The following is a 72,089-nucleotide window of genomic DNA, read 5'->3' on the forward strand; positions in this document are numbered from 1 at the left end:
GACAGTATTTAATAGTACTTAATAGTATTTAGAAGTAGTATATAGTATTTTGTTCTACAAACAAGCACATTCTCCTAAATAACCATAATATAACCATTAAAACCAGAAAGTTAATACTGACATATTTACCCTCTAATACTCAGATCCCATTCCAATTTTGCCAATTTGTCTAATAATGTAATTTGTAAATGACAAAGGAATCTAGTTTGGAATCAGTTGCTGCATTTAGTTGTCAGTCTCCTACAGTCTGCAGTGGTTCTTCAATCTTACTTTGATTTCATGACTTTGACATTTTTGAGGATTAAAGCCTAGTTGTGGAATAGCCCTCAGTATGCAGTGGTCTGATGTTTCCTCATATTTAGATTCAAGCTGTTCCTCACTGACAGGAGTGTTACAGAAATGATGCTGTGTTTCTCTCATTGTACCCTATCTGGTGGCACATAGTTTCAAATTGTCCTGCTACTGAGGATGTTCACTTGAATCATTTGTTTACAGTGATATCTGTCAGATGACTTAATTTTAAAGTTACTTCTTTTGATTTTTGAAATTAAGTGCTATTTAGGAGGTTAGTCTGAATCTATGAAAATATCCCTTCCTTTTCAAACTTTTAATGTATTTATTTTTTTTTTTATAACATACGGATTCACACTTTCCATTTTTGTTCAATGGGTTATTATAATTGACTGCTATTATTTATTTTGAAGCTCAGATTGTTCCTGGATGTGATCAATTTGAGCTCATTTAAGCTAGCTCTTCTTTCCTTTTTACACGTTCCCATTGTTCTTTAAGCACTTTCTTCCTAAAATAAAAATATGTTCCAGGTGTACTCTCTTTGTCCCAAACATGGAAAAAGCCATTTCTCCAAGGAGCTCTGATTCTTTTCATTGATCCCGTTGTATATGTCCAATCTCCCATGACTGCCTTTACAACCTCCCTTGTGTGGATGCTGTTCTTGCCCTGCTCAGGCTCTGATTCTCCATTTCTGGATACTCACCTTCCCAGTTCCATGGGATCACTCCTCACTCTACTTGGACTTTGACGTTGTTTGAACTCTCACTCCCCAAGCCATGCTGCCCTTTTGCAGTGACAGTATCCTCACTCTGCGTAGCCTCTGACATCCTGCTCTGGAGCATTGAGGCAACCCCTCTTTTCCCCCACTATAGACATGTACCCTGCTTTATCCACCAAATAGCTTTAAGATTTAAATGCTCAGAATAGGAAGACAGCGATATTGTACTTTTAACTGGTCAGTGAGAACTTTGTGGGCCTTTTAGGAGAAGAAAATGCTCTGCTGGCATAGTGTAAGGGAAAAAGAAGTGGAAGACAGGATTCTCATTCTCAAGGAGTTTTCAGGGTAATTGGAGAGACAATACAACTCATTTTATCTTTAGAATAATTCTGTAAGTCAGAGATTAGTATCCTTATCTGAGCACAGCTATTAAGAATATGAACTTATTTTCTTTGAGGGGATAATTTCTCAGCAGTTTTGGAATACTATAAATGGAACTGAAGAGAAAAAGCTAATGTAAAAAGTTGAGATGCTAAGCAAATTCTAGAAAGTCACAATGACAAATTATACTTCTTTTCCTCTGACTTTTTTTCCCCATTTAGAATGAATGAATAGCATAGGTGATATCCTTTAGGGAAATAAAATCATATTAATTTACATCATTAAAATACTACTGGGAACCCAACAAACCAAGAAAATAACCTCCTAGCATAATAATTCCATAAAGAGGCCAACTGTTTTCAATTTACAAATAGGATATCAGACCATGTTGGTGCCTTTCTTTTGTGTATTAGAGATTTTTTTCTGATTATCAATGTTAAAAATTGGATATAGAATCTAAGATAAATCTCATGTATTTATAATTCAAATGGGCATGACAGTAGGGTAGGTAGAAAGAAATATGAGTAGAAAGCTAACCTGTCAGATGAGGAAGGTAGAAAGCTGTGATTATGGTAGTCAGGTCTCTTCTGTTGCCTGTGACAAAAACACAACCTGAAACCTCTTTGGTTAACTGAAGGATATACTGGCTTATGTAACTAAGAATTATAGAAGCATAAATGGAAATGACTAGAAGCAGAACCCTCATGTCACTAGGGCTTTTTTTCCTCTTCCTCCCAATTCTGGTCTTTCTGTGTATTACCTTAATCCTCTCCTACCACTGATCACTTTCAACCTATGATTGTGGATGGACCACTGGAGGCTCTAGGTTCAGCTTTTTGCATCTTCATTACTGGAGGAGAAGAGGCTTTTACCCTCAGCAATGCTTGGGAAAAGTTCAGGGGAAGAACTCTAGATGGGTGGAAATATATCACATATTTCTTAGTCCAATTTCTGCAGCACAGGGTTGGAGTAGAGATACTACGTTTGTACATACTGGGCCATGTGCTTATCTCTAGTGTGTGGGTAATACAAAGTATCATTAATTGAAGAAATATTAGAACCAATGATGAATGTATGAGTGAAGTAATTCCCCCTAGAAAGGGAGGCTAGCCTAGACCTGAATGCTGGGGAATTACTGTGAGCCTGGAAGCCAAGTCAATCCATATTTACTGTAATTTCTAAATGGGTTGTAGCGAACTCACTCTGAACAAAGATAATCTAACTTAGTGGGTAAGACGTCATCATTTTGGGACTCTAGGAAGCACAGATAGGTAACTATTCAGGGAGTGGATTCATAGCACTTGGTGACTATCTGTTTAGACTACTTGGCCAGCTGGCAGCTGGGGGCATGGGTCAGCATACTGTATACTCTCTTAATATATATGTATAATGATGAAAAGTGCCAGATACGAAAAATATATGAGGTATAGGAAATCTATCAACTCGATTTCAGTGATAAAGTTAACAGAGATAAGAAAAATAAATACAAGCATATACAGTATCTAATGAAATGATAGTAACATGCCTTTAGCACCCAATGGGAAGGAATATAAAAATAACAAAAATATGGGAAAATTGGAAAGCCCAACTCAACAGTAAAAGAAGTTAGCTACAGCCTGTGTGGGGTACCAGATTCAAATTGGATAGGAGAATTAAGCAGTGGTGTGTCTTGAATCCAGGAGAGACCAATTAATTCTAAGGGCCTCAACATGTCAGTCTTTTCACTGAGAAAAGTCACTTGGTAACCACAACTTTGAGTGTTTTGCCCTTGTCCAAATATTCAGTCAATGTGTAAATTTAGTGGCAGAGATGTTGGAATTATTTAATAAGGATCCCAAAGCAGCCATGATGAAATTGTGTCAACAAGCAATTAAAAAATGCTTAAAACAAATTTAAAAATACTAAGCCTGAGCAAATAAATAGAAGAAATGAAGAATAAGCAAAAGGAGAGTTTAGAACTGAAAAGTATGAAGACCAAAATAAAAAGTTCGGTAGGTCATGTCAACAGCAAATTGATAGGATAGAAGAAAGAATCAGCAAGTTCTGAGACAGAAAAATGGAGGGACTTCCCTGGTGGCACAGTGGTTAAGAATCCACCTGCCAATGCAGGGAACATGGGTTCGAGCCCTGGTCCGGGAAGATCCCACATGTCTCAGATCAACTAAGGTCATGTGCCACAACTACTGAGCCTGTGCTCTAGAGCCCGGGAACCACAACAACTGAGCCCATGTGCCACAACTGCTGAAGCCCGTGTGCCTAGAGCCCGTGCTCCACAACAAGAGAAGCCATTGAAATGAGAAGCCCATGCACCGCAACAAAGAGTAGCCCCCATTTGCCACAACTAGAGAAAGCCCACACGCAGCAACGAAGACCCAGCTCAGCCAAAAATAAATAAATAAAAATTTAAAAAAAGAAAAGTAGAAATTTACTCAATCTGAAAAAGAGAGCAGAAGTAGATGAAAAAATAAATGAAGAGATTCAGAGACCTGATGGGCTATAACAACAGAACTTACGTTCATGTCATGAGAGTCCCCTAAAAGGAGGATAAAGACTGCAGGGCTAAAAATGTGATCAAAGAAATAGTGGTTGAAACCTTTCCAAATGTGTGAAAGAGAAAAAACAAAACAAAACAAAACAAAAAAACTTACATATTTAAGAAGGTGAGCAAAACCCAAACAGAATAGATTTACACAAATCCATGCCAAGACAAATTATAATTAAATTTCTGAAAACTAAAGACAAGGAAAAATCTATAAAGCAGCCAGAAAAATAATGATGCCTTACATATAGTGGGAAAAAATTCAAAAGACATTGAATTTCTCATCTGATACAATGAGGTTAGAATGAAGTGGTACCAAATGTTTCAGGTGCTGAAAGAAAAGAACTGCCAATACAGAGTTTTATAGCTGGAGAACATTTCCTTTAACAGTGAAGGGGAAATCAAAAAAACTATTTCCAATGAAGGAAAACTAATAGAATTTGTTTCTAGTAGACCTACCCTAATAAAAGGCTAATGGAAGTTTATAAACAAATAGGAAACTATAAAAGAAAGAACCTTGGAACATCAGGAAGGAAGGGCATGTTAGGCCAAAATATGGGTAAATGCAATAGATGAGTCTTCTCATGTTGAGTGTTTTGAGTCGTGTTTGACAACTGAAGAAAAGTTATAACACTGACTGATGTGGTTCTAGCTGTATCTAGAGGAAATATTTAAGACAATCGTTCCTCTACTGCAAATAGAGGAGAGTAAATGGGTGTAAAGGGAGATAAGTTTTGTACGTTAGGTCTAACTAGTAAAATGATAACAGTTATAGCCTGTGGTAAGTTATGTATTTGTAGTGTAATAATTACTTAAAATGGTATAAAAAGAAATACACTCAGAAACACCTGAGATAAATCAAAAGGGAATTTTAAAAATAGATTCAAATAAACCATGGTAGGATAGGAAAAAGAAAACAGAGAAACAAAAGCATAGTGAAGAAACAGAAAATAAAGAATAACTTGGCATATTTGAACCAACTATATGCTGTCTCTAAGAAGTTCACTTCCAGTGTAAATTTTTAAAAGTAAAAGGCTAGACCTAAATATATCATAAAAAAACAAAACAGAGAAAATCAACATGGCAGGGTTGGTACTCTGAAAAAAAAAAAAAATGAAACAAGTGATGTACTACAGAACCTACAGATTTCAAAAAGTTAATAAGGGCATACTATGAAAAATTCTACACCATACATTTGACAAGGTAGTTGAAATGGACTGTTTCCTCAAAAACAGAAACTACCACAGTTCACCTGATGTGAAATAGATAGTTTGAATACCTCTATAACTATTTAGGAAATTAACAAATAGAACTCAACAATGTAAAAAAAGAATTTTATACCATGACAAAGTGGGATTTATTCCATGGATGCAAGGATGGTTCAGTATTAAGGAACAATCAATGTAATCTACCTTGTTAACCAGCTAAAGAAGAAAAATTACATAATCATATCATTTTTTTCAGGAAAACATTTGCAAAATTCAGCACTCATTCATGATAAAAACTATCAGTACACTGAATATAGAGGTGGACTTCCTCGTCTTGATAAAGAAATATGACTGCACTTAGAGATGGAGGCATGTCAGCATCTTGCCACCCCCACTGCTCTTAAAATAAAGTTGGAATTGCCTAATGTGACTGACTAGGCCTGGCATGAGCAGGTCTGTCTCACTAGCCTCCTCATGGGCTGCTCTTATCTTCTCCAGACAGGCTGACTGACCACCGTCCTTTATTCCCTCTAATAGAACATTCTCTTTTCCTCAAGGCTTTTGTAATGGCAAAACTATAGAGGTAATTAAATTTAATGAAGTCATTAGGATAGGCCCTAAACCAGTATGACTGATATGCTTGTAAGAAGAGGAAATTGGGACGCAGATGCACACAGAGTGAAGACCATGTGAAGACACAGGGAGAAGATGGCCATGTGCGAGGCAAAGAGACGCCTCAAGAAACCAGCTCTACTGACACTTTGATCTTGTACTGCTAGACTCCAGAGCTGTGAGAAAATGAATTTCTAGGTTAGGCCACACAGTCTGCAGTGTGTTGCTATGACAGCCCTAGCAAACTAATATAATACTCAAAACTTAATAGTAAGCAAGTACTATAATTAAATTGTTTAATTTAATTTAATTATAACATGGGCAACATAGATAAATAGACTTTTCACTAAAGAAAATATACAGATTGCAATTAAGCATATGAAAAGATGTTCAACATCATAAGCCATTAAGGAAATGCTAATTAAAACTCCAATGATATTTTGCTACACATGTATCAGAATGGCTAAAATAAAAAATACTGACAGTGCCAAATGCTGACATGGGTGCAGAACAACTTGATCACTCGTACATTGCTGTTGGGAATGTAAAATAATTTGGCCATTGTGGGAAACTTTTTTCACTTTCTTAGTAAACTAAATGTGTAACTACCATAAAACCCAGTAATTCATTGCTGAGCATTTATTCCAGAGAAATGAAGAATTATGTTCACACAAAAAGCCTGTACACAAAGTTTGTAGGAGCTTTATTCATAATAGCCCAGAATTAGCCACAACCCAATTGCCCTTCAATCTATGCATGTTAGAACAGTGTTACATTCACACAATGAATGAAATTCAACAGTAAAAACAAACTATTGATACATGCAACAACCTGAATGAATTCCCAGGGAGTTTTGAAGAGTGGGGGAAAAAAAGCCTATCTCAAAAGGTTACACACTATGATTCCATTATATAATATTCTTGAGATGACAGAATTATAGAGATGGAAAAGGTATCAGTGGTTCCAGTAGTTGGGGAAGGTGTGAGAGAAGTGAGTGTATTTATAAAGGGGATCCTTGTGGTGATGAAAATGTCCTGTCTTGATGTATCAATGTCAATGTCCTGGTTGAGATATTCTATTATTGTTTGGAAGACGTTAACATTGAGAAAAACTTCCTTTTCTGCCTTATGGGCCTTTTTCTATTTTATTTCAAGACACTTGCAGATTTATGATTGAGGCATTCTCTCTCTTGCAATAGTATTTTTGAAAAGTCTCCCCTTATCTAAGTGCCTGTTTGCTTTTATTTGATAGCCATTTTGACAGTTGAATACTCTCAACTTCAGAAAGACAGAAGAAACAGCTGAGATAATAGCCTGATGTTACATTTAATTGGGAAAATTTGATAGGGAAATTATTTGACCAGTCTCTACCTCTTGTTTGCTTAAAATAATCATCTGGCCCCAAGTATGTAAAATTATCATCTGGTCCCAATTAAAATAATCAAATTATGGAGGGCCAAGGGAGGGGAACCATTTCAAATTTTGTCAGGTTCTGACAAAATATCAAACTGGAGACAGAACCATAAGCCAAGTTTTATATACTGCAATTCAGTGGGCACATCCTCAAACCCACTGCACACTCACTCTTGATCTCAGCTGCTATTCCAAATTAATTTCCAAATATTTTCTTTGCTTTGGTCAGGATTGGCTGAGAGTCAAAATAGGTTTCACCTATAGGGAAAAAGCTTCAATGCCAATATTTGAGCCAGCTGGGAAATTAAGAAACACAACCAAAAGACGCTAAATTTTAGTAAGAAAGCAATTTATGAAAATGTAGACACTGGTCATTTCATATATACACGATATTAAATCAATCAATAACAGCAGATTTATTATAAAAAGCATGCCAATTTGTCATCTCCAGGGGCACTGCAGTTTTGAAATCATGTGAAATGTCTTCAAGGCACTGAAAGTAGGTGAAAATTCAGGCAGACTATGGGGCGTCTCTGTCTTTGTTTCCTGTTTTGTGGTTTCTTCTGGCAGTTTCAAGGGTGCCATTTGAAGGAAACTATGTTTACTGAACAGAGATCAGTTTCCATTTTGGCCAACTTAAATTTCAAGGAACCCAGCAAGGTTTATATTCTGTTCAACAAGGTGATCTGATTCAGGTCAACATTTTTAACATCCAAACCAGAGTACCTTGCTCTCTAAATTCCTCTGCACTTTTACTAAGTCCTTCCTCCAACGTTTTTTCCCCTACACTTCTTACTCTCCTCATCAGGCAAAAATAAAGTGTCTTTATTGCATGCAGGCCTCCAGAGTGCAGATCGCCAAAAAGCTCATATCATAATGTACTGTAATTGCTTGTTTTCCCCAGCAGCTCATCCCCATCAAAGACCCAACAGCTCTGTGGTCCTGGGTATTTTGTAGGTAAATTAACATTTGTTGAATGAATGACTGGGGAGGGAGTGTAGGTAAATAGGAGGTGCATTCTGGAATCTGAAGGCTGAAACTCTTTCTGTATACTTAGTACTCTACCACTTAGCCCTAACTCATGTAGGGTCTGTGGCATCTCACTTCTGGTCTGTTGGTTGAACTAGTTATTTATTTTATTCAATTTGTATTTTTTAATTTTTAGGTATTCTGAAATTAATCCATGAATACTTTCTCCTATAAAAGTTGGTGAATAATAATTGATGTCAATGAATAAATAATAATAATATTAATAATTGATCTCTAAACCTAAAGCATGCTTTTGATACCCCTCTCCCCCATCAAAATCTTTTTATCCTTTCTCTGGAAGTTTGGAAGTAATAGTAACACTATTATTTGTTTCATATGCATACTTCTAGAGGGTTTAAAAAATATATTTATTTTGGGGACATGAGAGAAAAAAAGAGAAGGAAACACAAGAATGTATAGCAGATATAATCTTATACATGGTAATGCTTTGAGTCTTTTTGCTTTTAGTATTTCACTTAGAATGCTAGTATTTCATATATTTTGCTGCACTTTGCTATTTTTATTCAACAGGAATTTTCTGTTTCATGCCTCCATTATCTCCATGATACCTGGTTTTTCCCACAACTTGTCTCTCATTGATGGATTCTTGTAATCTCTCTCTCTTTAGATATAGCTCCTGTCTCAGACTTGACTCAGGGCCACAACCTTAGTCCCCAGTCACCTTGATTTACTTCCTGTCTACGTTACCCATCCAGTAGACTTTCCATGCCTTCCTCAATAATACAAAATGTTTTTCCAGGGTATATGTTGTACCTTCTTCTTTGGTATTATAAATTTATAATAAGAAAGTGAATGCCCTTCTAAAGAAATAAATGTCAAGACCTTTAGAGTAATTCATGCACTAAAACAACTGCTGAGTTATAATGTCTATACCATTTTTCTCCCTTTGATTAAATCCAACTGAAAATTCCCATGAAATCTTAAGTAACTTTATAAAATAGATGAGATTTTCAAAGAAGCTAGTTTTCATATGTATAGCATTCACTTGGGCGCTGAGAAAATGTCATAACAAGAATGGAGAGGTTTTTTTAGCGTAAATTGACGGTTTTGCCTTTCTACAGGCAGATCTTAAGATTGATTTTTTCTTTTTAGTTTGATTATGTTTTTAATTAAAAAGGCTAAAAAATTATGGTATTTTGCTATCCCAAATATTGTGAATAAAACTTATATCAAACATTCTTTGAGATATAAGAACACTGATCAATTATTTAAAAGGGAGTTATTAATTTCAAAGGTCAGAACAGTCCAATAAGCCTGGCATTTCTAGACTATATTAGAAAAATAAAACTTGAAAAATAGGATCCAGTGGAATAAATTTTCAAATAATCAGCCTCCCTAAAGATAGATTAATATAAATTAATTTATTAATATAAAATTAGAAGGACATAGAAAAATTTTCATGCTACAGGAAATTAAACCAAAGTGGCTAACCTTTCACTGTCCAATTGAAGTTCTGAACAATTGCTATTTAAAATTGCTTATTTATTTGTATTAAATATTTTAGCCTTGTCTACTTTTTTTTTTAATAGCTACTTTATTTATTTATTTATTTATTTTTGGCTGTGTTGGGTCTTCGGTTCGTGCGAGGGCTTTCTCCAGTTGCGGCAAGTGGGGGCCACTCTTCATCGCGGTGCGCGGGCCTTTCACCATCGCGGCCCCTCCCGTTGCGGGGCACAGGCTCCAGACGCGCAGGCTCAGTAGTTGTGGCTCACGGGCCCAGCCACTCCGTGGCATGTGGGATCTTCCCAGACCAGGGCTCGAACCCGTGTCCCCTGCATTAGCAGGCAGACTCTCAACCACTGCGCCACCAGCGAAGCCCAGCCTTGTCTACTTTTGAAATCTGTTTTTTAAGAGAGAATGGTAAACACTGAAGTATTATGATATGACAGTGGATTGCACAAAATCTGCCATAGACTAGTACTTGCATGAAAAGACTTCTTAGAGAGTCTTTTTCTACCCACAAAATGTCTTCTACAAATGTTCCATGAAATCTAATGAGCATGATGCCTTAAAGTTAAAGCATAGTCTCAAGAGGACTGCTGTGGGAGCTACATTTCCCTGGACAGAGAAGCAGGGGTTATTGTGCATTTATACCTATGATTATAGATCAGATTAATTTTAGCTCTTCCTTTGGAAAGTAGACTTGGTCTTAAGAGAATGGAGTAAACAATTGGCAAGTTTTATTGGCAGGAAGGTCAGGAGGAGTTTGACATGGTACTAGGCTCCTGGAGGACTGGCTCAGGATGATTCCTCCATGGGACTGGAGGACACAGGGTACCTGGTAGTGGGCTTGAACATGTGCGTGTGTGTGTGTGTATGTGTGTGCGCGCGCGTGTGTGTGTGTGTGTGTGTGTGTGTGTGTGTGTATAAATGTTGGGGTACCAAGAGAGCATGGCAACATGGGGACTTGGAGACATGAAGATCCATTTCATTATGGCACACTTTGTCCTTGGATTCACACTGGAATTCACTAAATATTTCCAAAGGAAAATGAGATATTTACTTCAATCTAGTGCTTAGACACAGCAATGAGAGTAGAGGTGGGAGAATGGCATCAATGGATTCAAAACTATTGTCTAAGATATGGGGTGAAAAAGGATATCACAGGGACCCAAAATGCATTTTTTTAAATTGAGGCATTTAACTAAATGCTTTAATTTAGGCATTTGTGTCTAAAATTTTCCATAGAGACACAAAATAGCTAGAATAGTAATTGATTTTTTGGGAATAAAAATCCCTATAATCGTTGGTTGATTTTGTTATATGTTTTCCTACTTCTGCAAAATCAATGCCAGGTGACAAACATTTGTGGCAACCTATTTGCAAAAAATTAATTGCTAGAATTACACAAATATGCAAAAGCTTAAAATGATTTTTAATAAAACCATTCTATTAACATGTAGAAAATAAAATTAGGTTAATAAAAGAGTATTATGTTTTAATTTAAACTTTCAATTTTCTTTAAATCACTTTAACTTGTGAGCTCAAACTTGTAATTTTTAATTGTTTCAAAAATCTAGAGATTTTAAGCACCATGCAGGTGGTGGCTTTTCTTTTTAAATAATTTTTAGAATTCCTTTATTATTATATAACACATATATGTAAAAGTTTACATACCAAACTCTCTATAACTGGTAGTTTTCACAAACTGCATCTACCTGTGTAACTAGAGCCCAGATAAAGAAATAGAACAGTACTGTCACCCCAGAACCACCTTTTCCTGCACCCTACATGCCGTTTCCAGTCACTTTCTGACTTGCCCAAACGTAATCACCGCCTTGGCTTCTAACAGCATAGATTAGTATTGCCTATTTTTATGTTATGTATAAACAAAATTATACAATGTATTCTGTTGTGCCTGGCCTCTTTATCTCAGTATCATGTGCGTGAAATTCATTCTTTTTGTTGCTCTTAGTTAGAGATCATTCACTCTCATTACTTTACAGTATTCCGTTGTGTAAATATACAGTCTATTTTATCCATTGTACTATTGATTGGTATTTGAGTAGCTTCAAGTTCAGGCCTAGTTTAATCTGTGCTGTTATAAACATTCTAGTATTTGTCTTTAAGAAAACATATGTATGCAATTCTGTTATATACCTGTAAGTAGAATTGTTATTCTTTTTTGTTTGTTTGTTTTTTTAAACAAGCTCTGGACAGTTTTATTAAAGAAAAATTGTGCATGATTTACTTTTCACCAGTCTATTCTGGCATGCTTCTAATGATATCAGAATCACCTGGATCAATGATAGTCAATGAACATTATTCCTATGTTTAGCAGGTGCCTCCAAATATTTCTCTAAAGATACTGTACCAATTAATATATGCTGTCAATATCATATGAGAATTGTGGCTGTTCCAAAGCTTTCTAAGAGAATTTTGGAATTTTTTCTCCTTTTCATTTTAGCCATTTTGGCATGTACTTCGTGGTTGCTAAGGTTTGAATTTGCATTTGTATGATGACTGATAAAGATGAACACCTTTTCATATGTTTACTGGCCATTCGCATATCTCCTTTTGTGAAGTGTCTGTATGAGTATTTGCCATTTCTCATTTTCACCTTGTGTATATTTTTCTTTGTATAATCTGGATAAAAGTTTTTTGTATAGACAAATATTTTCTCCCATTTTGTGGCTTGCCTTTTTACACTTTCAGTGATCTCAGTTTAAAAGAAGCTCTTAATTTTAATAAACTTTATCATTTTTTTCTTTCATTATTAGGAGATCTTGTGTCCTGTTTAAGAAAGTTTTGCCTACTCTTAATTATGAAGATGTTCTCCTAAGATTTCTTATTAAAGATTTACTTTTTTTTTTTTTTATATAGGGTCATGTGAGTATGAGGATATTGTTTTCCAGGTAGCTATATGAGTGACTCAGTACCTTTTACTGAAAACACCATGCTTTTTTCTTTTGTACTTCACTTTCCCCTTGCATTTCTGGGCACTGTTCTGTTCCCTGGAGAGTTTCTCTATTCACACACAAACAGCACAGTCTTTAACTTTACAATGGATCTTGATTTCAGATAGTCCTTTAGCTTTATTCTTTTTCTTAAAGATTTTTCAACCATTCTTGACCTTTGCATACACTCATAAATTTTTAAACTGGCTAGTAAATTTCTGCAAAAAGCAGTAATGGAAATTTTTAAAATTTAAATCCCACTGTGTATACAGACTAATTAGAAGAACTTGATATCTTTAATTTATTGAGTTTCATAAATTATGAACCTGTTTTTTCATTTATTTTTTTAATCTTAACCTTTTTCAGTTACTCATCTTTAGTAGCTTTATTTCTGAGCATTTGCTTTTAAAACTATAATTGTGAAATATTATTTTTTAATTTATAATTTCTTTTTGTTACTGGTATATAAAATTAGTATTTTTAAATATATTGTCTTTATGTCCAACTACCTTGATAAATTCATTTATTTATTTCAATCATTTTGGACTTTTAAAATCACATTTTCTGTAACAATTCTATGACTTCTTTGCCCCTTGCCTCACTGAACAGTACAGTACAGTCTTTAATAGAAGTTGTGATGGTGGGTATCCTTTTCTTGGTTCTGTCGATGAAAAATTAGTCAATCTAAGAAAGAATTGGAAAATTTTATTCAAGCCAAAACGAGGATTATAACCTAGGAAGAGCATCTCAGAAAGCTCTGAGAACTGTTCCGCCTGGTAGAAGTCAAGACATAGTTTATACGAGTTTTTGAGACAGAGGGCTGTACCTTAAATGACGTATTATTGACAGTTTACATAATCCAGATTTAAGCACCATCGTGGTGGGTCATGTGATCCTTTACAAGCTCAAGAAGGAATGTTATCTTTTAAGGAGTTGTCTTATTGATGCTAGGAGAATGTTGTTGTTTATGGTTGAGCAGGTATTTCTGCCTATGGGGGAGATTTGGTCAATGCATAATGCAGATACACAGCATACAGTGGGAGTATAGGGGAGACCAAAGGGTAGAGAAGAATTTATGTTTAAATTTTTCTTGTCTTGCCATAAATATGAATTTTATTTCACAGTTCTAATCTCCAGAGAAATTATTCAACATTTTACTGTTGAGTATGAGGTTTGCTGTTGCCTTTTTTTCCCCCAATAGATATTCTTTATCAGATTGAGAGAGTTTTTTTCTACTCCTAGTTCCCTAAGATGATTTTTTAAAGCCATGAATTTGTTACCAAATGCAAGTTTGTGTGCCTGACGTGTAGTGAGGCACAGAGTTTGGAGGAGAGAAAGGTTTATTGCATGGCCAAGCAAGGAGAATGGGTGGCTCGTGCTCAAAAACCCCAAACTCCCTGATGGTTTTCTGGGAGAAGTTTTTAATAGGCAAAATTTGGGGTGAGGGCTGCAGGGTCTTTGACTTTCTTCTGATTGGTTGGTGGTGAGGTAACAGGGCAGTGCTCCAGGAATCATGTGCTTAGCCTGAAATTACCATCTTCCACCTGGGTGAGGGCCTTAGTTCCTATATAAGAACTCAGAGATATATTGTTATGTATGTTCCTTGAGGAGGAACCAGGACCATGATTTATTGCTACACTATTGTTTCTTGACTGTTCCTCCCTTGTTTCTGTGTTCCCTTACTTCCCTGATTAGCAACTGTTTGAATCTGCTCTTTGGAATTAAGGGAAGGTCTAGGAGGCTGAATGAAGCCTATTTCCTACAAACAAGTAAGGGACACAGAAAGGATTTGTACCCAGGAAGGCCCCACAGGGTCCTGCTTGGTTTCAAATTGGTATTGAATTTTGTCAGTTTTTTGTCTAATAGGATAATCTTTGATTTTTCTCATAATTGTGCTAATGTAGTGAAATACATTATTTATTTGAAAATGTTAAAATAATATTTTATGCCTGTAATAAACCCAAATGTTAAAATGTTAAATGTTAAAATGTTATCCTTTTCATGTGTCACTAGATTCAGTTTGCTAATATATTGTAAACAATTTTTGCATCTATGTTTGTGAGAGTTATTGGTCTATAATTTACTTTTCCTGATATCATTGTCAAGTTCTTAAAAATGTTAGGAATTTCTTTCTACTCTCTGGAAGAGTTTGCGTAATACTTATGATATTTATTTCTTATCTAAGTAAATTGAATTACACAAGGACCATGTCTGAGCATCAGGAACCCTGGTGTAAGTATACTGTTTGAATGGACAGACTTCTACTTAGAGAATATAATACTATGGGAGGAAGTGAGGCAGGAGATAGATGGGCTCCAAGTTAGACATTTACAACCAGACTCCTGTTTACACTTCCAGATGGAAATAAGAACAGGAACAGGGTAAATAGCTGGATTTTGCCTCTGGTGGACGCTTTAACATAACAGTAATGGCAGGGGCAGAGAGGAGCTGAGTCTTTCCCAGATAAAAGATAAAGAGACCACATAATTCTCATTCTTGAGGTCAAGGAGACCGCCCTGATTACACATGCACAGAAAGCCTTCTTGGGGGTCAAAAAGGAGGGGGCGGCACCCTATAATAGGTGATGCCAAGTCTCACATAGGCCTTTGGGCTGGAATCCGTCTTGGAAAAATGTTGCCCACCCATGTTGGGGAGGGTCCTAGGGCAGGTCAGGTGCAGAAAAAGAAAGAGGATAATTGGCCAAAGGTAAACAAATAACCGGAAGAACTGCCCTATATAAATGACTTAACCGCCTCTTTACTGTGTTCCTCCTCACTAGGGAAGATGCCCACACCCTTCCTCTGTGTGTGTGTATCTCTGCCTTGCTTCTGTCTTAACTAAACAAACTGTTTCTCTGTGTGCTCTCCCACATGTTGTGCTGTGTCTCTAATAATGAACTTTGTACCTGTTTTTACAGTTTTGTCTCTTTGAAATATTCTTGCTTTCAAATGGGGGCAAGAGCCAGGGAAACTTTGCTTCTAGCCTCTAGCCTCTGCTGGTCTAGTGGCCAGGATTCCTGGTTTTCATCCAGGCTACCCAGGTTCAATTCCTGGGCAGGGAACTAAGATCTCGCTTCAAGCCATCTCCTCAAGATCAGAAAGACAGAATGGAAAGAGGAAATTGCTAAGAAGTTAGTGCTTCTGTTTGAATTTTAAGGCAATTCCTTTACAGTAAATAGTCATAGTGATGATTGCAAAATAATCTTTACAGGGCTCTACAGGAAGACTTTGGAAACTGTATCTTGGTTTCAGGAAAAAGGAAAAAAATGCTAACTGCAATTTTGGAATTTATATCTACCAATTGCTATGCTTTGAAAATATTACTAAATGGAGATTTAAGCTCTCTGTCCTTTGGTTTTCTCATCTGAAAAATGTGGATAATAGTAGTACCTTTCTCACAGTAATGCTGTGAGATTAGATGAATTAATACATGTAAATGTGTGTGTGCCTGGCATATACACTATATCAATATATGGTATAAATCATTGTTTTTTATTAGCTTTTTTTTTTTAAAGGAATTCCTTTATTTTTATTATTTATTTATTTATTTATTTATTTATTTATTTATTTATAGCTGTGTTGGGTCTTCGTTTCTGTGCAAGGGCTTTCTCTAGTTGCGGCAAGTGGGGGCCATTCTTCATCACGGTGCACGGGCCTCTCACTATCGTGGCCTCTCTTGTTGCGGAGCACAGGCTCCAGACGCGCAGGCTCAGTAGTTGTGGCTCACGGGCCCAGTTGCTCCGCGGCATGTGGGATCCTCCCAGACCAGGGCTCAAACCCACGTTCCCTGCACTGGCAGGCAGACTCTCAACCACTGCGCCACCAGGGAAGCCCTATTAGCTATTTTTATTAAGTCATGAATTCCTCAAGGGCAAAAATTTATGTTTTATATTTTTTTTTCTATTAGTCTATTTAAATATTTTGTACCTAATCATTGCTAAATAATATGAAAATGAATAAATGAAATGTGTGTATGGGGGATTCTGCATTAAAAAAGTCAATTCTTATCAGTATTAACTACCGAAAAGAAATAAGCAAAAGACCAGTAAATTCTTTTCACATTTATAGATTATGCTGACTCACATTAAATAAGAATTCTATCCTATTTTGTGATATAGTCTCCCTAAATCTTCTGATTCTCATTTTACCCTTCAGAAACATGAGACAAGGGTTGTATCAATCAAGAAGGTTTATTATGAAAGATTAGATGTAGTAGATTTGAAATTAATATTTAAGCTATCAAATATTATGCTATTGTGGCTCCTTTAATTTGCTTTTGTGAATCCCATGGTGTAAAATGGAGAAATAAACCTCCGGCCCGAAGATAGTAATTCATTGTAAATTATTTATGTCTTTAACTTTCTATTTGTGGTGTCAACAAATGGGCAAAATAACTTGGAACAATCAGAAATGCTTGTCTCTTAAGGACTTGTCTCTGGCTGGATGGAGGAGATAGCATAAATGTTTAGATTTCTAAAAAAAAAAAAAGGCGGTTTTTAAAGATGTTTTTTTCTTGTTCCTTGTATGACCTTGGCATCCTTTATCCAAATCTTGCACTGGTTAGTTTTAGGCAGAGTTCAGTAATGGAGGAAAGGAGGTTTAAATCTCTATTGCTCACAGTAGCAATTATGTTGCTATTGCTGCCTTTCTGTTCTAGAAAAGAAACATAGTTTTTCAATAGTGAAGCTCAAAGAGCAAGGAAGAAAAGTTTCTCATAAAATAGTTTGTGTTTATTATGTCATCAAAAAAAGATTATTCATTGGAAAATAGATATTATCTTTAATAACAACAGGAGTTATCTATAAAATAATAGGGAGCTCTTAAACAGCTAGACAAAGTAAGAATATATTTATGTTACCAAATATTAAATCAGAGAAAAACTGTGCTTTACTGGACTTCAAATTCTATTCATCCAAACAAATTCTATAAAAATATGGTATTCTGTCATTCAAGAACAGATTATTATGTGACCTAGGAACAGATAGCATTTTTCTCTGGGAGCAATTTTTTTCTGCATAATAGTTGCGTAAATCTCAGCTATCCATGAGATAGCTATTGTGTTTCCTCTTTGCCTTTTCATTTTATGAGCTATTCTGGCTGATAGAGCTGCATACTATGTTTTATTTCTTTAAGCAAATGTTTACCCTTTCATTTCAAAACTTTCTGAAGAATGAAGAATTAAATCAGGTGGGCATTTCATTGAAAAGTACTAATATTGACAGAATGGAAAAAATACTTAGCAATTTTCTCTGAGACATGTGCTCCTCCTAGTGACTGTAGGTGCTGCAGTTTGCTAAATGAAAATGAACACATAGACTCCATTCCAGTATTTACTGGATATTTAAAAACCAGAAATCCAGAAAATTGGTTTCAGAATAAAAAGTGTTGATGAAAAGTTAATCAGTTGATCTAAGAAAGAAATGGAAAATTTTATTCAAGCCAAATTGAGGATCATAACCCAGGAACAGCCCCTCAGAAATCTCCAAGAACAGTTCTGCCCCTTAGAAGTCAAAACACAGTCATATCAGTTTTTTGAGATAGACAGCTATACATTAGATGGTGTATTATTGACAGTTCACATAATTCAGATCTGCAAGTACAAAGTGATGGGTCATTGTGACCCCCTTACAAGATCAAGAAGAAATCCTATCTTTAAGGAAGTTGTCTTGGTGGTGCTAGGAGAATGTTGCTCTTTATGGTTGAGCAGGTATTTCTGCTGATGGGGGAGATTTGGTCAATGCTTAATGCAGATACACAATGCACAGTAGAGGGGACAGAGGAGGCCAAATGGCAGAGAAAAATTTTTTATGTTTAAATTTTTCTTGTTTGCCATAAAATGTAAATTTATTTCACAGAAGTAACCTAAAACTGTCTGTCTTATATGTAAATTAAGTTTAAATATTTTTTCTTTTTGAAAGTCTTTAGCTTGTACTGTGTTTTTTGTACAAACAGAGCTTTTAACACATGAGGACTCTTGCTAACACATATGAAGTCTTGCTAAGTTATTAATTTTGAAAGAAAAGTGCTGTATATATAGGTGGATAGCAAAGGACCTGGTGATGAAAAAAGCTCCATCAGAAACTCAGAAATTAAAAAAATGATAGTAGTGTAGTCAGAGACTTTGGATTCTAACAAATTCATGTTTCTTTATTCTACTAGTTGTACTGTTATCTATTATGGCCACATTCTATTAGGCATGTCATTTTTGCTCATCATTTTTCTCTATCTCAAATAGTTCCTAGTGCATATGAGGTGCTGAGTACACAATTGTTGAATAAATTTTAGACACTCTTATTGGAAAAAAAAGAAATGGAAGTCCTTAAACCTATTTTCCTGCAAAGGAAAACAATATTCAGTGCAGCCAACTTATAACTTATTTGGTTCTCTAAGAGCATTGTAACTTTTCCCTTTTCTTTAAGAATCTTATTTGTGTAATTTACAATTGCATATTAGCTTTCAAACACATGACCAGCCATCCGTTTTCACATTTGAAATCTATCAAAACAAAATAGTCCATAAGATTATTGCTTTATTTTTTAATTAAACGTTTATTTTAAATCTTTATTCACATGCAGCTGTAAAAAATAATACAAAGAACTCCTATGCACTCTTTACCGAATTGTCTCCTATGGCAGCATCTTGTGAAATTATAGTGCAGTATCACAACCAGGGTATTGACACCCATACCGTCCAGACATGGCACATTTCCATCACCACAAAGCTCTTTCATGTTGCCCTTTATCACCGCACCCACTTCACTCTCACAATCACCCTGCTTTTGATCCCCCGGCAACCACTAATCTATTCTCCATTTCTATAAATTTGTCCTTTCAAAGAGTGTTTTATTAATGTAATCATGTAGTATATAACCTACTATATATATATATATTTTGTTTTTTTGTTTTTTTGTTTCACTTAGCATGATTCCCTGTGAAACTGAGCAGGACCCTGTGAGGCCCTCCTGGATACAAAAGCATTTCCATGTCCCCTGTTTCTTGTCTGTAGAAAAATAGGCTTCAGCCTCTTAGCCTTTCCCTGAGTTCTAAAGGGCAGGTTTAAGCAGTTACTCACTAGGGAGGGAATGATGAAACAAAGGAAGAGCAGTCAAGAAACAACAGTACAGCAATAAAGCATGGTCCTGGTTCCTCCTCAAGAGATATATACAATAATATATCTTTGAGTTCTTCTACAGAAACTAAGGCCCCCACCCAGGTGGAGGATGGTAATTTCAGGCTGAGCGCGTGATTCCTGGAGCACTGCCCTGTTACCTCACCACCAACCAATCGGAAGAAAGTCACATACCCTGCAGCCCTCACCCCAAATTTTGCCTTTAAAAACTCTTCCCCCTAAACCATCAGGAAGTTTGAGGTTTTTGAGCGTGAGCTGCCCATTCTCCTTGCTTGATCCTTGCAATAAACCTTTCTCTGCTCCAAAGTCCAGTATTTCAGTTTGTTTGGCCTCACTGTGAGTCAGGCACATGAACTTTGCGTTCAACAACACCTAGAGATTTGCCAGGTTGTTGTTTGTATCAACAGTGTATTCCTTTTTATTGCTGAGTAATTTTTCATAGTATGGATGTACCACAGTTTGTTTAACTAAACACCCATGGAAGGACATCTGGGTTGTTTCTAGTTTTGGACTATTACAAATAAAGCTTCTATAAAGTTCCTGTACAGGCTTTTTGTATCAATATTGGTTTTCATTTCTCTAGGATAAGTGCCTAGGAGTGCAATCGTTGTATTGTATGGTGATGGCATGTATAGGTTTTTAAGTAATTGCTGTTTTCCAGAGTGGCTGTACCAATTTACATTCCCAGCAGAAAGGTATGAGTGATCAAGTTGCTCTGCACCCATGTCAGCATTTGGCATTGTCAGTATTTTTTATTTTAGTCATTTGATAAGTGTGTAGTGATATCCCGCCTGGAATTTAATTAGCATTTCCCTAATGGCTAATTATGTTAAACATCTTTTTATGTGCTTACTTTCCATCTGTATATCCTCTTTTGTGAAGTATCTATTCATGTATTTCTAATTGGACTTTTCTACCTGGATTGTGTGTATTTTATTATTCAGTTTTGAGAGTTTATCAAATATTCTAAATTTTAGTCCTTTGTGAGATATGTGCTTTGCACATATTCTCCCCCAGTCTATAAGTTTCTCTTTTCTTCCTCTTAACAGTCTTTCACAGAATAAAATTTTAAAATTTTGTTGAATTCTGATTTATCAATTTTTCCTTTTATGGATTGTGTTTTTGATGTCAAGTCTAAGAACTCTTTGCCTAGCCCTAGCTCTCAAAGATTTTCTTCTATTTTTTTCTAAAAGTTTTATGTTTTTTATTTATGTTTGCATGCATTTTGAGTTAATTTTTGTATAGTTTGAGACTTGGATTGAGTTTAATTTTGGGCGGGCATATGAATGTCCAATTGCTCTGGTACCATTTGTTGAAAAAGCTATCTTTCCTCCTTTGAATTGCCATTGCATGCTCATCAAAAATTAGCTGGGTATATTTACGTGAGTCTACTTCTAGGTTTTCTGTTCTGTTGCACTGATTGATGAGTCTGTCTCAATACCATATGGTCTTGATTATTACAGCTATATAATAAGTCTTGAAATGGAGTAGACTGATTCCTGCACTTTATTCTTCTTTTCCAAAATTATTATAGCTATTTTAGTTCCTTTACCTTTCCATATATATTTTATTTTATTTTATTTTATTTTTGTACATTTATTTATTTATCTTTGCGTTGGGTCTTTGTTGCTGTGCGCAGGCTTTGTCTAGTTGCGTCAAGTGGGGGCTACTCTTTGTTGCAGTGCACGGGCTTCTCATTGTGGTGCCTTCTCTTGTTGCAGAGCATGGACTCTAGGCACGCGGGCTTCAGTAGTTGTGGTGCGCAGGCTCAGTAGTTGTGGCTCGTGGGCTCTAGGGCACAGGGTCAGTAGTTGTGGCGCACGGGCTTAGTTGCTCAGCAGCATGTGGGAATTTCCCGGACCAGGGCTCGAACCTGTGTCCCCTGCATTGGCAGGCAGATTCTTAACCACTGCGCCACCAGAGAATCCCTCCATATATATTCTAGAAGACTCTTTTCTACATCTACAAATAATCTTGCTGGAATTTTGAAAGTAAATATGTTAAACCTGTATAGCAATTTAGTAAAAATTGATTTCTTAACTATGCTGATTCTTCTGATTCATTGACATGATATATTTATCCATTTATTTAGGTTTTCTTTGATTTTTTTCATTACCATTTTGTAGTTATCAGTATACAAATCTTGTGCATGTTTTGTTAGACTTACACTTTAGTATTTCATTTCTTTTTGAGTGATTACAAATTTCATTGCTTTTTTAATTTTGTTTTTTATGTATGTTTCCACTGGGGGTATATAGAATACAATTGATTTTTTAAATGTTTATCTTATATCCTGCCACCTTGCTCAACTCACTTATTAGTGGTAGAATTTTTTGTAGATTCCTTAGAATATTTTACATCGACGTTTATGCATCAGAAAATAGACACTTTTAATTCTTCCTTCCTCATGTGTAGGTCCTTGTTTGCTTTATTACCTTATTTCAGTGGCTTAAACTTCAGGTTTTATTTTGGGTAAGAATGATGAGAGCAGAAATCCATGAATTTTTCCCAATTTTAGAGAGAAAACATTGTTTTCCTGCATTAAATGTAATGTTAGCTTTTTTTTTTTTTTGGTATATACTTTTTATTAAGTTGAGGAAGTTCTCCTCTATCACATGAGTAGGTATTGAATTTTGTCAGTTGCTTTTTCTGCATAGATTTGTAAGATTATGTGATTTTTCTTCTCTAGTTTATTAATTTGGCAGATTATATTGATTGAATTTTGAATATTGAAACAGCTTTGCATCCTTGGAATAAACTCCACTTGGTCATAGCATATAATTCTTTCTATACATTGCCAAATTCTACTTGCTAATATTTTGCTAAGAAATTTTTCATCTATACTCATGAGAGGTGTTGCAGATCCCTCATTTCTGTTTTTCTGAAAGTGATTATGTAGAATTAGTGATAATTCTTTAAGTGTTTGGTAGAATTCTCCATTGAAAACTCCTGAGCATGCAGATTGATTTTTCTGGGAGTTTTTGAATTATGAATTCAATTTCCTTTTGTTAAAGGATTAAATTATTTATTTCATATTGGGTATGTTGCAGTAGATCGTGTTTTAAGGAATTGGTCCATTTCACCTAAATTATGAAATTTATTTGTGTAGAGTTGTTCATGGAATTCTGTTATCATTTTTCTTTTATTATCTTTTTTTATATTGACAGAGTATATAGTGATCTTGTTTTATTTCTGGAATTGGTAATTTATATCATCTCTTAGTTTGCTTGAAGTTTGGCAATTGTCGATTTGTTCAAAGTACACTAATTTTCATTGCTTTTCTTTTTCTTGTTGTTTTCAATTTTTTTTTTTTTTTTGATTTCTGCTATTATTTTCTTCCTTCTGCTTGCTTTAGGTTTATTTTGGTTTTCTTTTTCTAGATTCTGCAAGTGGAAGTTTAGATTATTGATTTGAGACTTTTCCTTTTTTCTAATGTATGCATTGTGCTATGATTTTTTCTCTCAGTACTGCTTTAGCTGTGCTTAATCTTTGAAACTGATGTTATATTTTCAAATTATGATGTTATATTTTCATACTACTTCAGTTCAATTAATGTTTCAATTTGTGTGTTGAAATTTACTTTTTTTTTTTTTTGACCATGCCATATGGCATGTGGGACCTTAGTTCCTCAACCAGAGATCAAACCCATGCCCCCTTCAGTGGAAGCACAGAGTCTTAACCACTGGACTGCCAGGGAATTCCCTGAGATTTACCATTTGAACTATGAATTTTTAGAAATATGTTGTCTAGTTTCTAAGTTTTTAGAAATTTTTATGTTCTGTTTCTGTTATTAATTTATCTTTTGACTCTATTGTGGTTGAGGGACACACTGTGTATGATTTCAGTTCTTTTAAGCTTTTCAAGGTCTATATTATGGCCCAGGATTTAGTTTATTTTGGTGTATGTTCTGTGGACACTTGAATAAAACGTGTGTTCTACACTGGTTATGTGGACTTCTCTATGAGGGTTAATTAGATACTGTTGCTTGATAGTGTTTTTAAGGTGTTTTATACCCTTGCTGCTTTTATGTTTAGTTGTTCCATTAATTTTGGGAGAGGAGTGTGAAAGTCTCTAGTAATAATTGTGCATTTGTCTATTTCTCCTTTTCTGTACACTGCTTCATATTTTTGCACATCTCTTGTTCAATGCACACACATTTAGGATTGTTGTGTCTTCTTGGTGGACTGACCATTTTATCATTATGTAATGTCCTTCTCTATCTCTAGCAGTTTCCTTTGTTCTGAAGTCTACATTATCAGACATTAGTATAGTCATCCCTTCTATTTTTGATTTGTTATCTATTTCCATCCTTTACTTTTAACCTGCCTAAATTGTTACATTTTAAGTGAGTTTCCAATAGACAACAGATAGCTCCTACATGCTTATTAATCCACTCTGCCAGTTTCTGTGTTTTATTTGGTATATTAAGACAATTTATATTTAATGTAATTATTGATATATTGAGCCTATAGTTTATCATACTATTTCTGTTTGTTTTCTGTTTGTTCACTATTTTTTGTTTGTTTTCTTTTTCCTATCCTCCTGTGGCTTAGTTGAACAATTTTTTAGAATTCCATTTTTATCTTTAGTGTTTTTGAGGGTATCTCTGTTTATAGTTTTTTCAATGGTTGATATAGGTTTCACAATATATTTATACATAACTTTATCAAAGCCTACTCAATATAATTTTACCAAATGGAGCAAAGTATAGAAACCTTATCTCCCTTTATATCTTTTTACTTTCCCTGTTTAGAATATAATTTCCTACATCTAGAATCACATCAGTGTTATAATTTTTGCTTTGATTTCAAATACTATTTAGAACATTCAAGATGAAAAGGATCATCTATTGCATCTACTCACAGTTTTGCTTTGCATGTCCTTTCTTCCTTCCTATGTTCTAAGGCTCCTTCTTTTATAGTTTCCTTTCTGTTTATAGAACTTCTTTTAGCCATTTATTAGGGCAGATATACTGGCAACACATTCTATTAGTGTTCCTTCAGTGGAAAGTGTCTTGGTTTCCCCTTCATTCCTGAAGGATATTTTCAATGGATATAGGATGCTGGGTTGACAGCTCTTTTCTTTCAGCACTTAAAACATTTTATACCACTTTCTTCTGAGCTCAGTAGTTTACAGTGTGAAATCTGCTGTAATTTGGATTGTTGTTTTCCCCTATAGGTATGATGACATTTCTCTCTCACTGCTTTCAAGATTTTTTTTTCATTTTTAGTTTTCAAAAGTTTGACTATTATGTGTATTGGTATACATTTCTTTGAAAGCTGAGTTTTGATAGAGTTTTTTTTCTGTTTATATCTGTTGGCATTATGGAGTTACCAGTTTTTTCAGCTCTAAATCTGGGATGTAGAAGACAAAAAGAAAACCTATAGAAAATTTGTTTCTTGGGTCCCATGGTCCTTAACTGGACTGCTTTCTTCAACTCCTCTTTCAGGGTCTTCCATGTTTATTTTATATATAATGTCTATGGTTTTTAATTGTACATAGCAGGAGGAATAAAAAGAAGTACATCCACTACCCCATTTTTCTGGAAGTATGTTCATCTGTGCATAAGCATGAGAGTTGAATAAATTTATTCCACAAATTAAGAGTGAATTTCTTCCATTAATGGACAGTTAGTCACTAGGACTCTAGCACTTAAGGATTGTTATATAAGATTTCAAGATATTTTTGATGGCAGGAAAAAACACACTGATGCTTGGATAGATGAAAGGCAGAATACTTTGTTCCTAACCACTCCAAGCAAGAGAAAGCCGTCAGGCAGGGCCACACAGGGAGTTGTGACAGAGACAGAGTAACAGCAAACTTGAGCTATGGGGTCAACTTATGTGTGGCAAATGAGGTGAAGTTAGCTAGGTTTTCTGGGTTCCTAATTTAAATTAGGGTGGGTTGGCTAATTTGAATAATTTCTTGGGCTCTAGGGCAAAGGGGCTGTCCTTACTTGTTTAATGCTCAGTCTTAGCATGATTAAGGCAGGTATGTTCATAGTGGCCTGGAGTGTGAGGGCCCAATAAAGAAGTGACTGGGGTGTATACTCAATCAGCTGTTCAAGATTAGCCAGGGCCTCCAACTTTAGCCAGACCTCAACACTGGGTCAAGGCAGCATTTTTTTTGTTTTTAAACTGTGTTACAAGGAATCATCTAGTTCAGTAGCAGGGAATGGTGTCCAGTGATTAGTTGTGGTTTCTTATTGAAAATACCTTTGTGTACATAATAATATTCAGTAGAGATGACTATGTAACTACATTTAGGGCTTTTTTATTTTTCTACCTATTTATTTATTTATTGGTACTCACAGTTATTTGGCCTTTGTGTAATAATACATTTTCATATACTGGTGAAAAAACTGTTTAATTCCTTCTCCTGTCCCCAAGATTACCAGGATATAAGTTTTGGAGTTTTAACAGAAAACTTAGTATAAGGAACGCTTGTGATTGGGTCAAGTCTGCTTTGAAGGGCATTAGACAATGAAATTAAAAGTAAAATTAAAATATGTTATCACTTGAACGTTTCCAGTTGTCACAATTCTCCTTGACTCTCGCTGAATAATGGTAGTTCTTCACTGAATAGCTTCCACCTGTGAAAATCTCTTGAAATGCTGTTTGAATATTGACAGGACTTGTTTGTTTTTCTTATTTTATATTGAGGACTTGGAAAATAAATGTAAATGAAAACTTCTCCAAGTGTCACTCTTTTATCTGTGTGATTAAAAAGGCTATATTTTAGAAAAGATGGTTTGGTCATTTCAATTGTCATTATGCATAAATCTGTTGACCATAACTTAACTCCAAGAGATGATACAGAGTTAATTGAGGAGTTGGCCAGAGAAAATAGATTGACTGCACAGCGGCCCATGTTATTGGTGGTTGCACGTGTAGCTTTGATTATATCTATATAATTGCTGGAATAACCTTGCATTTCAGGTGCTGATTGTTTCAATTGGCAAGCCCATAAAGATTTGTATTGGCCACTCATTGTTCAGTTACCTCATACACAGTTGTTCTGAAGGCCAAAACTATTGATGTGGGCCAAAATTGTTCATAGCTGCCAGAATGAAGACTCTTTTGTATAGTTGTGAAGTATATGGCATGCAAAAGCTAAAGGAAAGAGGGAGAAAACAAAACAAAACAAATCTCTAAGGAAATGTTGAGGATAGTTGCTAGTACTGCCTTCTTTCTGGTGATCTTACTCTTCTCATTACTCTTTGCCTTTCTACAACCTGTTTCTTAATAAATATTATGATGATAATATTAACAGTGGTCAGTGCATTAGCATGAACAAGTGTATAATTTTATATGACTACATATTAGTTACCAGATGGATTAAATGTAGGATTTGTACAGAGATATTTTCTGTAGACTTCGGGAGGAGAGATGAAATGGATTTCCCTGAAGTTCTAGAGAAATCTGATATTATGCTGGGGAAAAAGTCTATATCATACTACAGTAGATGTTCTTCATTCCTTTGTCCAGGAAATTAGAATTTTTTTCTGATGTAAAGCCCATTGCTGAAGAAAGCTACACTGGGAATCACTTCTACTGAAGGAATAAGATGAGTTTATGGAAAATTCTGAAACTCTATTAAAGGATTTGTCTGTAGTATGCAGTGTCAGCTAGTATAAAACGTTATAGTTGAAATGCAAAAGATATATACTATAAAGTGCCTTGTTGTGAATATTAAGTAAAAATAGCCTAAAGTGTAGATGTTATTAAATAAGATATGTAGATTCAGATAACATAATTATTATTCCAAATATAACAAAGACATACATTTAAAGGACTAATGATTGGTTTGTAATACATACTTTGTAAGCACCTACAACTTTTATTTTTGATTTTTAAATCTATATTAATTTCCAGTGAGAACTGGTACTATTTCCTTTCCTTTCCTATAGGTCATGAATACTACCACAGGATTAACAAACTGTCTCTGTAAGATTGTAATGTTAATGAATAGAATTCTTTCCAATTAAGTTACAAATGTCCCTGGTTGCCTTAGCATGAATCATTTCTCAGTATATTTATATAATGATTCAGTTTAGGACCCTGTTTCAACTGGATACATTTTTTGTTTTTCTACTTTGCCATCCAGTTAAAGATCTTGAATGGGAAAAATCCCTGGAAATTTCTATCAGCCCTTCTACTACTGAGTTTAAGAATAAATTTCTCTTGGTGTTTGCTCCCAAATTATTATAAAATTAGAAAAACAGTTGCCTTTCCGTCAAAGACATAAGGCAATTATCTTTACTCTTTTAAACCCTAATGAAGCTTTAGTCAAGAGAAAATCTTTGATATTACAGTCTCTCTTTCCATTCTTAAGGAAGTGATTTAAATAAATAAACCAGGTTTTATCTCTCTGCAGTTAGTTTCCTGATAGGTACTGTGGCTTCTTGATGTAATTCTGACTGAAAATATGCATTTTGCCTATAATCTCTTCTGGTATTTAAGTATGATCATGTTGTGTGTGGGTGTACATCCTTGATCAAAGTTGGGATAAAATTGACCAAATTCTCACTAGACTTCAAAATTTCAAGACCAGGTTGTCATTGCATTTCTTTATAGTATATCTACCTCTTAACATACATTTCTCCTCATGGAGAAGTGCCCAATTATCATTTGTTAGTGGTATTTCAATGCAGGTAAGTCACATCCAACCTTGGTCATCAGTGCCATAAACAACAAATAACTGGCGCTTGGAGCCTCCAAACAAATTTCTTCTTGCAATATGTCAATGTTTTCAAGAGTCAGGAAATAAAGCATCCTAAAATAGAAATCAAATTACTCAAACCTGTTGAGAAATCGATTCTGAGGTTTCCATAGCTTTTTAATGAAGACAGGATGCTTCTAACTTGAGGCAATTTAGTTTAAAGACAGAACATGATTGAGAAATTTTTTTTCAATATGTAATCAGGCTACTAAAAACGATGGCTAGACTAGGGCTTTATGTTTTAGACAAGGTAACTATAGCAGTCCATGTGTTGGATTCACAATCTTGGGTGAAATCTACTCTGAAAAAGAAAATTACTAAATGAGTTAAATGATTTGCCATCATTTTAGAAGTAGGAAGATCTCCTTATACAATGTAATATGATAATTGTAAAGGAAATTCCAAAAATTCGCGTACGTAAGAAATAGAGTGATAAGGGTTTATCCAACTGGAAGGTTATATAGATACACCTTTGTGTATTTGGTGGAGATGTTAATGTATTACGGGATGTTTATATGTGCTTATAAATACATTACTTAAATTTGCATCTGCCCACACATTCACCACTAATAAATAGAAAAGGAGCCACTACTGTGAATTGCCTTCCTCCTAAATGGAAATTCAGATTTGTTGCATTGTAATGTTCAACTTTACCTGATTCCATAGGGATGCATTTTGATGGAAATGTTACAAAATTAGATTTAAATCAAGCTTATTTATTTGGTTTTATCTGCAGAATAAGCAGATAAATGGTGATTAGATGTCTGAAATCCAGTACAATGAAAAATAATATAAAACGTCTTCAAAATAAACTCTAGGTGTAAGGATATTTGTCTTTGCTTTTGTATTTTTGTTTATTATCAAGAATCTAGAAGGCAAAATTAGAGCAGCATTTGTCTCCTGAGAATTGCCTTGTTGAGTCACTCTGGAATATGTGTGCTATCCAACTTTCAGAATTATAAGAATTATTGTATTAGTCATTTTGAGAGTGGTATAAAGTCTGTGTAATATAATGATTAAGATTAATGATCTGACAAGGTAAGAAATACTAAAAAATTCATCTGCACACCATGCATGAATAACACATTGATTTGTTTTTAATGTTAGTCGGCATTTAAAGTTCTATACCACCTTTTTAAATGTTAAAAGAATAAATGAGTCTAAACCCTGATACTTAGAATATCAGGCATAGCTGAATTATCGTAGAACCATGAAAGCAGTGCATTACAATAGTGTATTTCCAAAACTCTCCAGAAACTATTTTGCTGTCTTAATCTGGAACTACTTTTGTAATTGAAAAGAAAGTACAAAAACAAATAAATAAAACCAGTTGTGCCTTTTATAAATGTGGAGCCAGATGTTTCTAGGGTTTAAGCTATTCTAAGGAAACAGATACTTGCATATACTGTCTTCCAGTATTCATGGGAATCGTTAAATGCAGCTTTACTACTTCCCTGCTTGCTGACTTTTCACCTCAGTCTCAGCCTTTGATGGGTGATGGAAATCCTTGCTTAGGGCACAGTGAGAAGGCACAGTTTTGCTCCCATGAGGTTGATAGTTTAAATCCATGCTATATTTGGCCCAAACTGATTTCTCAGCTACTATCATTACAAGTTTCCTGTTTACATGAGGCACAGTGAAATGGAAAGGGATGTGGTTACTGTGGGATAGCATTACCACTGAAAAATTCAGACGTGCAGGCACAAGGCATAAATATTGACACCACCACAGTAAATGTAACCTTTATGCTCCAGGCTTAGCAGAGACTACAAATGTGAGAACCAGCATACAAAATGATGTCGTGTAATTGTTTAATATTGATGAATGTTTTAAAAAATGTTATACGCAAACCCTTACTACTTAATACTGCCCAGTAAAATGTTCCTAATTTTTGATTTTATCATGTTACTTCCTATAGCAGACACCTCTAATAGTCCTTCTCATGTCCTGCAGGAATACTCTGTAGCATCTTAGAAAGAGCAGGGACTGTGGGATCTAATAAACTAGTGTTCTTACTTACTAGGTATTTGGTGTTGCACAGCTTACAAGGTCTCTAAGCCTCAGTTTCCTTATTTATAAAATGGGGAATGCTGTCCTGCCTTACCCGGAGGGTTGTGGTGAGAGCTAACCTAGACAAACATTGTAAATCTCCTAATTGTGTTCCAGCACAGAACGTTAAAAACACATAATATTACCTTACTGCAACTTCCATTTTACTCTTGCCTTAGCCAAAACTTTGCCCAACTGAAAGGCCAAACCACATATCACTATTGCTGTAATTTGCCTTTATTTAACTATTGTGAGTGTTGCTTTTTCCTTTTTCATGTGTACTGGCATGCATATATATATATATATATATATATATATATATATATATAAACATACATATATATTTTTAAATTTTCCCATTCATGATTTTCCCTCTTCTAATATGATTTGTTTTCATTATAGGTGTTGATCTGTCCTCTATCCATTTTAGCATGTCCCTTTTTATTTTATTTGTATATATTTTACTTAAAACATCTTAAGATTTAAAATAGTCAACTCTTTATAACTCATTTATTTATTACATCTGCTTATAGTTTTATCCTGAGAAAGAAATTCCATCCCCCCATTTTATATATAACTGAATATTTTGTTCTTATTCTTTTATAGACTTTCATATGTTTAATTCTTTAAACACTTGGAATATATTTGAGTGTATTGGGTGTGCACTAGGTCTTTTTTTTTTTTTCATTTCCACAATGCTTAGTCAGTTTGCTTGTTGAATAATTTACTTTTCTTCACTGGTTATAATAACATGATTATCATACACTAAATTCCTATCTGACTGGTGTGATAGCTTCCTTTAGCAGGGGTTTTTGTCTGTCACACAGGGTATCTGATATAACCTTTAGGTAAGGAGCAAATGGCACCACTGTTGCTTTTTCCCCATCTGGCTTGTCATTGAGTGGTACATGTTTTCCTTCCAGTAGACTACAATGCTTCTGTTGACCATCAATGACAAGGGAAGAATGTGATACCCCTCTTCCACATCTTCTGGATGCTATTTTCTCTGTTACTCCTGAGGAATTATCTAGTATACATCAGAGAATTTTTAAGCCGTTTTTTGTAAAAGGAGTTAAAGTACTGACACTGTACCGAGTTGGGACTAGAGATTGGATGTGCCGTGAACTGCTTTACTCTCTCCTACTGCATAAGGAATAAGGTCTCCAGCCTAGCCTATTGAAGGAAATCTCACAAAGTCACCCCCTCCCATGGTGTCTCATCCATACAACTTCCATAATTACTATTCTTTTCTCTTCCCTTTCCCTCTGTGATTGCTTCCTTTTTGCTCCTGCTCTGAGTTTTTACTTTTCTATTATCCTATGATAGGTCACCCCTTCCTAAAAGAGTAATCAAATCTCAACATCTTTTGAATCTTGCAGATTTTACAGCCTCAGCTTATGAATTTCAGTGGCTTTTCTCCTTAGCCCTGTTTAGTATAACTCTTCAGAGGAGAGAGATATTTGTATAGGACACAGAAGGCAAAGAGTTGAATTCTGACCCTTAAATAGTTGGGGCCTTTCCAATCTGGCATGGCTTATTCTCCTCTATTAAATTTAAAATTTTACTTTAATAAAATTTTATTGAGACTATTTATTTCCTCCAGGAATCAACCCTCATTCAGAAAAATATGGTTACCATAAAAGTGGGTAAGGACAAATTTTACATTTGTGATACCCAACTGTTATTCAATAAGACATGAGAAAAACGATGTCACATGGTATCATTTAAAGGAGGAAGATTTATTGAGGAAAATCAGTAAGGAAAGGTGTTGAGGGACCCTGCCTCCTCCCACCATCTCTGAGTCTCCATAGTCTCATAGGGAGACGTGCCCACACACGGTGAGCTTATGCCTCAGTGATAGGTCATTGCTCTATTGACCTCCTCTCCCACTGCTCCCTCTTCTGTCCTTACAGGGCAAGTGTAGGAGCAAACTTGTCACTAGGTAAATAACAGACAACAGGGACTTTGGGAAATGCCTTCCATAGGCAAACCATCCATTCCAGCTGGCTCACTTTCAGAAAACATAAAGTTAAGCCCTATTTGAACATACAGAAATCAGTTGTGTTTCCATATACTAAGAATAAACTATTTGAAAAGGAAATTAGGTAAAACAGTCCCATGTAAAATAGCACCAAAATGAATACATACTTAGGAATAAACTAGACTAAGAGAAAGATTTGGATACTGAAAACTATGAAACATTGATGAAAGACACAAACCAATGGAAAGACATTTTGTGTTTATGGATTGGAGGACTTAAGAGTGTTAAAATGTCCATACTACTCAAAAAAAAACTACAGATTCAATGCAATCCACAGCAAAGTTCCAATGGAATTTTTTACAGAAATAGAAAAGGTAATACTAAAATTTATATGGAACCACAAAAGACCCGAGCCAAAGTGATCTTGAGAAAGAACAAGGCTTCATGCATCACACTTCCTGATTTCAAAATTAATTACAAAGCTACAGTAATTAAAACAGTATGCACTGGCAGTAAGACTAACATACAGATCAATACAATAAAACAGAATAAAGAATCCAGAAATTAATCCACACATATATGGTCAACTGATTTTCAACAATGCCAAGAATACACAATGGGGAAAGAATAGTCTCTTCAACAATTGGGGCTGGGAAAACTGGATATCTGCATGCAGAAGAATGAAACTGGACCATGTTCTTACACCATATACAAAAATTGACTCAAAATGAATTAAAAACTTAGATGTTAAGACCTGCAATTGTAAAACTTCAAGAAGAAAACATAGGAGAAAAGCTTCATAACTTTGGTCTTGGCAATGATTTTATGGATATGGCACCAAAAGCACAGGTAACAAAAGCAAATAACAGTTAAGGTCTACATCAAACTAAAAAGCTTCTGCCTACCAAATGAAATAATTAACAGAGTGAAAAAGCAACCTGTGGCATGGGAGGAAATATTTGTAAATCATACATAAGATAAACGTGTTTTATGTAAAGTAAGTTGGGGAGTATTTGTTCTCCTCAATTTTTTGGAAGAATTTGAGAAGGATTGGTGTTAATTCTTCAAATGCTTTGTAGGACACACCAGTGAAACCATCTGGTCCTGGGCTTTTCTTTGCACTCTTGGTGGGAATGTAAATTGGTGCAGCCACTATGGAAAACAGTATGAAGTTTCCTCAGAAAATTAAAAAATATACTATCATATGATCCACCAGTTTCACTTCTGGGTATATATTGAAAAGAATTGAAAACAGGATATTGAAGGGCTATCTGTACTCCCATACTTATTGCACCATTATTCACAATAGCCAAGATATAGACAGAACATAAGTGCTCATCAGTGGATGTATGGATAAAGAAGATGTTTTATATATAATGGAAATTAAGACATTCAGCCATAAGAAAGAAGGAAATTATACCATTTACAGTTGGTCCTTGAAGACATTAGCTAAGTGAAATAAGTCAGACAAAGAAAGCCAAATATTGTATGATATCACTTATATGTTGAAACTAAAAGAAGCTGAACTTAGAGAAACAGAGTAGAATAGTAGATACCAGGGGCTAGGAGTTGGGGGAAAAGGGGAGATGTTTGTCAAAAGTACAAACTTTCAGTTATAAAATTAGTAAGTTTGGAGGATCTAATATATACCATGGTTATTACAATTAAAAATACTGTATTGTATACTTGAAAGTTGCTAAGAGAGTACATCATAAATGTTCTCACCATAAAAAAGGTAATTATATTATATGCAGATGATGATAGCTAACCCTACAGCAGTAGTCATATTGCAATACAGGTTTCCCTGCTATCTGAAAGTAGAGTGTTCCTATGAAAACTTTCCTAAAGCCAAAATGGCATAAAGCAAAGAAGCAGTTATCTTAGGGTATATCTTGTTAATGGATGCACAAAATAATTGGAGCTAAAGTACAGATGCTCACACACACACACAGTTCAAAGCTATGGTGGCTTGATGCTGAGATGCTGAGTCTAGTTCCCGGGCAAGGAGCTTGGTGGTGCCACTCTCGCTGCTTGGGGTGGGTGCTGCCTCTATAATGACTCACTGCCAAACAAATGCTGAGCACTATTTTTGTTTTTTGTCTTTGGATTTCTTTCAGTTAGTGAAAACAGGCGCTAATGCAGGTCTTTTGGAAAAGTGAATTGATGTAAAGCAAACTTTCAAAAGGGGGGACACCTGTATATAAGTCTGTCAAATCAATATGTGGTACCCTTAAGCTTTCACAATGTTATATTTCAGTTATATCTCAAAGTTGGGAAAAAAAGCATAAAGGAAACAAGAATGAATAATAGTCAATGAACATTAATTACAAAAAATAGTTTCTATCATGCTCATTTAAAAAACTATTTTGTGGGCGCTTCCCTGGTGGTGCGGTGGTTGAGAATCTGCCTGCCAATGCAGGGGACACGGGTTCGAGCCCTGGTCTGGGAAGATTCCACATGCCGCGGAGCAACTAGGCCCGTGAGCCTCAACTACTGAGCCTGTGCGTCTGGAGCCAGTGCTCTGCAACAAGAGAGGCCGTGATAGTGAGAGGCCCGCATGCTGCGATGAAGAGTGGGCCCCGCTTGCCGCAACTAGAGAAAGCCCTCGCACAGAAACGAAGACCCAACACAGACATAAATAAATAAATAAATTTAAAAAAACACTAACTATTACAAAAAAAAAAAAAAAGGCATGAAGCACCCCTGTTCTGGAAGGGTTGATTGGCTACCTTTGGCACCTGCAGAGCTGTTTGCTACACAAGCTGTTAATAGCAGGAGTCATGCAATACCTTCACAAGGGGCTCTGGGCACTCTTCCAGCTGCCCTCCCACTACCTCCCTGTCTCTGTACAGGTGAGGTAGACAGACTGGAGCTTGCATATGTCCAAGAACGAGCTGCTCCTGATTTGGGCAGGACATGTAAAAAAAAAAAAAAAAAAAAAAAAGAAACTATTTTGTGAATGTCATTTTTCTAGGTAATTATATTCATATTTTTGAAATCATTCATGTAAATAGTTTGATGAGAATATTATTTTCTTCCATCATCTAAGGATAAAATAAAACAGTAGACCTGCTAATTAAACTGGTAAACAAACAAAACAAGGGTTAATTTTTTTTAAATGTAAGGAATTTCTATGATTCAGAAGCAAAAAAATATTAATCTGACTTCAAAAAATGGTCTATAGATTGAACAGACATTTCTCCAAAGAAGTCATACAAATGGGCAACAGGCATATGAAAAGACAATTAACACCACTAATCATCAGGGAAATGTAAATCAAAACTATGATGAGATATCACATCACGCCTGTTAGGATGCCTATTATTGAAAAAACAAAAGAAGTGCTGGCAAGGATGTAGGGAAATTGGAACCCTTGAACACTGTTGGTGGGAATGCAAAATTGTGCAGTCACTATAGAACACTGCATAGAGATGCCTCAAAAATAAAAGAACTACCACATAATCCAGCATTCTCAATTCTAAGAATTTATCCAAAATACTTGATATTAGGATCTCGAAGAGATGTTAACACTACAGTGTTCATTGCAACACTATTCACAATAGCCAGGCTATGGAAGCAACCTAAGTGTCCTTTGATGGATAAATGGATAAAGAAAATGCAGTCGATATACAATGGAATATTACTGAGCCTTGAAAAAGAAGGAAATCTTGCAATATATGACAACATGGCCTTGAGGCCATTATGCTAAGTGAAATAAGCTTGTCACAGGAGGGCATATACTGCATTTACATATATATGAGGTAGCTAAAATAGTCAATTTTGTAGAATCAGAAAGTAGAATGGTGGTTGTCAGGGACTGGGAGGATGGTGAAATGGGAAGTTGCTAATCCAGGGGCATAAATTCTCAATTACTCAAGACTAATAAGATCTAGTTATCTAGATATCTGCTGTACAACATTGTTCCTATAACAATAGAGTATTGCACACTTAAAATTTTGTTAAGAGGGTAGATCTCATGTTAAGTGTTCTTACAACAATAAAATTAAATTAAAAAAATGAATTTAGTAATCTTCAGTGTTTGGACATAGTGTCTTTCAAGAGGTAATTAAGTTAAAATGAGGTCATTAGAATGGGCCTAATCCAATACAACTGGTATCCTTATAAAAAGAGGGTATTAGGACACAGACAAACATAGGCAAGAAGAGAAGCTTCAGAAGATTCCAACACTGTTGACACCTTGATCTCGGACTTCTAAACTCCAGAACTATGAAAAAATAAATTTCTGCTGTTTAAGCTACCAGTCTATGATATTTTATTTCAGGATCCCTAGCAAAGTAATACATTTAGTTTATTTCTATTTACTTCACCTGAATAGTGACCTACATTTAGTACATACTCAGTAAAATTTAATTTAAATCAAGCTGGTAGCTCCTAAAAATTTGCCAACATCCTTTTGTAAATCTAAAATACACTTATACCCTTATAATTATGATTTTTAAAATATTAAATGCAAAAGACTCTAACCATCTTGATCTAATTGAGTTTCTTTTAAAATTTATTTTATGAAATACCAACCCTAATTTAGTAATCTTTTTGTTTATTTTTCTCATTAATGATCCAGATGCTACTGAAACCAGGTTTTTATGGAATCCAAGATGAAAAATGTCTCAGAAATGTTATTAATGGCTAAGTGTGTGATCTTCTCAGGAGTCCCTTAAATGATGAACACCTGTCTCATCGTTAGCTTAACAGGTTCTCATTATGAAAGGTATCAACAAGATGATAATTGGTGGCATTTTTATCATACCATTGAACTGGTGGGAATACTATAGTGATGATTAATTGACATTTAACTTGTCCTAAGATGCTTTCTCTTAATAGAACAGACACATGATGGTAACATTTCTCCCTGATGTTGAAATTACTTTGTTGACAGTGACTTTGGTAACTAACAGTAAAAAACCACTATGTACAAATTATTAAGTTAATACCTTGATTTATAGCTACAAAATCAAAAGAAGAATGGAGAATATATCTAAAAACATTAATGCCAATTTACTAGAGTAGTATACACAGATGGGTATGGCTACTTACTGAAACACAGAAGCATTTTTTTTATCTTAGTTGTACTCTTTATTTCAATTATGTGTCTCCTCATTGCTAAACCAGGATATGTGGATCATGAAATTCCTCTGCTCTCACTTTTGTTGATAATTATTTTCTAGTGGGTAATTTCTTTTAGGTATTTACATTAGTAATTTAAGTTCCTTATTTACATGTATTCCTTCAACAAGTATTTGCCAAGTGTAGAATGAATATTTGGCAAAAAATAAAGCAGCATTGGCAACTCTTTCAGTCTGTTCCACACTAAAATAACCTCTGAAGGTTAAGCAAAGGGAAATCCAAGACAGAATTAGAAAGTAGTGCAAACTTGTGTTTGGCATCCTCCTGTTCTCTGTTTAAGTATCTTTTCTGCAATTTAACTCGAGATTCCAATGGTGTCTTCTGCCACATGGCTGTATGGCACCTCCCAATACCAATTCCCTATCTGGACCTATTCTTGACATATTATACTCTACATCTGCACTGTCCAGTATGGGAGCCACTTGCCACATGTAACCATTCAAATTTAAATTAATAACATTAAAAATAAATTTCCTCATTGACATTAGACACCACAAGAGTACAAAAGCCATATGTGGCTTCTATATTGGACAATGCAGATGGGCATTTCTATCCTCACAAAAAGCTCTATTGGAAAGTACTGAGCTAGAACTTCCCTATTCTTCTCTAATCTCCAATCAAAATTCAGCAGGGCTCTATCCTGGCTTCTTGATAACTTATTTCTCTGCTTTATGTGTTATCAAATGGAAAACGTGTGCTTAGATATTTATTATTTGAGACCTAATATTAAACTTTCTAAAGAGCTTTGGTACAACCCTGGTACACATAAATTAAATAATAATTTTGATTAATTAATTTTTGTTGTAGAAAATTACTGATAGGTGATAAAAAACTGTCAGGTTAATACAAGTTGATTTTCTGCTTTTTTATATAATACAAAAGTATAAGTCTGAGAAAGTCATGACTCATATTTTTCAAAATGATAAAAGGAAAATCATAACATATAATTTATTATAAGAAATTATTCAGAAAGTGATAAAAATATACATCGAATGTTTAAAATTGTTGATAATGGTAATTGAATCTTTCAAAGTACAAGATAAACTTTTCTTTAATATATCATATACTCTTTATTATGTAACAATTAGTTTTATAAAAGCAGGTACTTCTCATAATAAGATTACTTATACATTTTCATATTTCTTCCTTTGGCTTGAGGTACAGGCATTTCAAACCACTGGATAAAATACTTTTTAGCATTTCTATTATTTCCTTAATTCCATTAACACACTATTAGGCACATTCATGGGCTCTCTATTGACAGCTATAGGAATACACAATTGAGTAAGGTATGGTCTTGGCCACCTAGAAGCCTGCATTTCAGCAGAGAATGCCAGGAATATTCATTCATGATAAAAAGTGTCCTGTAAAAAGTGCTGTAACAGAGTTCTGGGTATAGGTTTTCAGAACTTTTTTAAAAAGAATATTCAGCTCAGGGAATTAAGGAAGTTTTTTGGAGGAGTTGGACTTTGGCTGAAAGATCTATAAAACAACATGGGAAAGGGTACATTTATTGGAAAGTGCTGCTGAAATACAGGGGGTGTGGTTGGGAGTGATGGGAGTTAAAGTTGGGCAGGTAGACTGAGACCAGGTTATGGACATTGTAAACGCCAGGGTGGTGAATTTAGACTTTATTCTGTGGGAAAATGAGAAACACCAAATTCTAATCCGACACGTTAAAATAGGAAGCTACACAATATGATAAATATGAATCATTTCCAATCGGAAAAAAATTATTTTAAATATTTGACTAAAATTGGAATGGTGACAGTTTTCCCACGAGATAAGATCAAGGTAATATCACCCCAGATGCTTTTTTTTTTTTTTTTTAAGAATAAGGTCTAATTCAAACTTTTACCTATGTTTTGTTTCCCTAGTTTTCATAATAGTTCAGCAATAGACCTCAAGTTCCTGTGGTGTTAGAAGGTTTATGTTTGATTTCCAGCTCTTGCACCTTTTTGCTGAGTAATGTTCAGCTGGTTACTGAACCTCTCTGGGGCCAGTTTTCTCATTTGTAAGATGTGAATGATAAAAATACTTCATTTGCTTGTTGTAAAGATTAAATGTGTTAATGCAGGAAGTGTACCTATAATAATTCTTAGCATGTAGTAGGTTCCCAATAAATAGTGACTAATATTTTAATAGTTGTTAATGTGGTAAATAACAGCAATGAATGACTCAAAGTTGGGTTTTAAGGGTTGTTACATTATGAAAGTTCTATTAATCTCCAAAACTTCCTCATAATCTATTTTTTACACCATTAAACATATTCATATTGATTTAATGATTAACTGAATTATTAGTTTATTCATTTATTACCCCAATAGTAGTTTCATTCGTACTCATTCTGGAATAATTTAAATATTATGGGGGAAAATTAATTTTGCCTAGCGTTTCAAGATTGAATTCACAAAGAAGTTACAATTTAGGAATCATTTATGACCGTTCCTGGTTCCATTTCACTCATGCCCTATTAAACGACAAGCAGGCGTTTTGGGTGGAATTGATCCACCTGAAGCCCCAGAGGTAGTCCTAGATGGGCCCAAGCCTCTCATTTTAATCTCATGTCTTTTGCTAAACTGCTTGGTACAAAACTGGGTACCTGTCTTAAACTATCCTTATATGAATGAGGTCCCTAGTTTTTTCCATAATTGGAAGAATAAGTCACTCTCTTTTTCCCATTAAATAAGAACAAGGTAGCATACAGCTTCTAGCTGCAATTTGTGGACCAGTAGAGTAAAGCTGGTCTAGGAATAACACCAGAACTAAAAAAGAAAAGCTGAGAATTGTAGAGATGAAACCAGGACCTGATCACATTGCTTGAACTAGGATAAAGCCATATTTAGAGAATCGTCAGTAATATGAACCAATATATCCCCTGCTATATAACCCCTCCTTAGATATCCTAACTCCTGCCAGGTCGTCTCTACAGAGGTGTGATCCTAAATCCTTTCATATGCTTGTGGTAACTACCTCCTCCCTGAATCCTTCTTATCCCAGACATTGTAGCTGATTTTTGTGGTTTCTAATAACTGGATTTCCTCACTGTCTCCTCTTTGACTTCTCAGATCTTCTATCATATATGAAAGTGATCCTACATATTAAATTCTCTTCCTTTGAAATTCCTAGAGTGATTTCCATTTTTCTACTGAATCAAGATTGATTTGGAGATCCACAACGAAAAGATGTTCTTTTCTTCAAACTAATACTCTCAATGTTTACAATGGGAAGAAAACAAATTTTGTGTATGTGTGTGTGTGTTTTGCTGTGGTTTTGTGCTATTAAATGCCATTTATCCAAGTATGAGTCTATGATATTGTTTACATGATCACCACACCCTTTGTTAGTGGAAATGGGTTCCTGGAGAAAATTGGTTTTGGGAGGTCAAATATAAAGATAGCTATTCTTAGGGAAAATCAAGTCATAGTCACTGGTGGTGATGAGTGCTAAGGCAACAATGGTGCCAGAGAGGACACAAGTGTAGCAGTTTCCTAAGTGTGCTTTGTGCTCCAGGGAAGGGCAGTTATGCACTGCTCAACAAGACTTTATACAATTCATCCAGAAAAACAGGTTCACTTGTTTATTTCTGGGTTTTCATTTTAAAATACTGTTTCTAGAATAAAGTTTGTAAAGAGGAGATCATCTGTATTTTGTGATTATCCTCAGAACATATTTTCATATACAAAGCAAAAAAAATAGAAACCAGGAGCCCCAACCATAAAATGTGCAATAAAAAAAGAAAGGTATGAAGGAGATTAAAAAAAACTTTGATGCCTCTCATGTTTGATTCATTTGGATGAGGTAATGCTTTATCCAACAGGGTAAATAATCTCTGACACTTCTCTAGGCAGAGATGAGATTTATGGTTTGCACCTGCTCCATGGATGTCACTGGTAGTATTTTGACTTGAAGTTTGTATTTATGGTAATTTGGCCTTTGCTGTAAGTAATTCCAGCTGTACTCTAAGGCTGCTATGGCGGTGACTTAGAAAACTGAAGAAAGAATTTTGTAGACTGACAATTAACTCCTCAATACACTATGCTTCTGGTCCTTGATTTAAATAAAGCCAAATTATATAGATGGTGACATGGATTGATTTGTATTAGTCTTATCATTTGAAAGCTCTCATTACCCTTGTGTCAAAGATAAGTGAGAAGTTATATAGTCTTGTTGATATTTAATTTAAGACAATGGGACATTTTATGTTCAGTTGTAAGGAGGATATTAAAACAAAGTTGGAGTGGTCTACCAGGTTGATAGATATTCTAACCAGGTCTTAAAATGAAGGCTTGACAGCTGGTTATGTTCATCCTGGAGATATAGAAGAAAGAAAGAAAACAGATGTCTTTAGGCTTTTCTACACTTTCACTGAAAGGGATGCCCATTATTCTATGAGGTCTCAGAAGGAGGAGTTAGAATCCAAAGGCATAATTTTCAGGGCAATGGATTTCCAATTAAAACAAAGATAATTTTCCTAATAAACTGAAGTACTAGTATTTATGAATGAAATACTTTGTCTTGTGAGAAACGTAGTTTCTGAACATTACAAAATTTTAACAAGGAAGAAAATAAATTTCAGGAACACTTTTATTTTTTAAAGTTGAGAATATAATATACCCCAAATAAACTTTTTAATATTCTCTCCCCTCTTATCTACCCTAATCCGCCCCTTTCAAGTCTTCCTCATATCAATAAATATACCTTTATCTCTACGAACGTACTTAAGTCATCATCATCTCTCATATAGACTGCCTGCTTTTGTAAAAAACATTCTTACCTCAAGGTAAGAATGATTTTTACATTTTTAAATGATTGAAAAAATTTTTAAAGGAATATTTGATGACACTTAAAAAATTTTATGAAATTCAAATTTCCATGTCCATAAATAAAGTTTTATTTCAATCCAGCCAAGCACATTTATTTATATGTTGTCTGAATGGCAGAATTGGGTAGTCATGACTGAGATTATGTGGCCACAAAACCTATGATATTCACCTTCTGGCCCTCTACAACAAAGGTTTGCTGATCCCTTATCTAGACCATTCAAACAGCCTTTTTACTAGTCTTCTGGCTTCTACTTTTGAACACACTAATCTATTCTGCATATGGCCAACAAAGTAATCTTTCAAAAATGTAAGTAAGGTCATTTTGCTCACCTGTTTAAAATCCTCCAATGACTTTCTATTGAACTTAGAATAAATTTAATACTCCTTATCATGGCTTATAAGGCCTTACATGATCTGACCTTCCATACCTAGAGATTTTGCCTCTCATCATACCACCCTCTCTTTCTTCCATCAAAGTCTAGCACATTGATATTCTATCTATTTCTAAAGCATGGCAAAATGTCAGACTTTCTCTTCGGAGCCTTTGCCCACTCCTCCTTCTGACTAGAAAGTACTTCTCTGATCATTGATCAAGAGATGTTTTTCTATAATTCAGTTCATAGCATAAAATGTGACCCTGTCCCATCTATTTAAATTTCACCACTCTCCTTATCTCTATCACGTTACCTTCTTTTATTGTAAATTTTACATTCATTATTATTATTGCCTCACCCACCCATTGGAATTTAAGTTTGCTTAAGCAGATAAGTGGTCTGTGTATTTCTCGGGTCTGCAACAGTGGCTGATGTTCAACAATTCTTCAACAATTGTTAAATGAATGATCTTATATTACTATTGCAAGGCCCTGGATTAGATACTGTGGTATGGCAAAGTAGGGAAAGAAGATGTAAAGATGGGTATTTCAAGGAATCTAAAGTCTATCTGAGAAAAAAAGATGTGTTTGCCAACCTCTAAAATCAGTGAGTCACATAACGAAGGGGTGGCATGGCCTGAGGGATAAGACTTTGGAGTCAGGTTGCAAGAGTTTGATGCCCAGTGGCACCAACTCTTAGCTTTGTGGTCTAGGACAATTGACCTGACTTTTTGTGCTCAATTCTTAAATCTGTAAAATGGAGAAAAAAGTATCTTTCTCAGAGATTTTTTGAAGATTAGTTGTGTTAATATATGTAAAGAATTTAGTTCTGGCACATAAGAAAAACTGCATCAATGTCTGTTGAATAAGAAATTGATTTACTAAAAGTATGTTTTGGGTACCCAGTCCAGGAAGTCTTGCCTGTACTAAAATTTTGTCATTTATTGGAGGGCTCTGTGGAAGATTTCCGATAAAGATGCATTGTGATTAACCTTGTTTTTATGAAGATGAATGTGTTGCAAACAACAGTCGGGAGGGAGATCCACAGTTAAAGGTGGGGAGGCTCCTGGCGTTAGTTCAAAGAAAAGGTGATGAGAGACAAATTTAGAAAGTGGAAGTGGGTGTAGAAAGGATGAGGCAGGAGAGCAGAGGGCTTCAGGGCTGGAGTCAGTCATATCTGAGTTTGAATCATGGATCTGTCTTCCCTATTGTGTGATCAAGAGCAAGTGTTCTCTAAGTCTTCTCAGTTTCTTCACTTCAACTCTCTTCTCTATGGTGCCATTGTGAGGATTATTGATATGGTATGTAGAAAAGGCCTGGTATAGTTCTAATAGAAAATATGTACCAAGAGCCATGGTATTGGTGGGGGTACTTGATAGTATCCTTGTCATTACTATCTTTTTCTTATCATATGAGAAATATTGAGGAGGTAGATGAGGGGATTTGGCAACTTATTAGCTGGAGAGGGTCATAGAGAAAGGCACATATAAGTTAGCTTTAAAATTTCTAGACCACATAGCCAGGAGGAAAGTGGTACTGTTAAATGAGATAGGAAGCCAGGAGGGGGAAACAGTTTACAGAAAGACTTCCATGAAACCACATCTTGAAATATAGAGTAGAAATTTGGCCAGTAGATAAAATTTGGGGATTTATTTCTTGGGTGGGAGAGGGGAGGAGGAAATTTATTGAATTAAATGAGCTGTCCCAGCATGAAAGGGGAAAGTAATAGAAAACAACAGGATTTAGGGGAAGGATTATATTAAAAGAGCAGCAGAAAAAGAGGTAGGAGTGGAGAACACTGAGAAGCAAGGTTAAAGAGGTGGAAGAGAAAGAAGCACAGTGTTATGAAAGCCAAGGAGACTTTGTGGAAGGAAGGTGTGGTCAACAGAGAAGTTGAAGAGGATAAGCTCAGAGGAGAGTCTGTGAGATGTCAGAATTTAGCAGGTCATGATGGACACTTGAGAGTCTACTGAGTGAACTGTAGGTGGGGAGTCATATCTACTAAGAATATAGAGTTTGGAAATAGCTGCCTAGTGAGAAGGAAATATTTAGACACTTATCAACATTTAACATAATTATTATGAAAGAATTATAGTTTAACACTCACTCCTAGAGCCAGCAAACTTCTATTTTTGAAGGGCTACCCATCGAAGATTCTTTTGGAAGTGAGGTGTGCTTGAAGATTAAATTAGCAGATTTATAAATTATCTGAACCTGAGTATTCTGAAATGGAATTGGACTCTGGTGAGAGGGTGATGCAGAATAGAGTTTTGTCTTCATCAGTTATTAGCCAGATAACTTTGGTTAGGTGCTTAATCTCTATGAGTCCCTATCTTCATCTGAAAATTGGAATCCTATCACTTCCTTCTTGGCAGGCATGAAAATAAAATACATTGCATTTTTGAGTGCTGGCATAGATGTGGTCAGCCTGTGTAAGGTTGTTTTTCTCTGCCTCTCAGTGCTTTCAGCAAGCCCCCTGCCTGGGTACATTTTTTAGATGTAAGGTTAAATCAGACTAAAGTCAGTCCTGCACAGGCCAAGACTCACTGAAAAGAAACATTTTGATTAATGTCCCAATATCTATTAATGGTACAGACCTTCTTCTAGTTACTCATCTTTAAAGCTCAGTCATCTTTGAATTTTCTTCTTTTCTTCCTCAGAATAATAAATCATCTAAATTATAGCTGTTCATAATGCAGGTTTAGAGTCAGAAAATTTGGATTCAAATCCTGCCTGCACTTATCACTAGATATGAGAACTTAACCTCTCAGACTCTCCATTTCCTCATCGGTAAGATGTAGATAACATTTCTATTTATGATTATAGTTTAGTGATAATTAACTAATGTAGAGTGCTTAGCCCAGGGCCTGACACATAGTAGAGGTTCAATAAATGTTAGTCGCCATGTTAATATTAGTGTCAAGACAGTGTTAAGATTTTCCATGATATCTTGCTCCTCATTCTCCTCTGTACTCAGCTATAACTTGCATAGACTTTTCTAATAACTTACTAAACTTATGTCCGTCCCTAATATGACCCCTTCCAATTGATCACCCTTACCAACTTGCTGGTATACTCTAGACTTTGAAGCACAGCTCTATTGATATCATTATGCTATTAACTACCTTTAGTTCCTTGCAGGATATGTAGCAAATTTTAGGGTAGCATTTATTGCTCTCTTCTGTGGTTCTCTATCCTTCTAACTTTGCTTTCTTCTGTTCCATTTTCTGCATCTGATGCTGACACCCCTGAACTACTCATTCCTCTGAGAATTGCCAATTCTCTACTACTGTTAATGAGAGGGTGGTACATACTTATCTAGATCTACTTTTTCATAGTAACAGAAGATCAAAATAAGAGTGAGCCTGTTCTTATGTGGAATTATCCTAGAAGGAGATACACCATGCCTTTTTATTGTACTTTTTTTTAAAATCAAAGTTTATATTACTGAGAACCATAAGTACTTTCAAAAACATCTCTTGTCCTTGTACTGAAACTATATTAAGAAAACATTGGAAAAGAAATACAATCATTTCAAGATAATTCACATTTTAATGGCTCTATTAAACACTACATTAATAGCTCATTTAAATTGATTTGCACACTTGAAAACATATTTTTAAATGAGAAAAGTGTTTGATTGCTTTCTGACATTGAGAAGAATCTTTTATATAGGAGCAAATGATTCTTTATGTTGATAAACATGTATTCATTTTTAAAAATACTGAGAAATTATAATCAATTTAGAAGAACCATCTATTAAAAATTTTAAATCAAAAATATTATATGCATTTTTTTTTCATTCTGAGATATTTGTTGTTGTTTACTTTTTAAAGAACCTTATTCTATTTGGGCTAAATTAAGCAACTGCTGAAGAATTTAGAAAAAAATACAAAAATATAGGATATAGATACTATTATTTTTACTAGCCAGTAGAATCAGCTTTGTTTTTTTAAAGTAGAGAAATATATGCAAACTTATTTTTGTTTTCTAAAGATTAATCCTGTAAGTCTTTGTGTTAAAAATAGTTTATTCCTGTGTTTTGATGAAAAGAGGGAAACTTTCCCTGATATGCAGTCTATGCTTGCATTTTTATCTAATCAGGTAAACAATTTTAATTAATTCAGTCGCCTCTATGGTGTCTGTGCCCTTTAGGGACTCTTTCATTACACATGCAAATGTGTTCCTAAAATAATGAAAGTGTCATTATCCTGCTTTATCCATTTAGGTGGTCAGGAAGAGAACAAAAAAATCATTAGATGGTGAGGTAATTCTTTTAATATACGGTAATGGAGTTACCTTTGGTATTTCTCTGCCTCATTTTCTTGATCTTTCTCAAACAATGCTCCCCTGTGCAAGACAATGAAGGTGATGAGGGCAAGGATGTCAAGAAAAGATGAACTGAAAATCTTTATACTTCACATTGTCAAAACATAGGTTGGGACTTACTTAAACTGCATTTGATAGAGAATAAGTACCTGCCAGTCTAAGCATGTAAGTTACATAATGTGTAAAAGAATAGTTTAAGAAATTAGGAGGCATTTTAATAAAGCGCTTGATTTTTAAGTTTTTAATCAGGTTTATAATTATGAAATTTAGATCACCGTCTTACCGTTATTCCTAGAAAAAGATACCCACAATGGAGATGAATAATGTCTAGTATATTGAGTCCACTCAGTCCCACTAACTATGAGAATTTGTGGAAGAAGTTTTTGTCACAAGACAGACCTTCATCATGCAAAGTTACTCCAATGCAATGCTTCATACCTCATTTACACGTTCATTTATTTGCCGTGTGTGCCTATCATGTGCCAGAGGGGGAAAACAAATGTTGAAACTAGTCCAATAGAGTTTACATTATAATACCAATCTCAGTAATGGGTGTATGAAAGAGAAAACCAAATATTTAGGCATAGGAAGCATAGTGTACAGAGCTTAAAAAGAGTATCATCTATTTGGGGAACTGCTCTAAATCATTGAAACCTAGATATCAATTGGAGATGATGCTGCAGAAATAGAAGTCATAGAGTGCCTTGGATGCAGAACTTTGATTTTTTTTTTCTGTAGTGAGAGGAAGACATCAAATGTTGAAAAAATGTTACTGTGAAATAAAAGTTTCAATAGAGCAAGCAGTTATTTCCCCAATTGTTCTCTGCCCAGCATAACTAATATAATCATCAAAATTAAGCATGTCCCAAACCGAACACATCATCTAGTTCCAAACACTGGCCTCTGTCCTTTATCCCAGACCTCATCACCCATACCTGAATGGCTACAGTCGGTGTTATTTGATCTCTATGACTAGTCTTAAGAACAGTAAACTATTCTTCATGCTACACCTAGACTAGGTTTCCTAAAGTGCTATGGTTTTATAGCTCATTAGTATCCTTTATGTCAAGTCTGAATGTCTCTCTGTATCAGGAAGCTTCACAGTCTGTCCCTATTTAAGCTTTTAAGCCCTATCAGCTACCACTCTCCCAGAGACTCTATGTTCCATCCACCCAAGTGTCTCCAGTTTTCTTTTTTTTTAATTAATTAATTTATTTATTTTTGGCCATGTTGGGTCTTTTTTGCTGTGCCCAGGCTTTCTCTAGTTGTGGCGCATGGGCTTAGTTGCTCCGCGGCATGTGGGATCTTCCCAGACCAGGGCTCAAACCCGTGTCCCCTGCATTGGCAGGAGGATTCTCAACCACTGCGCCACCAGGGAAGCCCAGGCAGGTGGATTCTTAACCACTGCACCACCAGGGAAGTCCCTCCAGTTTCCTTAAGCAGCATTTGCTCTGTCACCCCTCCAAGCTCATACATGTATATGTGATGTTTATTCCATGGTGAATCCTCTCTCCCTGTGGAAAACTCTTTTCTTTCAAGACTCAGCTCAAATATTGTCTCTATATGAAATTTTCTCTGATACCCAAAGGCAGACCTGGTCTCTCTCTACCTAGAGGGCCCACAGTACTGACAGTTTTCTTTAATTACACTGTTGCCATATTTTATTGATGTTTATACATCTGTCTATCCCAACTGGTGTACGACTTCAAGGATATAGAAATCATCTCTTCCACTCTCCCAGTTCCTGGTATAGTACCTGGCTCCCACTAGATGCAGAATAAATATGAGCAAAATATATAGCACATATAAATAAACCTTTACCTGAATTATCAGGTGCTCCTTTTGTGAACTATTATAATTACAGGTGTAGAAACTGAGGCTCAGAGTTAATATTTGACTTACCCTTTATTACATTGCTAGTTATTGGCTGAGCTGGGACTCGAAATCAGGCCTTCTAATAACACAACATAAATTCTTCAAATCTTAATATCATTTTCTTGGTAAACCAATGATATTCAGCAGAATGTTTAATGTATATAAGAATTTATATTTAAAACAGGGAATTTCTTTTTCTTTGGTATGAAGTAAGCTGTATTTTCATGATATGAGACAGTACCCTTAGTCTGATTGAGGACCAAGAATGAAACTTTGGAATGTCCATAAAAAATTAAGATCTTTACTGAATTTTAGCTGAATTAAGACCTTATTCTTACGTAAGGTTATCACTTTTTGTTCAAAGACATGATTTCCTCAAATTGCATATAGTTAGCTCATACCTTCTTGTCAGATGTATTGAGATACTGAGAGTAAGAAGATTTTAAAAATGTTAGAAATTATTGCTTTTCTGAATGTGCATTTATTTGATAATTGGAATATAATGAAAGGAAACTTACAATTAGATATCAGCGCTACCAATCTTTCAGACACCAGGAAGGTTATAAAAGTGGTCCAAACTCATCTCTTCTTTGAAATAGTTACCGAGTCATGCCCATTGCATTTGGCTTTCCTTGTGGGACATTTTTTAGTCTGTACCTTCAACTTGCTTGGTTTCAAATTCTAATAAAAAGAAGTCTTCGCAGCACAAACAGAAAATCAGTTGACCATGCCTCTCTGTTGCTTAATGATGCTTTGTTTAGAGGGAAAAGAAAACAGAAAAAACAACCTTTGACTGATTTTCATCTCTTGGTATCCTGACACTTTTGGTTCGTTGCATTTATAAAAATCATTTAAGTCTAACAAACAAAAAAGGAAATCCCCCCATTTTGGCAGCCTCATACCAGTGAATTTTGTGGGTTAAGATGGAAGTTTCTAAAACATCAAACTATGAAGATTTAACATGTATCCCCATCATTCTCAACTTTTATTTGTTAAAGATTTAAACATAGACTTTAAAAGTTTTATAGAAGTGAGATGAATTTTCAATCTATAAATAAAAGGAGCGGAGAAACAACAACAAAGCAAACTAGAAGCCAGCAGAAGATGTGCCAGAGAAAAGAATTTGTCACAGCAGAAAATGAGGGAAGTCAAATTGTTAGGTCAAAGTGATGGGAAACTCAGTGAGTGTTTTAACTAAAACTGTCAGACTTTTGAGGATGACTTTACATATCCTTATTCTACCCTTTGTTTGGTTTACGCCATTGCCGGTAGTTTTGGCTGTTGTGATCATAAAATGTTATACTGAAATTTGGAAGCACGAATTTCCCCAATAGTGATAAATTGCTGCTAAAAGTATTTGATCCTTCAGAAGCCTTTTTTATTGTTCTTAGAATTTACAAGCAAGAAAATAAAATCAAGTTAAAGTTGGTCTAATGAAATATACTGATAAAAAGTACTGTAGTGATGATCAAACAATGTAGCCATGGTAAATATCATTTCATAGGGGGAAAAAGCCCACTAATTGAAATGAATTATTCAATAATTATGGGCATAATACATATGATAACTGCATTTCATTTTGTGATAACAGCCTTTCTAAAAAGGCATCTATTAAAGCCAAACTAATAAAACAACACAGGATTATAGAATTTGCAAAAAAAACCTTTAAACTTCATAAGAATGTGATGAATTAAAAAGCATATATTTGCATTTATTTCTCCTCAAAAAGAGTACTTTAGTGATTTTCGAAAAGGTTTTCACTAAGGAAAAATATAAGATGGCAGAGAAATTAAATTCAAACAAAGAACCACTTCAATTTCACTTGCCACTTCCCATTTTTTCTGTGACTTAAAAGCCTATTGATCTGGCATATATCTCCATCAAATTTCAGTTGTTTCAGAAATCTGACTTTGTTACTGAACTCACCCACTTGGTAAATGTCTAAAATGCAGCTCTCCTAATGCAATTCTCTTGATGAACCATTCTTGTTCTGTCCATTTGGCTGTGGTGTACTAGAATCTGCTGAAATGAAACATGAGGAAAAATGCAAATGCAAATGCAGTGTCGAATATAGGTAACAGCTATGTGAATATTGGATTGACCTTCTTTTGGTCAATACTTTTTTCTTTTCTTTGACAGTCTGAAGTAGCTGATTCAATTGGTAGAACTGACAATATAGTAGTTGGAAGAAACCAGGCCAAAACAGCAGGTGTGATTATTTTACTTGCTAGTTTTAGTTCTATTAAAAATAAAGACAAAACTAGTTATCTAGTTTTTTGGCACATTGTGAATGAACGAAATTTAAACATAGTATAATAAACAATGTTATGGAAAACATTTTGGGAATAAACAGGTAAATGCATTTGTGTTCCTTGCAGAGCTATGATATGGCCTGTCAACATGAAAATTGAGTTTACCTGTCTTAGCTCTATAGCAGATCCCTCTTACTTCACCAGCTACTTGGGGAAAACAGAGGAAAGCAAACCAAAAAGAAAATGACCAGGGGAAGGAATCCAGTGGGCAGCACCTGAAACACAACAGGGAGATGTGAGAGCTTTCAACCTATTTTAAAATATCATCTCCAAATATTCAGACTACTGTCAGCTCTGTCATCTATGTCCTTGGACTTGATCCATCAGAACTTTTCCTCCTCTGGGGTGGAGTAGGGGGAGAGAGTGGCACTGAGAATAATCCCTAGAGGTGAGAGTAAGCCACAGCATTGACCTCTATTGGAATAACTTGTCTTTCATTTGCTTCTAACTAAGCTGTAAATCCTTTGTTCTTAATATACAGATTTGAAATTCATGAGCTTTGCAACATCTTCACATCAGGAAAAATAACCCCCCTGCTGTTGAAATCACTTGCATAATTTATATCTTTCAAAATTGGAATTGCATCATTGTCTCCTTTGCAATTAGCCTGTAGTCAAGCCTTTCACCTCATTGAAAGGTCTTTATTTTTTCTTGATTCTTAAGCATTTCTACACTTCTATCTGGCTTATTTGAACACCTTGGGATACTACAGCAATTTATTCTTATCTATATAATAGTTTAGAAGTATAGCTATGTCCAGATTATGTTCAAATTTAATGTCAAACTGTTTTCAAATGTTATTCATGTACTGACTTATGTTGAAAAAATAAGCTAGTGACCTTTCAAACAAATATTATCAATACCTAATAGGAAATCTGTTTAATTCTGAGTGTCATTCTCTTTTCAGTGTTTCTAAAGTGTCTTATATATATTTCTGTCCTAAAAATTATTATATTATAAAATTTCTTCTTTGTGAATATCTTTCTAATTGGACCATAAGCTCCTTGAAATATTGGTTATATCTTATTTACCTATTTATTCCCAATGTGTAGTTTATTACCTGAAATACACTGTTTACTCAATAAATGTTTGTTGGTTCATTTAGCAAATTTTGTTGTACCAAAGCAGACAGATATCATTTATCATGTAAAGAAAATAGCAGTGATGATGCTATTTCAGAATCTAGTTTGATCTACCTTAGTCATTTTCACTGGCATATAACATCCTTGAAAGATGAACATCCGACCTTTTCTCAAAGCTAACATTGAGTAGCAGCTCATTCAAAATTTGCTTACTCTTGTTAGATCAGTATTTATTTTGTCAAGACCATTTTCCATTCTTTGGACCATTATAGAATGAGTCTAAATTATCCTTTATTTGAGAGTCCTTCAAATATTTGAAGGCAGCCATATTTCCTCCTTTACCTCTATTTTAGGCTAAACATTCTAAGTTTTTTCCCTATTATAACATGATTTCCGGATCTCCATTCTTTCTTAGTAATTAATTTAATTATTTGAGAAAAAATAGGAAATGGAAAAATACAGAAAATTCCAATGGTCCCTACACTTTTTCTTCATTTTTCCTATTTAGGAATATGTGTAAATGAAAAAATAAAGTATTCTCTTCTGCCTTTTAATTTTACCTCTCACAGGTAACCATAGTCAACTGTTTGAGTTGGATTCTTCCATAATGTTATCTTTGCTTATTCACACACATACACACACGCGTGTGTGCACACACACACACACGTGTGCGCACACACACACACACACACACCAGGATGCATTTTGGAGTTTTGTTCTATTCCAAAGAAAAAAGATTACTTGCTATAATATCGCTATGTCATTCTTTTTCCCACCGAACCATCATTAGTCATGGCTCTTTTTGCTTACACTCTTATTTGTCAGTGAATCTCTTGAAATGTTGCACGTGGGACTAAATATAAATTCAGATATAATTAACTTTCATTAAGCATTTACTAGATGCCAGGCATTATATTTGTTACTTAAGATGTTATATTATTTTAATTCTAAAAATATTATATGAGGTAGTTAGTATTCCAATTTTACATATAAAATAGGTCTAAAGAGATGAATTAAATTGCTCAAGATCACTCATAGATAGTTGCAAACCTATGTATCTATTTGCTTATTTATGCTCCAAATTGATTCAGAAGGTATTTCAGGCCTTTTTTCAGGGTACACACATATAACCATATATATTAAATGTGAGACAAATAAAAAAGGGAAGCAAAAGAATAGTCAGAACTGAGAATATGAAATTAAGTCAAGAATGAGGCTAGTAAAAAAATAAAATAAAAATGATATACTTGCTATAAATGGCCACAGGTATGATACATATATTCTTAGTGAGCTTGAGACAATGGCCAGTGGTTAGGTTCATAAAACCAATACGATAAAAGAAAAAATCAAATTATTTAAAAAAATATGACTAGACTTGGCACTAAGAATAAAGAATTTCTAAAAAAAGAATAAAGATTTTTTGCTGTATCCTTAAAAAAAAGACTCAGAGGAATATGAGGAAATGAACATTTTCATAAAAGACATAACAATAAATTTCATAGGATTTCTATTTATAATGTCTCTTGATATAGGATCAGTGTCCTGACATCAACCCTGGATTAGTAAGGCAATTCACTAGGAAACCAAGTAAATATTTTTTGCTCTGGATACCCAGAGTTCTGTTTGTTTCTTTCTTTACTAGATCAGTGGTAAAGTTTAGAACATCCAGAGGAAAAAATGGATTGCAAGTCTTTCTAGTAATATGTATATATGCTGTTATTGAACTTCAGGTAATCATAGATAATCGTAGGGTAAATGGTTAAAAATCATGTGTCATTACAAGGACAGCTATTATATTTGGGCATTAAATATAGACCTTAGACCTGGGAGTGGAATTGTGATAAATTGGATATCATTTCACCTCAAGTGCTCTTTCTAGGCTGTCTGTAAATGTAGACTTCTCATTGCAGAGTACAGAGGAATAATTATTTGAATTGATCTGGCAATTATGCCTCCATTAATATTGACTAAGTTTATTATGAGTAGTTAAATATGCCCAACCTGAATTACTTCTCTCCTGTTTTATTTCTACTGCTTCTTCCAAGCCTTATTCCCCATTAAAAAAAAAAATCCAACGTTGGTTCCCGTTGTCATTTCCCAGAAGGCAGGAAACAGGCAGTAGTTAACTATCATAAAATGTCATAGTAAGTGGACATTCCTAGGGCCACACATCTGCAAAAAGACTATGTCTTGAGGGAGTAGAAAATGAACTGCTGAAGTCATTCTGCATTTTTTACCAGGAATATCATTGCCAGGCTTGCAAAGTCGGAATGTGTAAACTTTCCTACATTATGAATCCCTGTTGGTGAGAGCAACAGCAGGAAATCTTATGTAAACCAGTCCTTCCCTCTGAATGGAATGACATGTTTTTTATTGAAGGCAGTCCCAAATATTGCCGGTAGCTGTTGTTCTTGGAGAGAATGGTGAGAGTGGTTTAGACTAGAATTATTTTTCCACCTTTGCAGACAGCAGTGGAGCACCTCATCTCCATCAGCTGGTTGGGCACAGAGACTGGAAAGGGGCAGGACATCTGAAATGAGATGAGAATCACAGAGTGAAGTAAGTCAGAAAGAGAAAAACAAATACCATATGCTAACACATATATATGGAATCTAAGAAAAAAAAAAAAAAAAAAAGGTCATGAAGAACCTAGGGGTAAGATGGGAATAAAGACACAGACCTACTAGGGAATGGACTTGAGGACATGGGGAGGGGGAAGGGTAAGCTGGGACGAAGTGAGAGAGTGTCATGGACATATATACACTACCAAACGTAAAATAGATAGCTAGTGGGAAGGGGTGGGATAGGGAGGGTGGGAGGGAGGGAGATGCAAGAGGGAGGAGATATGGGGATATATGTGTATGTATAACTGATTCACTTTGTTATAAAGCAGAAACTAACACACCATTGTAAAGCAATTCTACTCCAATAAAGATGTTTAAAAAAAAAAGAATCAGGCTTCATCTGGAACATGCCTGAAATGTGAGGCCTCGGTGGCAGTTATGGGGACAAAGGTTTTGCTTCTATAGGCAGGCACTTGCTGGGCTGGTGTGGTTAGCAGGCAGGTAGAGAGGAAACTATGTAACTGCTAAGATAGGCTGAACTAAACAAGGCCAACCTTGTTCTACTTCCAAACAACTAAACTTTTGAAGCCAAATTAGCCTCCTTCCATAAAATATAAATTTTGGATAGAAATTTTTTAAAAACTCAAACTTTTGGTTTTTGTGTATATTCAATTCATAGACTATGGGAACTTGGAGTATGACAAAGAATAAATAAAACTATTGGAAAATTTCAAACTAAATCTTTTGATTTTTGTTACTTTTGAAAGTGTTTATAGAGGAAGGAGTTCTAATTGATCTAATCAGATTAAAATAAAGGGAGACAAATTGCTATGTAGAAATGCTGACAGAAGATTGGGTCCTAATTCTGTTTAGAGGCAGTTTCTAATCCTTAATCTGATACCATATATTTTATAACTGTGGCCGTCTCTTCACTTTCTGGTACACAGTTTTCTCATTCTTCAAATGCAAGTTTGTATTAGTCTGCTTCCAAGGGCTCTTTTAGGAGCATACATTTGTAAGTCTATTGTATAAAGAGCTATCTTTTTTTTAATATATAAAGATTTATTTCTAGTCACATCTTCAATTTTATATCTCAAATAAAAGCTGATAATTTTTCCCAAATCCCTCTGTCAGCTGGAATTACTGATTCCCAGTAACATTTACTAGCAGAGAACATGACTTGTTAAACCTTAAGAAATCAAGAGAATGTTGAGATTACTTTAATCTCCCTGCTGTGAACAACCAAGCTAAGGCATCTTGATTTACTACATGGCTCTTTCCTCATCATGCTTTTTTACATATTCATCTCTAAAGGTACAGAAAAATCAGTTGAAATATATTACCTGCATAAATAATAAAAATGAGAAACTAGGTATAATTAATAATTTTTATTGAACATTTTGTTTTCTGTGCACATTAGCACCCATGATGGTGCTCATTTTTCTCTTTATTGTCCAGCCACTGAAAGAAAGACATTTTAAAACTCTCTGTCTGCCTTATTGCCTTACAATATAGGAAAGACTATAATTTTCTTGCAGTCAAAAACTGCTCTTATTTTTCCCCTTAGAGAATAATATTGATGCCCAAACTGAGCAATGCATGCTCTGTATCTGAGTAGTCTGCATAAAGTTTGCAACATATCACTTATAAAATTAAGACATACATGAGAATATTTTGCAAGTTGGGAAATGCTTATATTTACTTAATGAATTGTCAGCTGAAACTCTGATCTTAGTATATCGAAATGTAGAAATTCAAATTATACCTATGTTGAACGGTGCTTCATGCAAAATGTTGCTTTGTTTCAAAGGATGCATTAGGAGAAGATTGTAGGAAACTGGTAATTAAAAGTTACTTTTAAAGAAAAAATAAGTATATTTTCATAATTAAAATTTATATCTTTAGATATTTAAAAAGTGGATAATGGCCTAGAAAGTCAACAATAAAATATCTATTTTAAGGTAATGGATCCTAACTATAAAATATTAGAACTCTTTTTAAAAAAAAATTTTATTGGAGTATAGTTGATTTACAATGTTGTGTTATTTTCTTCTGTAGAGCAAAGTGAATCAGTTATACATTTACATATATCCACTCTTTTTTTAGATTATTTTCCCATATAGGTCATTACAGAGTATTGAGTAGAGTTCCCTGTGCTATACAGTAGGTCCTTATTTGTTATCTGTTTTATATATAGTAGTGTGTATATCTCAGTCCCAATCTCCCACTTCATGCCACCTCCCCACCCCCACCGGTAAGCATAAGATTGTTTCCTACATCTGTGACTATTTCTGTTTTGTAAATAAGTTCATTTGTACCATTTTTTTTAGATTGCACATATAAGTGATATCATATGATATTTGTCCTTCTCTGTCTGACTTACTTCACTCAGTATGACAATCTCTAGGTCCATCAATGTTGCTGCAAATGACATTATTTTGTTCTTTTTTATGGCTGAGTAATATTCCATTGTATATATGTACTACATCTTCTTTATCCATTCCTCTGTCGATGGACATTTAGGTTGTTTCCATGTCCTGTCTGTTGTAAATAGTGTTGCAATGAACATTGGGGTGCATGTATCTTTTTGAATTATGGTTTTCTCAGGGTATATGCCCACAAGTGGGATTGCTGGATCATACAGTAGCTCTATTTTTAGTTTTTTAAGGAACCTCCATACTGTTCTCCATAGTGGCTGTACCAATTTACATTCCCACCAACAGTGTAGAAGGACCCCCTTTTCTCCACACCCTCTCCAGCATTTATTGTTTGTAGATTTTTTGATGATGGCCATTCTGACTGGTGTGAGATGATACCTCATTGTAGTTTTGATTTGCATTTCTCTAATAATTAGTGACGTTTAACATCTTTTCATGTACTTTTTGGCCATCTCTATGTCTTCTTTGGAGAAATGTCTATTTAGATCTTCCACCCATTTTTTTTTTTTTTTGACATTGAGCTGTATGAGCTGTTTGTATATTTTGGAGATTAATGCCTTGTCTATCGCTTCATTTGCAAATATTTTCTCCCGTTCTGTGGGTTGTTTTTTCATTTTGTTTATGGTTTCCTTTGCTGTGCAAAAGCTTTTAAGTTTAATTAGGTCCCATTTGTTTATTTTTGTTTTCATTTTCATTAGTCTAGGAGGTGGGTCAAAAAAGATCTTGCTGTGATTTATGTCAGAGAGTGTTCTTCCTATGTTTTCCTCTAAGAGTCTTATAGTATCCAGCCTTACATTTAGGTCTCTAATCCATTTTGAGTTTATTTTTGCATATGGTGTTAGCTTATCGCTGAATTTGGTAAAATTTCAGGATACAAAATTAATACACATAAATCTCTTGCATTCCTATATACTAACAGCAAAAGATCAGAAAGAGAAATTAAGGAAACAATCCCATTTATCATTGCATCAAAAAGTATAAAATACCTAGGAATAAACTTACCTAAGGAGGCAAAAGACCTATACTCAGAAAACTGTAAGATACTGGTGAGAGAACTCAAAGATGACAGAAACCGATGACGAGATATACTATGTTCTTGGGTTGGAAGAATCAATATATCAATATTATCAAAATGACTATAGTACCCAAAGCAATCTGCAGATTCAGTGCAATTCCTATCAAATTACCAATGGCATTTTTCACAGAATTAGAACAAACAATATTACAATTTGTATAGAAACACAAAAGACACCACATAGCCAAAGTAATCTTGAGAAAGAAAAATGGAGCTGGAGGAATCAGGCTCCCTGACTTCAGACTATACTATAAAGCTACAGTAATCAAAACAGTATGGTACTGGCACAAAAACAGAAATATAGATCAATGGAATAGGATAGAAAGCCCAGAGATAAACCCACACACCTATGGTCACCTAATCTATGACAAAGGAGGTAAGAATATACAGTGGAGAAAAGACAGTCTCTTCAATAAGTGGTGCTGGGAAAACTGGACAGCTACATGTAAAAGAATGAAAGTAGAGCTCTTTTCTATCAATGAACCATGTTCATGTAATTTTAAAAAATCAGTGGTCATATTCACTCAAAAAATATTTTATTATGAAGTCCACATGTAGTATATGAGAAATACACACATGACTGAGGTATGGTTCCCTTTCAAGAATTTTATACTAACATGGGAAAGATCTAAAAACCACTGAGTATAAAGAAAAAGGGTAGGAAAAACTAAGTGCTAATAAGAGATACAATAATTGAAATTTAAAGGAAGATGAGTATAATTTTGATTAGGGGAAGCCTCAATGAAAGAGGGATCCTATGAGTTAACCCATGAAAGAAAAGTAAGATTTTGATAGGCAGAGAGGAGAGGTTAGGTGTTGTGTTCTACTTAGAAACAATAGAGTTCAGATGTGTGTGAGAACAGGGCATATCCAGAGAATAAGTTAAGTGTGAATGGTCAGTGATTCAGATGAACTGATAGATGGAGTGGGAGATAGAAAAAAAATGAAGATAAAATCATGGAAAGTAGTCAAACTATCAAAGGAATTAGAATTTTATTCTTTAAAATAAAGAAGCAAATTAAATTTTTTCCAAAGGGGACTCTCATGATTCAACCTGCATTTTAGAAAAATAATAGAGTGGTAGTTGGTAAAAGTATTTAAGACAGTAAATCCAATGACAAATTTCAAAGGGATAAATAAATATTACAACATCAGATTGATTTTTAATTCAAATATTTTACATATTTTGTTTTAATTTAAGAATGTTTCTCAGTTTATAAATTTGATGGCTTATTGAGACTTCAAAAATCTGTGTTTTAATTTAGAATGAGAATATATTAAAGTATTTCTTGGAAAACTGAACATTGGCAAACATTTATAGAAGGTAAGGAAGCAATAGTAGATGCTGTGGACCATGTAGGTCCCCATTACAACAACATACAAGCCAGATTAATTGTAAAAAAATATGTTTTTAAAAGCATTGGAGATCTGTGGAAGCAGAGAGGATTAAGTGAATGGAAATTCCAGTCATTTCCTTCTCTATGGTCATTTCTAGACTCAAATTGGGCTGGCAATTGGGAGTGCCTGAGCAGAGGAATGTTATAAGGGGAAGAGAAACTTGCAATGATTCTGCTTGCTGAGCACAATATGGAAAATTTTTGATCCTTAAAAGATCCAAAAGACCAATTTTTTTTTTTTCTACCATACACTTATTGAAGTCTGGATCATGTAGGTTGTAGGGAGCTTTAAAAAATTGGACTTGAAATAGCCCATAGTCTTCCATTATTTAGAAAAACAAGTCCTACTTCAGGAATATGCCTGCCTGAAACTCATGACTGGTCACCTCTACAAAATATTTGCCAAATTTAAAGTAGTGTGGCATATGGTAAACCAAAGAGCAAAGCTCAAAACCTCTGAAGGCAATATTAAATTTCTCACAAACATTCTGTCTAAGGAGTTTCAGATCCAGGCACTTATCAAAAGCATGGAAGGGAAATCGCTGTGATACAGGGAAGAACCAGAAGCCCACTGGGTATTATTCCCCAGTGCTCATATAATCTGCCTAAAAGAGGGAAGCAGAAACCCTGAGTTGTTTCCTGTTTTGGGCAATTGTGAATAAAATTACTATGAATATTTGCAGACAAGTCTTTGTGTGAACATGATTTTTCAGTTCTTTTGGAGAAACATCTAGAAGTGAGATTGGTGTTCCATGTAGTAAATGTATGTCAAACTATATAAGAAATTCCAAACTGTTTTCCAAACTGTCTGTACCACTTTGCATTTGTATTAGAAATATTTAAAATTTCTAGCTGTTCTGAATGCTTCCAACACTTGGTATGATTAGGCTTTAATGTCAGCCATTCTCATAAGGATATCTCTGTACAGCAAATTTTTGCCCCCTACATCTGTATCTTTTTTTTTTCAATTAAAAAATTTTTTATTGGAGTATAGTTGATTTACAATGTTGTGTTAATTTCAGGTGTACAGCAAAGTGATTCAATTATACATATACATATATTCATTCTTTTTCAGATTCTTTACCTATATCACCTTCTCAACAGTGTTTTACAAAATCAGAAATTAAAAATTTTTATTAACTCCAGTTTACCCATTTTTACTTTTATGGTTTATCCTTTTTGTGACATATCAAAATAAAATAAATAAGACAACATTAGGAGAGTGAGAAGGCAATCCAAGTGGGAGAAAATATTTGCAATATATCTTTCCAATACATTAATTATATTCAGAATGTATGAAGGGTTCCTACTAATCACTAAGAAAAGGAAAACCCAATAGAAAAAAATGGTCAAAAATGTGAACAAACCTTTTTTAAAAGTGATAGCCATATAGCTAATACTCACCTGAAGAGATGGATGCTCAACTTCATTAGTCATCAGGGAAATATAAATTAAAACCACAGTGGGATACTAACGTACTTAATAATGGCTGAACTGCAAACAAAGCAAAAACCAGACAGAAGCACACCTAGTGTTAGCAAAGATGCAGAGCAGTTGGAACACTAGTACACTGCTGATGGTAGTGCACATTGGTAAATTCCTTTAGAAAACCACTTGCCAACATGTACTGAGGTCGAACACATGTAGACTCTGTCATCCAGCAATTCCTTTCCCATGTAAATGCCCATAGGAATCCATACATATGTTCACCCAAAGATGTGTAGTAAAGTGGTCATAGCAGTATTATCCAAAACAGCCCAAACTGAAAAATACCTGAATTTCCATCTGTTATTCCAGTATGGAAAAATAAAATGTGCCATAATTACATAGTAATGAAAATGAGCAATTTACAACTACACACAATATGCATAAATCTCACAAATATAATGGTGAGTGAAAGAGGTCAGACACAGAGTTTAGACTTTATGATTCCATTTACATCAGAATAAAAACAGAAAAGCTAAGCTGTTAGAAATCAGAATGGTGTTAAAATCTGATGTGTGGGTGGGTGTTGTTTACATGGCTCTGTTAAGTTTGCAAAAATATAGCTAACTGTACTATTATGATATATGAATTTATTTGTATGTATATTTTTCCAGTAAAAATTAAGACTAACTTAAAATATTCTTTGTGTAAAATATAGCAAAATAACAAGATAACTAGATAAAGACCCTGGAACATTCACCCACCTGTGTATTTGTCTCCAGTAATTTTAATCTTCTGTATTTAAATTTGATACACAAATTGAATATTTAAATCAAAGATTAGCATTCAGATAAATAGTGATAATGTTTGTTAAAAGATTCACACATATAAATTTTTAAAAATCTTAACAAAATACCTTTATTTTATCTTAAAATACAATATTAGTTACAACATAACTTATAACATTACTTATAAAAATTACTTATAAAAATTTCATCCTATCACCATCATTTTTCTTTTCTTGATCCTATTAACATTATGTTATTATTATTATTATGAGAAAGAATATAAATTAACAAATTTTTCTTTTACCCCAATAAGAAAGAGACAAAAAGAAACCTCTGGGACTTGCAGGCCAATCACATTGCACTGCTTCTTCTATTTTTTGTGCTATTTTGTATTGGGGATGGGGAGTAATTGCAAGATAGTGTTACCATTTATTTGTCTAAAATTGCATCCATCTCCACTATTAACTATTCTTATTAACTTTGCTTTATAGTACTTCTCTCAGTTTGTTCTTATTCATTGTTTTTACTTGTTTCTTTGTTTATTGTCTGTTTACTGGGTCCCCCCACCCCAAACATACTACAGTGTAAGTTACATGAGTGCAGGAGCTTTGTTTTGTTTAATGCAGTATGTTAATCTCAAAGAACAGTGTCTGTCATGAATAACTCAAATATCCATTGAATGAAAGAATAAATATTAAAATATTAATCCAAATTAATGAATTTCAAACTTGAAGTTTCCCCCTTATTTTTCCCTTTTAGTGTTGCCCTAGTGATGACAATTGTATTAAGATCTAATCTAACATCTTACCCAAAAAATGTGGGCAAAAGTCGTTTCCTAACTTAAAAATGCATAAAAATACAATTTATTTTTATTAAACCAGGAGATATAAAATTTGTCATTATTTGCATTTAAAAATATGTATATAATTTGTTCTTACAATTCATTTGGTAAACTTAACATTATATTAGTGACTGGCTTTGATTAAAACATAAGCTTAAGGGCTTCCCTGGTGGCGCAGTGGTTGAGGGTCTGCCTGCCAATGCAGGGGACACGGGTTCGAGCCCTGGTCTGGGAGGATCCTACGTGACGCGGAGCAGCTGGGCCCGTGAGCCACAATTGCTGAGCCTGCGCATCTGGAGCCTGTGCTCCGCAGCAAGAGAGGCCGCGATGGTGAGAGGCCCGTGCACCGCGATGAAGAGTGGCCCCGCTTGCCGCAACTGGGGAAGGCCCTCGCGCAGAGACGAAGACACAACACAGCCATAAATAAATTAAAACAACAACAACAACAACAAAACTTGACCTTTAAAAAAAAAAAACAAAAAACAAAACATAAGCTTAAAAAGGTGTTTAGACTGCAAAATTCAGGGAAATTGTTTCTGAAATTGTGTTCTGCCTTCTTCTACCTGAAAAATAATTGTGCCTAAAAGTTATTTGCTTGCTTGCTGAACATAATAAAGCTTTTTAGATTGGCTACCCTACCCCTACATTGTCAGGGTACTAGACATTCTTACACTGCCTTCCATGCTGCTCATAGTAACTTGTATTTAATTGTTAGAGCAAGGCAAAATAGCAGTAAGTCAAGGACTATTTGTGTTGGAAAAAAAATCAATCCTGGAATTTCACAAAAGGTGATGCTTTCTTAAGAAATTGGTGTGATTAAAATAGAGAGATGATTAAATATGCCTTGGGGAATAAAGTGGTTGTGTTAAATCATCCTTTGAATGTCATTTATAAATGAAAAGGCACTGATTTTTTTTTAAAGATAGGATTTTTGAGGACATAATATAACTTATGGAAATAACTGCTTAACCTTGGATTCAATAATTGCTTTTTAAGATCTGCTATCCATTTGAGGAGGTCAATCCATTATATATGTTAGTGAAAGAGTAGGATAAGAAATGCTTTGAAATTCGTTTGTGTATATATACCATGATATAAACTGGTCAGCAAATAAACACAATGTTTGGATTCATCTATAACTATAGCCTAGTACAATAGTTGAATATGGTCAAAATGCATATTCCTTAAGAAAAGATAAATCAGTTTGCACTAAGACTATTTAGTCAGAGAATGTGTAATACAATCTAGAAATATTTTGAAAAAGTTTAAAGAATAATGCATTCATTCTAAATAGTGACTTTTTCTTATTTACACAACAGTGTTCTCTAGACTGGCTGGCTAACTGAGTATAGAAAGTTTTACTGTAAGATTGAGATGTCCATAAAGTTTGTATAAAAAGAGAAAGTCCTCCCCACAAAAAATCTTTATGGTTAACCAAGGGTCAAGGATGTGAGCAAACATTAAGCTGTGGAGAAATATGGTGGTTGCAAGTTATTGCCTCTTCCTCTGGATTTGATGGCTAAGTATCTTTGCCAAGAGGGAGTAACTTCTCACCAATGATTTATGAGTTGAGGATGCTAATTGAAAGGAGACGTTAGAAATATTGACAATGTGCTACATACATTTTGTGGTAGTCATGGAGGCACAGCGCTTCAATCTCCCTTCAAGAAAAAACTTGACCTTCCAGCTGCAAAGAGTGTAGTTACCTATCACCCCAGCTCATAGACGCTTCAGGATTCATCTCACTTTTCCTGGTGGGTCCAAGGTCTTCCTGGCCAGTCACCAACCAATAACTGAGCATGACAGTGGTAAAAGGGCCAGATTTATTCAACCCAATGCAGGACAACTTTAACTGGCAAACCTTATTGTTCTCAACTAGACTGGCCAAAACTTAGTCAAGATCTGCATAAAGGCCTCCCTGCCCAATCCTACTTTCTCTTTGCATTACTTTCACAGGTGTCAGATCTATATCATGGTCTGAAGACTTTCTCTGTCCAATCCTACTTCCTCTCCCTTTTATTTTATTTCTTATTGATATTGATTATTTCTTATTGATTTCTTATAGTTGATTTACTCTCTTCCTTTTACTTTTCATAGGCATTGCCTTTCCCCCCCCAAAACTTCTTATGTTCATCACTTCATTCCATCATCTGTTTCTTGCTAAATATGTATAAATTTACATTCATATAATTTTATTTAAGGCTGTTGCATATTGTGCTGGTTAATTATGTCAAAAGCCTGATACCCTGAAAGCACTGTCCTTTTTGCCTTGCCCACCAGGCTTCAAGCAGCAACTGTATGTATGTATTTGGGTTCTAAACCTCCATGTAGTGATGCAGTAATCTACATGTTGAGTTATGTTAGACCGTATGTCCCTATCTAGACTAAATCAATGGCTATCTCTCCTGGCTTCATAATGTAATCACTTGGGCAACTTTTAAATAGATTGATGCCAAAATCCCATTCCAGAGATTCTTATATAATTGGTTCAGGGTGGAACCAAGGTTGAGAAACATAAACTCAGTGTTGAGAAAGTAGACTCTTTGGCCCTTATCTCTTGAAAATACATCCTGATTTTAGCCTCAGAATTTCATCATTCTTTAACAAGAAGATACACGGAAAGGCAACACACAGAAGTAAGTAAGCATTTGCTTCAATCTCTGCCCATTTAAGCTACCCCTAATAAAATCTCACATGCTAGAACTGAGGCTCAATTTTTGTATTTCCAAATGGCATATTGTTGACCTGTATCATAAATCCTAATTAGTAGAGACCATGAGCTCCTTCAAAGGTGGGACTGTGCCATTAATACTGCTGATCAGATGCCAGGAAACATAACACAAGCTTTGGAAAAATTGATCTCTCCATATCAATGTGGACTTTTCTTATTATTAAACAACAAGTAAAACAGCTATTTTTTTCTTTTTATGTCATTTACTAAGTTATGCTTAATTCTCAACCGTTTCTTTTATTTGGTTTTGTTTTTCTATTTTTAGTTTGTACCCATGATTTCATGTTACCTCAAGCACTTTTAATTAAACAAATAATAAATTAAAAGACACGGCATTCTCACCAACAGTGCAAGAGGGTTCCCTTTTCTCCACACCCTCTCTAGCATTTACTGTTTGTAGATTTTTTGATGATGGCCATTCTGACTGGTGTGAGATGATATCTCATTGTAGTTTTGATTTGCATTTCTCTAATGATTAATGATGTTGGGCATTCTTTCATGTGTTTGTTGGCAATCTGTATATCTTCTTTGGAGAAATGTCTATTTAGGTCTCTGCCCATTTTTGGATTGGGTTGTTTGTTTTTTTGATATTGAGCTACATGAGCTGCCTGTAAATTTTAGAGATTAATCCTTTGTCAGTTGCTTCATTTGCAAATATTTTCTCCCACTCTGAGGGTTGTCTTTTTGTCTTGTTTATGGTTTCCTTTGCTGTGCAAAAGCTTTTAAGTTTCATTAGGTCCCATTTGTTTATTTGTGTTTTTATTTCCATTTCTCTAGGAGGTGGGTTACAAAGGATCTTGCTGTGATTTATGTCATAGGGTGTTCTGCCTATGTTTTCCTCTACGAGAGTTTGATGGTGTCTGGCCTTACATTTAGGATGGACGTTCCTTAAAAAACTAAAAATAGAACTACCATATGACCCAGCAATCCCACTACTGGGTATATACCCTGAGAAAACCATAATTCAAAAGGAGTCATGTACCAAAATGTTCATTGCAGCTCTATTTACAATAGCCAGGACATGGAAGCAACCTAAGTATCCATCAACAGATGAATGGATAAAGAAGATGTGGCACATATATACAATGGAATATTACTCAGCCATAAAAAGGAATGAAACTGAGTTATTTGTAGTGAGGTGGATGGACCTAGAGACTGTCATACAGAGTGAAGTAAGTCAGGAAGAGAAAAACAAATACCGTATGCTAACACATATATATGGAATCTAAAACAAACAAACAAACAAAAACAAAAACAAAAAAAGGAAATTGTCAGAAGAACCTAGGAGCAAGATGGGAATAAAGATGCAGACCTACTAGAGAATGGACTTGAGGATACGGGGAGGGGGAAGGGTAAGCTGGGACAAAGTGAGAGAGTGGCATGGACATATATACACTACCAAACGTAAAATAGATAGCTAGTGGGAAGCAGCCACATGGCACAGAGAGATCAGCTCGGTGCTTTGTGACCACCTAGAGGGGTGGGATAGGGAGGGTGGGAGGGAGGGAGATGCAAGAGGGAAAAGATATGAGGACATATATATATGTATAACTGATTCACTTTGATATAAAGCAGAAACTGACACACCATTGTAAAGCAATTATACTCTAATAAAGATGTTTAAAAAATAAAATAAAAGACAAGGCGTAATTGTGAGCACAAATCAAAATGACCCAATCCTCAGAATCTTAGCTCAAGCCGTCATTTCCTGGTTTGTTTACTACTTGTACCCATCAATATCAGCACATTTACAGAGCCCACTGACACCATAGTGCTCGTGTAGTTTAATTAAAAGGAAGAAATCTGCATCTTAATCTGTAAAAGCTATTCATAATAATGGATGATAGTGGGATGTTTATTAGCAGATCAACAGTTAAAAATTACTTGCCACTTACTCTTTCCTCAAGTTTATATGGTATAATATACATGCTAATTTTATATTAGGTACAAGAGTTGATAAATTGCTCTTAGAATATAGAGATTATAGTGATGGTTCTTTTTTATTAATTCAATTTTATTAAACAATGATATACTGAAAAGGAATAATTTAAAAGGGAATAAAGCAAACATTTTTACAAGACATACTATCACCTCAATTTTGCATAGTTTGTATAATGAAACATAGCATGAATATAAATATGAAAAACAAATTGCAGAGGAAATAAATATCTACCTCTAGCTATCACATTTTTTGGGGGTGGATTAGTTGAGCATGGTATATAAACAGATATACTATTTCCTGTCTCTAGAGATTCAATATGGTTTTCCTACAATTTAGTTTTCATTCACAGAAATACCAACTGCAGAAATGTAATTGGCCTATTATTGAGTCAAATAAGGAATATTTTTGTAAAATGCTACGAGTACTTTTTCACCTAATGAGTAAAAGCCGAAGCATACTGCTGACATATTGGTAACTAAATTCATTTGGCTTAGTACACCATCTGCTGTGTCAGCAATAATTTATACTGTGATATCTCAGTTTAGGTGTAGGATAAAAGTCACAAACAGTAGACAATGAAAGGACATAATTCAGGATAGCCTAAACAGTATTTTAAAAAATCTTAATTAGGTGTCCTATTTAAAAACTGGAAGATTTCGCATAAAAGAATGCAGAATCTGGCTTTTCTTGAAAAAGCAAAAGATTTCCAAATGCTACTCCCACATTCACCCCGGGAAACATAGTGGAGCCAAGCATGCCTAATTTTTTTTTTTCCAAAATAATGAAACAAGTCATTCTATGTGCTAAAAGAAAGAGTCAGGAAATGTCTGTAGAGAAACCAAGTGTCTGCTTGAGAAAGAATCCTTCCTCATGGATATTACCAGTGGCAAAAAAAGTTGCCACTTCTAACAAAAAATTTTACTTCCCTGAAGAAATGTTGGTTGGATGCCTTAAGTCACATATTTCATTATGTCTCTTTTTCCCTAGCAGACAGGAAACTCAAAGCCAACATGAAATGCTGAAAGTCTCCCCAAATCTGCTCTTCTCAAAATCTTTCCTAAACCAATAACTGGAATCTCTTTTCTTCTAGTTGCTTAGAGCAACAACTTCAAGGTCATTTTGAATCATCTTCTTCTGTCAGAACTAAGTTTTAAACTAAAATGTCACCTCATTGGCCTCTATTGCTAACGTTTGAAGACTGAGTGGAGGTTTTTCACTTCCTGGTGAGAAAAGCAATCCAGTATGGGGGATGAAAGCCGGGGAGTAAAACTGGGGTAGGCATTTTAGAGCCACAGGGGTCTCTGTCTCATTTCGGAGAACCGCATCTTTGAGTGCCACTGACTGCTGGTGACATCTGGGCTTATTGATTAGGTACCATGTAAAGGCTGGCCTGGTGGGCCATGGTTTCTGCTGCATCACAAATCACCTCTCTTAGAGTGACAGCTTTCCATCTGCCTTTGCTGCACTAAGGAAGCACCCATTTCAGGGTTATTGTACCCATTGCCATTTTAACCAAAGTGAGATTTATACAACTGTCAACTGGCTAGATGGTTCTGTCAGGGTTCCCTGGTCCCTCAGTCTAAAAAACCCATGGAATCTTCCATCTTATCCCTTGCCCCCATTATCTACATACACATGAAACACTTTTTACCCTTCTCCAAATGTACTTAACATATTATGTATTTTATTTATGTTGCTGTTGTTTGTCTCTCCTATTAAAATATAAGCTCCACAGAAGTTTTTAATTTCATTTTTACTGCTATATCCTCAGCTCCTAGAACAGAGTCTGCTTAATAGTAAACACCCAATAAATATTTGATGAGTTATTAAATGCCATCCTTTACTACCAAATGTACCTTCATGTTGCCTTGTGTTGAAGTGTGATGGGGTATAAATTAATAAGTTATAAGAAGAAGAACAAAAGAAAAAATTTAATGCCTGTAGATTTATATCCATTAAAAGCATAGCAGTGGTATGATATTAGTTACTGTGGAAGGCAGAATAATGGCCCCACAAAGATATCCATGTCCAAATTCCTGCAAGTTGTGAATATATTACCTTACAGGGCAAAAAGGAATTAAGGTTGCACATGGGGTTAAGGTTGTTAATCAGTTGACCTTAAAAAAGGGAGATTATTTGGGATTTGGGGGCAGATGCAATGTAATCACAAGGATCCTTAGAAGTGGAACAGGGAGGCAGAAGAAGAGGACAGAATGATGCAATGTGAGAAGGACTTGACCCACAGGTGCTGGCCTTGAGAATGGAGGAAGGGACCATGAGCCAAGGAATACAGGCAGCCACTAGAAGCTGGGAAAACAAGGAAATTGATTCTCTCTTTAGATTCCAGAAAAAAATGAATTCCTTGATTTTACACCAGGGAGACTTATGCCACACTTCTGACCTCCATAATTATAATCTATTTTTGTTGTGTAAGACACATTTGTGGTAGTTGTTTATAGCAGTAATGGAAAAATGTATACAGTTACATCAGACATTTTAATTGTTGACTTTCTACTGATAAGATAAAAGAACTCTTATGTATATATTTTCATTAAAAAAAATACTTGCACATGCTTTGCCTTTCAAGAGATCAGAGTACTCTTTTTTTAATTGAAGTATAGTTGATTTACAAAATCATGTTAGTTTCAGGTGTGCAGCACAGTGATTCAGTTATATATATATATATATATATATATATATATATATATATATATATACATATATATATATTCCTTTTTCAGATTATTTTCCCTTGGAGGTTATTATACTAGGTCTTGTTGATTATCTATTTTACATACATTAGTGTGTGTATGTTAATCCCAACCTCCTAATTTATCCCTCCCCCAACCCTCTTTCCCCTTTGGTAACCATAAGTTTGTTTTCTATGTCTGTGAGGTTCTTTCTCTTTTGTAAATAAGTTCATTTGTATCATTTTTTAAGATTCCACATATAAATGATATCATATGATGTTTGTCTGGCTTACTTCACTTAGTATGATAATCTCTAGGTCCATCCATGTTTTTGCAAATGGCATTACTTCATTCTTTTTTTATGGCTGAGTAATATTCCATTATATATATATTGTAACATCTTCTTTATACATTCATCTGTTGATGGGCACTTGGCTATTGTAAACAGTGGTGTAATGAACATTGGGGTGCATGTATCTTTTTGAACTATGGTTTTCTCTGGATGTTTGCCCAGGAGTGGGATTACAAGATCATATGGTAGCTCTATTTTTAGTTTTTTAAGGATCCTCCATACTGTTCTGTGTAGTGGCTGCACCAATTTATTTTCCCACAAACAGTGTAGGAGTGTTCCTTTTTTCCCGTACCTTCTCCAGCATTTATTATTTGTAGACTTTTGATGATGACTACTCCGACTGGAGTGAGGTACGTTGGAGTTTTGATTTGCGTTTCTCTAAAAATTAGTGATGCTGAGCGTCTTTTCATGTGCCTTTTGGCCATCTGTATGTTTTCATTGGAGAAGTCTCTATTTAGATCTTCCGTCCATTTTTTGATTGGGTTGTTTGTTTTTTTGATATTGAGCTGCCTGAGCTGTTTGTATATTTTGGAAATTAATCCCTTGTCGGTAGCATCATTTGCAAATATTTTCTCCCATTCTGTAGGTTGTCTTTTTGTTTTGTTTATGGTTTCCTTGGCTGTGCAAAAGCTTTTAAGTTTAATTAGGTCACATTTGAAAATTTTTGTTTTGATCTCTATTACTCTAGGAGACAGAACCAAAAAGATATTGCTGTGATTTATGTCAAAGAGTGTCCTGCCTATGTTTTCCTCTAGGAGTTTTATAGTATCCAACCTTACATTTAAACCATTTCGAGCTTACTTTTGTGTACCATGTTAGAGAATGTTCTACTTTTATTCTTTTACATGTAGCTGTCTAGTTTTCCCAGGACCACTTATTAAAGAGACTGTCTTTTCTCCATTGTATATTCTTGCCTCCTATGTTGAGGATTAATTGATTATAGGTGCATGGGTTTATTTCTGGGCTTTCTATCCTGTTCCATTGATCTATTGATATATTTCTGTTTTTGTGCCAGTACTATACTGTTTTGATTATTGTAGTTTTATAGTATAGTATGAATTCAGGGAGTCTGATTCCTCCATCTACATTTTTTCTTTGTCAAGATTGCTTTGGCTTTTTGAGGTCTTTTGTGTTTCCATACAGATTAAAATTTTGTTGTTGTTGTAGTTCTGTGAAAAACGCCATTTGCAATTTGATAGGAATTGCATTGAATCAGTAGACTGCCCTGAGTAGTATAGTCATTTTGACAATAGTGATTCTTCCAATCCAAGAACACAGTATACCTTTCCATTTATTTGTGTCATCTTCAATTTCTTTCATCAGCCTCTCACAGTTTTTGGAGTATAGGTCTTTTGCATCCTTAGGTGGGTTTATTCCTAGGTATTTTATTCTTTTTGATGTGATGGAATGAGATTGTT

At 34.8% G+C, this 72,089-nt stretch overlaps 1 long non-coding RNA gene across 1 annotated transcript; it reads left to right on the plus strand.

Moving 5' to 3' along the window:
* Window positions 1–22,711: 22,711 nt before the first annotated feature.
* Window positions 22,712–59,745, plus strand: LOC309629851. The gene is made up of 2 exons (XR_014245271.1): window positions 22,712–29,426; window positions 58,887–59,745. It is a non-coding gene; the product is annotated as an uncharacterized lncRNA (long non-coding RNA).
* The last annotated feature ends 12,344 nt before the right edge of the window (window positions 59,746–72,089 follow it).

The sequence above is a fragment of the Balaenoptera borealis genome (assembly GCF_965194805.1).
Source record: "Balaenoptera borealis genome assembly, chromosome: 5".
In the NCBI taxonomy this organism is placed as follows: domain Eukaryota; kingdom Metazoa; phylum Chordata; class Mammalia; order Artiodactyla; family Balaenopteridae; genus Balaenoptera; species Balaenoptera borealis.